The sequence below is a fragment of the Tetrao urogallus genome, assembly GCF_951394365.1.
Source record: "Tetrao urogallus genome assembly, chromosome: 1".
NCBI classification, from domain to species: domain Eukaryota; kingdom Metazoa; phylum Chordata; class Aves; order Galliformes; family Phasianidae; genus Tetrao; species Tetrao urogallus.
This window is the reverse complement of record NC_136813.1, coordinates 136,703,728-136,775,816: the sequence shown is the minus strand read 5'-3', so window position 1 is coordinate 136,775,816 and position 72,089 is coordinate 136,703,728. Positions and strand designations below refer to the sequence as shown.

The window sequence follows — 72,089 nt, the reverse complement described above, 5'->3', positions numbered from 1 at the left end:
TTCTAGGTCTGTATGTATGAATGACAGTTATGTCATGGAAAATATCTGGACTAAAGATGATTTTAGGGACCATAGATGGTAGACAAAGGCATATTAGCTCTGAACGCAGTGCTCTGGAGAAACATTTGAAAGTGATTCTAAGGCATATACATGAGATGGTCAGTCTAGGGAGATGGTTCTGATGAGAGATACCAGAATAATGTTTTCTGTACTAGTTCCAGTGTTTTCAGAAGGTGTGAAAGGAAAAGAAAGAAAATGGAAAAACTGTCCAGCAAGCTAATAGCTGGAAAAAATCTGCTTGGTCACTTAAAGAGCTTAGTTTGTCTGACAGACTCAAGAAGAACAGATAACCGCATTGTAAATATGTTTTAGAGTAGAAAAATAACAATTATTGAAGGCCTCTGTAACTTGCAGGAGAAAACTGTGATAGGAAAAATTCAATTACAAACCAATTTGCTGTTTTGCAGTGCAGATGATGAGAGGCAGAATGAAAATTTCACAAAAACTTTCTTAGAAGGCAGTGGATCCCTCATCTTATGAAACTACTATTAGAGCAATAAAAGTGGGGTCATGGGTTCTAGAAGATTGATATAGGGAACTAAGTTGGGGCTTTTGTGTGAGAGTATTCATTTTGACTCAGTAGGAGAATTTTTGCTCATCTGCTCAGGCTGAAATGTGAGCAGGCCGATATTGTAAAAGCTTGTGTTTTAAAAAATGGTGAATGTGTTGCTCTAACAAGTTATGGAGTTTCAATTTTAACTGTAATATACAAATAGTGTAATTTAGGTGTCAATCTGTGCAAGTACAATGCTTACTTTGTACAAGTAAGCCCCAACTAATACGTTGCTCCTTATTATATTGAATTGTAACTCAACTTCTGTTGATGTAGAATACAGACAAGCAGAATGTGAGAAACAAAGTGAACAGGGAAACATGCATTTTAAAACAATAAGGCCCATAACAATAAGGATAGGGGGCTGGGGGATGGGACAGGGACACATTTATTATCAAAGAATGGCATTGTGTATTCCTTTCATATAATATATATATATATGTATATATTTATCCTCTGACTTACATTGCCTTAGTGGAATGAACTTTCTTGATGTCAGACTAGCAAGCCATATTTCTAAAACACTGGTCCTTAACACTGGTCCTTTAGTACAAAATGATTCTTTCCAAACATGGTCTTACTATTCCTGTAAACTTACTTGTCTGTAAAAAAAAAAAAAAGGCAAAAATAATTTTAGAAAAGCCACTTCTTTAGGAAAAGTGAATGGGAATGATTAGAGACATGCATTTAAGGTGAAATAGGTTGATTTTTACGTAGACAGATCTATTCAGAATGAAATAAACTAAATCAAACCGAGATGGTGCCAGTTTGCTAATTCAGAGAAGAATATCCATGCCCGTGTAATATTTGTTTCCTACATTTACTTGGGGAATATACTGTGATAATGATATCTTCCAAACTCTGCTGGACTGAGCAAGTGGGCATCAGAGAGAAATAAGGTGTTGGTTTTAGTGGCTTCCTTTGCTAATGGGAGTGAGGGACTTTCATGTATGTTTATCTAGTAATGTGGATAAGCAATTTTTTTTCCTGAACTGGGAGAAATGCTGATTTTTGTCTCATCTAGAAGAATGAAAGGTCTTAGCAGCTTTAAAATCTAGTTTAATTCAAGCACCAGCTATAACAAAATAGCTAGCTCTATTTAATAGTTTCTGATGCATCAAATCCCTGATAACCTTTTCCCCCAAAATGCTTGTTTCTCTTCCAGAGAATATGGATGTTTTTCTACAAAGCACAATTCCCTGAATTGGGTCTTCATGTGTAATACAACTTGGGTGGGGAAGATAGAGGGCAAGAAACAGAATTTGTAAGCTTGTGATATGATGAGAGGTTACAGCCTGCATCAATTCCTCAGACCTCCAAGCAGTCTGTTTTCTTCTGGTTTGTTTTACTCAGTTCATGCTTCCCAAGTGGCCATTAGGGCCCTTTACCTTTTCTTTTGTCTCTGTGATCAGTATTCCCTAATTTAATGATGATATCACTGTAGTGGAACCATCTGGAGAGAGTCAACTTGAAAAGGGCTGAAATTCATGTCTGAAAATCCTGTAAAGGAGAAATGCTTACATGTGGCCATTGTGGCTTCTGCGGAGCAGAAGGAAAATCATTTTGGATTTCCAGAGGAGATGGATTTCCTCTCTATTTTTGTTCATGTAGCTCTTTGCTACAAGGAGAGTTTTCAACAACAACTGCATGTTAGATGGAAGCATATTAATTTTGGACTTTCTTTTGTGCACAGATGCCTAGATAGCAAACCTTCTAGTGCAAGTGAGAACTTTCCTTAAATATCACAGACAGTATTACCAGAACAAGATAAATTCAGGTAGGCAGGCATGTTGAGATTAGAAGGGCAGCAGTAGATAAAACAAACAGAGAAATGTATCTTATGAGCTACTCTGATTAGCTCCTAATCCTTACACGGAGTTGATTGAACTTTGGCTGAATTGTTCTCTCTTGGGACGTTGTTTCTCAATTTGTATAGCTGACACAGAAGATCCATTCATACTATCCTTTGGGTAATTTGGGGTAATTTTGAGCTACCAAGACTGACAGTTGAAACCCTAGAACATGCAAAATAGGAAACAGCAGCTAGAGCTGGTGCTCTTGCTGAACAGATGGTGACCCAGAAAGCTGTATGCTCAGCATTAAGTACTTAATGACATGCAGGTGTCCTTCATGGTTTGGAGCACTTAAGTTTTTAAATTTACTGTAGGAAGTTGGTTACTTTGAAGACCAAATGAGGCTTCCCACCTCTGTAGAGCCATTTGAGGAACAATTTACTGCTGTCAAAATATATCCACTTAACATAAACAGATGTGCAGCATAGAGCTGACCTGAACTTCCCTGCAGTGGGAAGTGCAGTGGGGATCAACCAGACATATCTTTGTTCAAGATTATTCAAAGTCCTAACCAAATGCCACCAGACAGAAGAACAATTTTGATCATAATTCTTCACTTAGATGTTCTCTGTTTTTATACTAAAACAAGTTGTTTTAATCAGCACCGTGTTGTTGCTCTCTCTACATGTGTGAAATAGCATTATCTTATTATTTTTTTCATGCTTTAAGTGAGTAGCAATTTAAGATAACTAACAAAGGCTTTCCTAAGTGATTCTTCTTGCTGTTTCCAAGCCAGTTTTTGAAGAGTCAAAGCTCTGGGTCCGTGGGGATGAGAAGAGGAGGTAAATCTGCAGGCCATAGGAGTGGGGAGGCAAAAATGCTGTCGTATCTATCTATCTATCTATTTATTCATTTTCAAAAGTCTTTGAATATGCTGAGTTTCTCTTGCTGTGACCCACGGACTGTATATACTCGTTTCAGTAGACGTGATCTCTCCATTTAACTGAGCAGCTCCAGCGTATTTTGTCTGTAGGGTCAGCAAAGGCACAGGTAACGTGAGTTTTCTCCTTGTGTGCATGTTGTGTCCTATCTGGTGAATCACCAGGGTGTGTCTGTCTACTGCTAGGGTATGACCACCGTGTGATATAGATTATCAGAAGGGTGAAGCTGAAGTCTGAGCTCATTGCTCAGTAGAAGTGCTAATGCCACTGCAAGGAAGCTTGGCTTGTCATCTTGTTCATCGGATTAAAAGTGAATAAAATGTAGTGACTCCAATCTCTTGGATGTTTTCTTTTTTCCTTTGGATTCATTAGATTGTGGTATAGGGGTTAGGGAAATTAGTGAAATCATGCCTGTTTAGCTTTAGGAAGGAGTAAAAATATCTCATGGTTCTGAATGACAATTGCTCTGCAAGGGGCAACTATCTCTGGGTAGGAGGTTTATCTCCTTTAAAGTGAGATTTATCTCACTTTATCTCTAGGTAGGCTCTGTTCTGAGTAGGACTTAACTGTTAAGCACTGGACTGGCAGAACTACATTTTACACATTATATCCTCTATCAGGATAAGGCAGGGAGACATTCTTGGGAAATAATGTCTCTTACTGAGATCTGCCCTGTAGAGCTTTTCCACACACAAGCACCCTGAAGTGCCCTGTTGGCTTCTGCACAATTTTTTGTATGCTCGAGTTGAATTTTGACTAGTTATTCTGGGAAGTCATTAGTGGTATAAATATCCCAGTATAATCTGTGATTATCTTATCTATATTTGCAAATATTTTAGTTTTAGGGAAGTGGTGCAGGCAAATAGGCTTTTCCACACTGCTGCATCTCAGACTTTCCTTTCTCTCCCTCTTCTTTTCTTTCTGTTGCTAGCATCAACGAGCTCTCTCTTCCAGCTCTGTAGAACAGCAGGCAGTAGGACATCTTTCTTTCATCTGACATTGGGATGCACGGTGTTATTTAACTCCTTTTAAAAGCACATCTGGTTAAGATGCCCTAAAAGAAGGAGCTCCTTGCCAATGCTGTTGTAGTGAGGATGTGAAACATGGTGAAAATAGAGGAACACACCAGAAAATTGATGCTGTATCTGAGCAAATAAGCAAATGCCTTTTAACTACAGCTAATCCCTAGTGCTATTTGTTATCAATCAAATAAATTAGGAGTTGAGACAAGTCAAACCATGTGATGTAGAGGGATGGAGATGAATGGTGAGTGTATGTATAGGGGGGCAAAATACTTATAAAGAAGGAGATATGATTAAGAGAACTTCAAAACTACAAACACAGCTTTGTTTCTATTTGTATGTCTTTCCTTGAAATGAGCTGCCCACCTTCAGGCATCTACCACAACTTCTTTTCAGTCATTTCTCCTTCTGCCTTTAAATCTCCATCCTTTTCTGGTAATCTGATTATAAATTCTATTTTTTTTTTTTTTTTTTTTTTTTGGGAGGGGGAAGGGGGAGTGGGAGATAAGGGGCTGAGGAAATACCCCCCTCCTTTCCTCCCCTCCCCCCTCCCCCCCCCCCAAGTCCCCAGTCCCCAAATAACAGCATCTTTCTTTGTGGAATCCACAGTTTTTGAAAGTGGACTATGTTCCCTCACACCTCCTGTGCTTTTCTTTTTCAAATCACATAACTTCCTGCATGAGGTAACCTTTTCTATCTCTGTCCATCTCTCTCTCTTGCTTGCTCTCCCTCTGGCTTGCTTTTCAGTCAGTATTGCTCTCTGGGTCCCTTGCTCAGTGATGAATGAGTTTCATTCATCTTTCTTTTGGGGGCTCTGTGAAAAGCTTTAGACTTTGCCTGCTCCCATTTTTTCGCTCCACTATTCATTTCCATGGTGATGGAGAAAGGAGGGGGGATGGCAGAGTGGGTGGTAGTAGGGCCAAAGGTCAAGAGTGGCCACTTTCTGAATTAAAGCTTTGAATCCCATTAAAGGTGACACATAACCTGGAGTAACACTCCAAGTACTTAGCTGTCAAAGTCATCAAAGCAAAGGAGAAAGAGGCAGGAGAAGAGAGAGATCAGAGGAGGAGAGACTTGAGAACGTGGAGTTTCTGTCAGGATTACATCTAGTGACTTAATATAGGGGTAGTTCATTTGTGTTACCATACACTGGCTTCAGTGAGGCCGGGCTCCAAAATCTGCATGCAGATGGGGCGTGTGATGTAGAGAGGATTCCCTTCAGCCTTTGATGGACAAATGTAATCTTCTGGTTAAGTAAACAACCCTTCCTCTCTAAGAAATGGGAGGGAGGAATTGAGTACAGATAAATGTTCAGACCACTTCGGGATTTCATTAGGTTACTTCTTCTCATTTCTTTCACTAGGTGCCAGCTGCACTCAGCCAGCTAAGATGAGGGACATCTTTTGATTGTACAAAAAGCCACTGAGAGAAAGTCTATGTCCTAGAAGACAGACTATGAAGCAGAGGAAAGTGTATCAAGCTATTTCCAAACATCCACAATTTAGGTCTTTTTATACCATTACATTTGGAATCCTGACAATTCCTATACTAAAAAATCAAAATCCCTTTCTCATTTGTTCCACTTGTTGAGCCAGTGGTTCAAAGTGGAATTTAGCTTCAAAGTGCATGATCTTGCTTCTGGCACTATCTTTGTGATGCAGCAAAAGTAAGAAGTGGATCTGTATATGCTGACAACAGGAGATAAAAATGAAGAATTGGGTAAGTTATTAGGAAAGTCTGACATTCTTGTGTATCCTTCTTTCTTTCTTTCTTTAATTTTTTTTTTTTTTTTTTTTTTTGCCAGAGAACACGGTGAAGGAATAGTTTGAGATGCCAGATATCCTAAACTGAGTAACAAAGGAGGACTAGATAAATTAGATGAGAACTGTCAGTCACATGTAACTCTAGAGAGGTTAGAAGTCCTCTAATTAGGGGGAGAATCAGTTGTAACATGTATTATTTCATGTGAAAGTAAAGATTGCTGAGAGAAACAGATCTAACTTTGGAGATATGTTGCAGCTAATAAAGGCAACTAAACCAATCTGGGAAAGGATGAAAACAGTAACAGCAGCCACTGCTTCAGAGGTATGCAAACTTGGGCCAAGGGGACCACAGAAATAGGGCAGAGATGAAATGAGTGGAGAATAAAAGCCTTGTACTTCTCTTTACATGAGAGGTAAAATGTAGCAGTGCAGGGGGATGTGGGTGCACAGTTTCTTTTCTAATAAGGAAGACACTGTCCTACTTTGGTAGATTCATCTGTCTACAGGCTCCGAAGTCGGAGGGGAGCTGCTGTCTTTTCAGCTGCTATTCTTTGTAATTATGGCATTTGATCAGCAATCTCTCCATTACTTCTGGATAGCATTGTCTGTTGGAGAGTAGCTCAATGAATGAGTACTGTGAGCTATCCCAACAACAGCAGATGCAACATGTATACTGATCATTGAACTGAACCCATTCTCTTTCCCCTGCTTAAGAGATTTGGCTCCTTGTTTTTTTTTTCTTTTTTTTTTCCCTCCCCCCCACTTTTGTTCTTGCAGGTGAGATGTTTGTTTCATATAAACCTGCTCCAGCAGGACTTTGAGTTCTGTTAGTCCTCTCTGTCCTGTTTTAACTTGAAACAGAACATGCATGAAATGAAGACAACGAGGAGGAAACAGAGGTTTGATTTAAGATGGAATTTGATTTACCTACTCTGTTGTGCTTGATACAGCTTCTCGACATACACTGTGCTTCATGTGATGGTTCTGTACTTTCAGCCTTGGGGATCTTGACTGGTCTGCTCAATTTCTTTCTATTTTCATACCCACTTGTAAATATCTTCTTCCCCTCTCTGTAGCAAATCCATCTGTTAATGTTGACTCTCCAGTACCAGCAGTAATCACAGTGCTGACCTTGTTAATCTGTGTGTTATCTGAGGCGTGGGAGTACACTGCCTTGCAGCAGCCATGATAAGTTTTATTGGGTAATGCACAAGCAGTTTCCTTTCTTCTGTTGAACCGTTTTGCAAAAGTTGAAATGCAGACATACAGCACTGCATAAGCGGTAGTAATTATACTTTCCACTTAAAGTTGTCATGGTTTGGCCTGATTTCCATGACAGGGGATTGATGGGACCCGCGAATACAGTCCCTGGAAAAGGGAAGGGAGAGGAAAAAGGCAGGGAGGCAAGACCAGATGAGGAAAAGAGCGGAATGAACCAAAGGAAAACCTCAGTTTACTAAATGCAGTAGTGCAGTGTGAGATAATAGAGTATGATACACTATGATTGAAATTGAAACTGCTAACTCAAATAAAATGTGAAAGAGAGAGAGAGTTTCTGAAACTGAAGCCCTTACTATAGTGCTGTAGATGAGGTGGCCAGGGAGCTAAAAGAGAGCAGTCTCCTGACTCCCAGTTCATTTGATCTTTTCCTCCAAATGGAAAATGGAAGTGGAAAAATGAAGTCTTCTAGGAGTTGTAGCTCATTCTTCTTTTATGAGACCAGGAGATTAAAACTCATGAAATACACTGATAATTCACAGAACTGCAGCATTAACTCTTTAACTGCCAGTGTGCTGTATGATGTTATGATGTGGAATACTGGAGAACAACCATGTAACCATGACTATTGTATCGTGTTGACATGACAACACCTGGACTGAAGGTGAACTTGGAAAATTTGAGGAGAGGATTGTTTCAGTTAAATCAGGAGTGTATTGGTTTTAGATCTTATTGAAACTGTAGCATGTCTGGTAGGTGGCTGTTCAGAATTCATACCTGTGGCTATGACCGAAAGTTGTATGTATGAACCTTAAACAACAAAATTTTGTTAAACAGTTTATGAACTAATGAGGCCTTCCTGCAAGATTGTCTGCTTCTGCGAATTTGGAGGGATTTAGGAGAGCTCTAAAAAAGTGTTGGTATATCCCTTCCCTCTTTCCCCACATTCATAAGTACTCTTATTCCCATGTTTCCAGTTAAAGAGAGTGGATGATAGCATATCTGAAGTGGCCCATAACATTCAACATGTATTTTTTTTTTTTTGACACTGATGACTAGGAGATTTTTAATTCACAGGACTTTTACCTTCCTGTCCAGTAGGATTTTGGCTGTAAAACTTGCTCACATTCTTGTGGATTCAACACAACACTGGGGATGTTCCATGGTTAGTAAATGCAAAACCTTACCCCAAACTTACTTTATTCAGTGAGGTCTGTTGAGTGTCCAGCCTTGTACAAAACTAAGCTTGCTTGTGGTGTGGAACCTAAACAAAACTGTGGGTCTCTTCCCAACTGAGCGTAGTGCTTTTGACTGAGCACTGACAAAGGCTGTCCAGAGAGGTTGTGGAGTCTCCTTCTTTGAGATCTTCAAAAATCTCCTGGACGTGGGCCTGCACACCCCTCTCCAGGTGTCCCTCCTTGAGCAGCGGTTGGGCCAGGTGACTTTCAGAGGGCCCTTCCAACCTCATCAGTTCTGTAGTTTCTGTACATTCCAGTTTTGTGACTCTTCAGGCTTTTACACTATCTCTATCCTTCTGTTGGTCAATTTGTATGCTGTGGATTAACAGTTTGTGCTGCTATAAGTGAGGAGAAATACATGAATTATGTTGCATTTAAAGAGGAGAAAAACAATACTAAAATAGCTTTTTACTTGGAAGAACTATGGGTAGTAACACTGCCATTTCCACTACTGGTCTGACATAATGCCCCAGCTGACATCTATACGAAAAACTGTAACTGGAGGGACAATGTTCTTAGTCTTTAAAGGAGACCTTATTGTGGTATAACATAACCTAGAAATGCAAGAAGATTAGTTGTAGGCATTCTGTATGGCTTCCTTGGCCATGGAGAGATGAAGACAAAGGCTAGCTTTGGTGGAAAGCGGGCTGAATCAGAAATGTGTTTGCTTTGGAGGAAGGCCTGAGTCTCCAGTATATGTAGAAGAACAGTTGAATGTTTTGCACTGCCTGAGCAGTGAGCAGTGGTCCTGACTGCATGAAATGTTCAAATATGGCTTTTCTGAAACCCATAGGGATGACTTGCTGCCAGCAGAACTGGTAGGAGTGTTCTTGGAACAGGCTGATGTCAGCTGGGTACTGGAATAGTTGCACTCTCCTTCCTGCCCCCAGTCTTCAGCCTTTGTCACCAAGAGGTCTGCTCTTTCTTTCTAAGGTTATTTCTGGGTCAGTAAAGAGGGAGATATAATCCTTGAGCCTTGTGAGGTAGTTTGCTTAATCATCTGAGCTTGTTCTGGCAGAAAGCTGCTTACAGCAAGCCTGTCTTGTGGCAGGGAGAGAAAGGGGTCAGGAAATGATGTAGAAGAGCCTGAATCATAGATCTGGAAATAAGTGCTGAAAATCTCACACTTCTGACGTAGAACTTGCATTGTTAAATCCCTCATCAATGACTGACTTATGTGAACGTTTGTATGAGGTGGAATCGCGTTACTCTGATCTTCTGGCAGTCGGAAATCTGACATCTACCTGTAACTATTTTCAATTAAATTCTTAGGATTTAGTAGTCAGATTTATCAATTTCTGCTTTTCCATCCTTTGAAATCTTACAGGATATCTTTCTTTAAGAATAAGTCACAGCATAATTAAGCGACCATCATTTGGATGGAGAAAAGAATCTTCGGGATGTATTTTTTAGTCATTTCCTTTGCTGAATTTCTTAAGATGGTAGTATACTGAAACTAGTTGCCTGCCTTCAGATTTTTTGAGAAACTGCCTCAGGCCCTCTGTCTTCAACAGAGTTGGCTGAGCTGAACTGAGCTTCATGTCGAGGGACTTTCTTTATCAGCCTTTTTGGGGTACTTTTTGTACCAGCCTTTAACCTATGAAGACTCTCCTCAATGCACAGCCTGCTTGTTGCTCCTCCTAGCCCACTCCATTCCTGATCCTCATCATCTTCCAAGTGCTCTCTCATCCCATCTGTTTCAGGCTTTTGCCATCTGTGACACAGTCTTCTAGCCTGAAAAGTGTCAGAGTCTGTTTCTTGGGTGACAGCGCTGGGACTGATTTTTTTTCTCAGTTCTGTGTGTCTAACATAGTGACAGCTTTTGTTCCATTCCTGTCAGCTTCTGCAGAATATTTCACATAACATGTCTACATGTATATGCAACGTTCTTAAAAACAGGCCCTTACCCCACCTTGGGAACTTCTAAGCTGTTAGAGAGAGCTGTAGTTCTGTGTTTTCTGCACAGTTTGGGGTGGTTTACTTCCTTGAGTTTGCTGTAACACAGGCCGTGTGTTGCACTGGACCAAGACCCTATTGCTCTTCCTCTGTTGCAGATGTAATTGTGCAAATATCAGCATGAAGTGAACAAAAGAACAAGGCAGTAGGTCTGTGAAAACAGGGTGCTGATGCTGTATGCATGCTCATCTCCTTCACATTCTACACATGGATAGTGTTCTGTGCCATCTACATGCTTGCTTTTCTCCTACTTAGAACTTTTGAATAGAAGTACCATTACTGCAAGTGAAGTGTGCGTGCTGAGACTTCATCTTTTATCTTCCGGACTGAATATCTCAGGTGATGAGCCTGAAGAACAAAAACAGTCTAAAATGATTGGTGGACAAGAGATACAGACAAATTTGAATCCAAGTCCATATCAAACCCTCATTTTATTCACTGTGTGAATGGAAAATGAAATTTTCACTTTTTGTGGGAAAAAAAGCGGAAAAAAAACCCTTGGAAAACCAGTCCTGATGTGCTAGTGAGGATGTACTGCTGATCTCTGTGCATCAGAGCATCTCAGTAACCAGCAATGCTGCTCAAGGGATCTAGGAAGAGAATCGGACTAGTGCTCTATCAAAGCACTAATTTGCTCATCACTTTTGGCTGATGTGATTAGCAGTCAAGGCTAATTACCTTCAGGAATGCTCCCTCTTGCCTCCCTGGACCCATACATGAAAAAGCTGGTGTTATGATCCTTGGCGATATAAGCTGCTCTTTCTTCCTTCTATCAAAGGTGAAGATATGAATACTAATGAAATGGACATAGAGGAATGCTTCAAGATCAACTATTTTTTCTTCAGCTTTTCTTCTCTCTATTTTTGCATTACATATATTTCTACAATGGTAGAAATATTCTGAAAAGCAATCCTATGAATTTAGAAGCATTATGTAAACCATAGGTGTGCCCTTGTGAGAGCACTTTTTTGTTTTTTTGGTGGAGATAAGTGAAAGTAACTGACGTACATGTGCACTGAGTTTATTTCCTTGCAAGCATGGTACAGCAGCCTAAGCAGGGGGTGGTGAAGAAGGCAGTTAATTGAAGTGGTCTGGAACTTTAAGCAAGTCTGAATTTAATTCTGCCTTCCTGCATGTATGCCTGCCAGCCATTCTTTATTGGAGAGGGAGGCAATCTTATCTCAAAGCTAAACTTCTTTATTTTTCTTCACAAAAAGTAGAAACAAAAAAGAGCCAACAGGTTTCAGTATAAATCTATTGCAGACTGTACAGAAGGTGGATTCAGCCCTGTTGAGCTAATGTTTAGGAGTGGAATCAGTAGTTGCTAAGATTGATGTACTGGGAGAGTTAGGAACATATGCCTTAATCCATAAAAGTCTAGGCTCAATGGAAGCTTGCATGCTGAAGATTGTGTGGTTACAGTAATACAAAAATGTAACAAGATGAATCAGCTTATAATAAACTATGATGCCAGTCATTTTCCAATATTCAAGATAAAGCTGAGCTATATTTAAACTTAGCTATATTTAAATTGCACTGCAATGTGAGACGTTATCATCTGGGCACTGTGTAGAGGTACAAAAGATCCGTGCACTGTGAATTTAGGTATCTCACATAGCTTGAAATCCACATAGCTTTATATCCAAGCACATGCCTGGTTAACCCTATCAGTACAGCATGTTACAAAAAAAAAAAAAAAAAAAAAAAAAAATCATGGGATCTCAACCCTTGTTCATTAAATGCAGCAAGTTCACTTAGTGTTAGTATAGTACATTCTAAAGCATGCAGTTTTACAGAAGTGAACACACACACCTGTAGTTGCATATGAGAGAAAAGTTCCAAATATGTGTCCATTGATTGTGCATGCGTGGTGTTGTTTTCTTTTTGTTTGGTTGTTTTTATATTTATTTATTTATTTATTTATTGTATGTGCGTGTTCTTTTTCCAGGTTTTGCAAAAGAGCTAGGAAAGAGATGTGTACATCTTGTATTTCAGGCTTTGCTAGTAATGCATCTTTCAGCTCATTTTTTTTCTTGATTTATAAAAGCCATAATTTTCAGAAAGTTTATGCAATGGAAACTTATTCTTCACACTTTCATCAACTTTGCTGTTTCACTTTGCAGATTTCTTTGAGTCATGATGCCAAGAAATCTGAATGAATATAAATCAGTCAGAAGCATTTTCTGTTTGAGCTTCTGTTTGTACTGCTTCATTCACACCGTATTGCAGATTAAACTTGAATTTGATCCTCATAGGAATTTTCTCAGATAGGGACTTAAGGAAAGACTCAGGAAAGCCTATTTCAGATACATATTCTTTGAAATCCATGTAAGACTTTCTCTTTTCTTCTTGTTGGCAATAATTTCCAAATCCAATAAGACAGTATGGCTATAAGGAGATCTTTTTTTACTTCCTCCCCTTCACTGTTTGCTGCATTTAACTTGAAAGGAGGCTGAATGTTGCCAGAATCCTCCCACTCCTATCCTGGCCTCCAGGGGCTCATTGCAAACTGCATTGGAATGTGCCAAGACCTTTGGGACACCCACACCCGAGAAGGAAAAGTGGAATCAGCAGTTTGGTACTCATCTTGCCTTGACTTTCTGGCATTACTATTGAGAATTATCAGGGGTATATTGTCACTGTTTTATATGATGGTAGTCACATGCAGATATTTCCCAGTCCAAATTTAAATCTGAGGCATTGTAATCACTAAGCATTTTCCAATTTGAAAAACCAAACAGGTAGCACTGTAGAAAATATGCAGTAATTATTATTATTATTATTATTATTATGAATTATTATTATGAATTATGTTGTATAGTGTGCCTGAAGTTCAATAATAATATAGCTGCAAGAAAAATCTGTCTTTTCAATTTACATTTAAAATTGCAATTTTTTTTTTGTTATTTTTTTCTTTTTTCTTTTTTGTTTCATTTGAATGGTTGGGTGTTACAACTTAGAGCAGGGAATGCACTTTTGTGTTACTCTGGGAGAATTTTGTATGTTCCCTGGCAACAATGATTGCTCTGCTAAACCATTTGTATTGTGACCTGTTCCCTTAATGGTAAGACTCAGAGATCATCTGCATCACTGGCTTTAGTGTCTGCTAATAGCACGAATGATTGATTGTTTTGGGATTGTTTTGGAGCTACTGCATGACTAGTTTTTTGCCATCTCTACAACAACATCCATTTTGTTGCTTTGTATGTTGTTCAGTCACTTATTCAAGGTGAGTGAAAAATATTAATGGATCCTTTTATCCTTTTGATTACACAAGTATGTGTAACTAAGTGCAGCACAAGTCTGAACAATTGAACTGATGATGTAAATGTCTATTTTAATGGTGGTTTGTAAAGCTACTTTGACATAGAGGTAAACTGTATCGAAGAATTGGCTTCTGGATTACCTAAACCCTTTTACCACTTTTTTTTTTCTACTAAGTATCTTGCGTCTGTCAGCCTTCTATCTATATAATATTCTTGACATTTTCATGTCTGAGTGCTTCCAGCTATAGTAACGCAGACCTTTTATTACACTTCAGTATCCCGGTTTTCACAGTTTGCAAGCAACACCTGCAAGATTATAAAGTCTTTTGACTATTGTTGCTAAGTTCCAATAAGAGATCAAGCAGCATAGGGTCAGTTTCCATCCCCTCTGCCCCTTGCCCTCATTGCATTTGGCTGAGATTAATAATTAGCTGTAATATGAGAGAAAACAAATCATGGCATTTATTTTTAGGATGATGCCTCCCACAGAGAACTACAGAGTACCTTGTAGAGAGAGGCAGGCTAGAGAGGGCTTTTTAGAATACAGAGATTCTCCTCAAGAAACAAAGCAAGAAAATATATTTGCAAATTTAATTGCTTATTGTTGTTCTTGCTATCATTATTTGTTTTCACTGTTACTGTTGTGTGTTATTATTATTAAGAACACCACCCATAGACAAGAGTGAGTACTCCTACAGAAACAAATGTGGAAGAAATGCATGACATATCTGGAAACCTGAGAAAACTTGGCATGTAAACAGCTGTTTGTTGTTAGGAAGAGAAAAATTACAGCGTGAGTTTTTGGTAAAAAAGAGAAAATGGATGAAATGTTAAAATGAGGCTGGAAGTGAGGAATACGGAAGCAATGGTGGGAAAAGTGATGTTGAAAGGAACCCATTAAAGGACAGTCTAAGAAGAGCAAGGGTAGAATGTGGATTGGAAATTGATATAAATAGAAAAGAGCTTTCTGTTTCTTTTTTCTTCCCTCCTTTTCTTTTTTTCTTTTTTTTTTTTTTTCTCCTTTGCTAGCTCTATTTCCCATATATTTGTCTGAATTAGCAGATGTCCTGATTCTCTGGATTTGGTCCCATTATGCACAGCCTCAAGCCACAGGATGCAAAACACCCTGCTGAGTCTTTTACAAGATCAGCAAGAATAATAGATGAAAGAGTTCAGAATGGGATTTGTTGTCTTTATCTAAATCACATGGTTATAAGTAACCCATTACAGGCAGCTGTGTTTAGAGTTGTATGTAGCTATAGGTATACTGGCATATATGGATGTGAATTTGAGTAGTTACACCAAATGTCAACAAGCCAGGAAAGAGTCAGTAAATGATAGATGCTGAAGGCATGAACAGCCAAAAAGCTTTGCCTTACATGATAATGTTGTGTCCAGTTTGCTTTTCCTTTTACTTGTCATGCTCATCACATATCAGACCACATGGAGGTCTGTATTCATAAGTATGAAGAGATTACAAATACACTTGACTTTTCATCAAGAGATACCAGAAAAAGGAGTTGGTGACAGTGGACTTTTGTCTAGCTGGAATGTTGTGTTTTTGAGAGAACTCAATTGAATGTATAAAGATGTTTGTGCAAATGTGAATCAGTCTTGTAGGTATCAAAACTTTGCCCCAGCTTTAACCAAAGTTCACTTTAAATTTAGTCTTTGCCCATTTAGATTTCATGAATCTAATTGTCCTGGTCAGTATTTGGACTCTGGGGAATGTATAACAGTCTGTGATTGTTGCTGGACCAGTCAAGGACTGGCTGAGTCAACACCAGTGTCTGAAGCAGTGCTTGACCTATGAGAAAAGAAAGGTTTGTGATTAAGTATCAACTACTCCACTCCATGTCCTGTGGCAGGTTAGTATCCCATGACAATTAGTACAGAACTTGTTTAAAAAATCATCCTTTATATCTCAACCAGAGGCACAAGTAGGCAGCTTAAAATCCAGTAGAGGGCAATGCTGTATTGCACCTATACACATATTGCAAATGAATCTACCTTGAGGACCTTCGAATTATTTTCTCTAGTGAGAAATCATGCATTTAATTTAAGATAGATTATACTAGCCTTGTGGTTGAGTCTTTTTTTTTTTTTTTTTTTTTTTTTTTTAACTTAATCAAGTTCTGAAGTAACGATGGGAAAATCTCTCCCATTGGTAGTAGTTGTATTGCTAATACAAGGCTGTATGAATTGCGTTAGTTGTTTGAGCTGCACAGAAAAAAGAAACAATGATAACTTGTCATAACTTTGAACAAAAACTATGAACAGCTAACTTCCCCTGTTTTTTCTTTTCTTTTTTTGTGCACCTCTCACCTCTTCTACAACTCCATATATGGCTATTACTTCTTCAGCTACTGCAGATTTATTATGGCTGCCTTCTCCTCCCCAGTTATTTCTTGCATATTCACAAAACAAGAAGAGAAATGACATAACTCAATAGTTAAGTCACCACACTCTTGGGAGGCTCATTAAAATAACTCCCATTTACAGAAATTGTAAAGATCGTGCACATCATAATACTTTTCTGTCTATTAAACATCTGCAAAAAAAAAAAAAAAAATTGAAACAAAATGCCTATGGGAAGAGTCATTTAGAGTTTCAAATATATTAATCTCTCCAAACCCTCATGAAGCATTTCAAACTCAACAGAGATCTTTTAAGGTTTGGTGCTCTGTTTTACCTTTAGATAGTTTTTAGACTGTGACTCTATCCTGCTTGAGGAAACTGTGCTCTTTGTGTCTCCACTCTGATTTGTGTATATTTCTCATGTATCTGATGAACCCAGAGTCTGACTCTTCAGGAGCTCTTTGTTCTGATTGGGATCCCTGGGCCCAGACAGGAGTTCATGAAACTGGTTTTGCACATGCACAACAGCTTCCCCTTGTTACAACCTCAGCAGTTCATGGTAGTAATGCAATACCTGAGCCACTGCTTTTTACTAGACTGTTCTCCTGATTACTGAATAAATCAATAAGCATAAAAAGTTCCAGCTGGATTTACAGGAACAGACAAAACAAACAAACAAACAAAAAAACTCTTAAAGAAACTGTGGAGTAGAAGCACCTTTTTTGGGAAACCTTGTGTGCTTTGTTCTCCCAGGCTGGACAATACTCATTAACATCCTGCAAAGTGACTAGCAGTAGCAAAAGATTTCATTTTAGAAGTCTGAAATATATATACATTTTTATCACACTTTTTTTGGTCTTCCTCCTGACTGTACTTTCAAAACAAATCATCAGTGACTCCCATACCTTACAAGTCAGTTTGCTTTAGCAGATCAGCCATGCTTACTAGAATGCAGGGCAGATTCCTCATTTTCTGAGGTTTTATCTGGTTATAACTGCAAAGAGCAAAGGAGAGGAGTGGAGTGGGTGAGAATTTGTTACACTGATGTTTGTTTCTGGACACTAAGGATGGCATGGTATTCGTTGATGTTATATTGGAAAGCAAGCAAAATACAATGTAAAACTTTGCAAATTCCATCAATTTATGATACCCCCCTTTTTTTTTTTTTTTTTTTTTTTTTTTGCTTTTAAACATTGACTTCCAGAGTTCACTGTAACTATGGTAGAATTCAAGTTAGACAAAGGGAATTGAGCAGCCAGATGCAATCCCTGCTGTTTCTGAGGTATACATGCTACTATTTAATGATGGTATTGCATTTTCAGATCTGTATCCTGTAGCTAATGAAAGGAATGCAACTGATCTCATTTATATGGTTCCAGTCTTTGGTGTAAAAGTGCTTTTTATATTGGCATAGCAGAAATGTTACAGGCCAAGTGGATCTGAGGCTGAATAGAGCTATTTTGATTCCTCTATGCTGTTTTGTCAACTAGAAAACTGAGGACAACTGTTGCCAACCTGTTAATAGATTTTATTGGAACTGTGTCTTTATGAGAGACTATTTACCAGAGAGCATAGTGATAGGACAAAAGTGAACAGTTACAAACTAAAAGAGGACAGATTTATCTTAGCTATAATGAGGGAATTCTTTACTCAGAGGGTGATGAGACGCTGGAAATAGGAGAAGTTGAGCATGCCCCATTCCTGGGGGCATTCTAGGCCAGCTTGGATAGGGCCTTTGGCAACTTGGTCTAGTCCAAAACCTCATGGCTGGGGGTTTGGAATGAAACAATCTTTACCGTCTCTTCCAGTTCAAACCATTTTAAGATCCTATTCCTGCCCCGCACAGCACAGCTCTGTCTATGCAGCATAAATTCCTCCTAGGACCAGCACACTGACAGAATTAACAATTTTTATACTTCAATTATAAAGTATAAGAAATCAAGAAAAAAAATAAATATTAAGGGGTTTATGGCAGCAGGGCACATGAAAGATGTAGCTTTTTCAGCGACAGAGCCAACAGTTTGGGATTCAGAACTAATTCCTGGACAAACTTTTCCCTAATTGATCCGTGCAGCAGTGCAGTTAACTTTGGTTGCTTAAAATCCCAAGCCTGGAGTCATTCACCTTGCTGTCTTTGCGTGTGGTTGGTGCTCCTGGAGCTACTTAGCGCTGCTCTGGGGGGAGACGGATCTGCTGCCCACCCCGGAGTGGGAGCTGTCCCAGGTGCTGGCTTTACACCCAGAGCACTGGCGTGTGAGCTCCCGCTGACCGGCCTGAGCTTTCTGTACTTTCTTCCCCAAATTCTAAGTGATAAAAGCAGATTTCACTTTCTCATCCATCTCTACTGTAAATATGTGGAGGTGCATAGTGGCAAAAGACTGCTGCCACATTCACTTTCCAAAGCCTTACACTTGTTTATAAAACAAGCCTCACAATGCAGCTTTTCTTAAGTCTTCAGGAGTGCAAATATAACTTGCAGGAAGCGAAATTCCATTGTCTCTGCTCTGTAGCAAAGTGTTTTAATTTTTTTTTAAGGACATTTGGACTTGGTCTCTGGATCCCAAGTCCCAGCTGAGAAAGAATTCAAATGACTGAGGCCTAAACCCCTGATAATGGGGGTTTATTAAGGAAACACTAACAGAGCTGAACTGGAGTGGACTGAATGGCCAAACTGAAATAATGGAATGCTTGTGGCAACCAGAAAATGATTGCTTATTGGCATAATCCCAAGATAAACTTCTGCCAAGAGCATGCAGTCTTTCCTGGCCAAGTTCTTCGTATGGAGAAATACAGTACTGAATTTCTGCACGTAATACCAGTGCAAAAGAATGGGAGGAGAAGAAGTAGCAGTTTGCATGAGGAAGGGAAAAAGTGTACATTCAAAACGATGTAAACAGTGTGATAGCTAGAGCTCCACTGATCAGTAATGATCTTTAAAGTGATGACTTGTGTTTAAAATTTAGAATCATGCTCTGGAATGCAGGTTTTAACGCAGGACTCCACTCTCACTTGAATCTCTACCCCTCAGAGCAGCATGCAGGGAAATAAAAAGTTTGGAACTCTGTTCCTGTCTTCATGAGCAATTTCTTTCACACATGATAAAAGAGGACTGTCTTGCAGCTCTGAGACACATTCTCAATGAAGTCTTTCAAATCACACTCAACCAATGTTCTATTTTCTGAGAAATACAGTTATGAGCTGCAACTATGTTTCAGTACAGGTTTAGTAAAAAAAATATTGACTAACTGCTACTCACACAAGAAAGGAGAGTGTAGTGAAGGTGCTCCTTACTGTACCCTGTTATTATATAGAAGAAGACTTTTGGACAATACATTTAGAAAGGGAGCTATGATTCTTATCCCCTCTACTCAACTGGAAACTCTTTTTCCCCAGCCAAAATATGTCTTATCTGAATGCAGCAAATACCATCCTACAGTGGAAGTAGTCTCTCCACATCTAATGTAAAATCTGATCATGTAGTATAAAATACTTAGTCACTAGGGCATAACAATCCTTCCTTCTAGGAAAATGCCTTTGAGGCCATTAGAAACTTCTGTATTGTGAGACAAGTAGAGTGTCCGCATGGGAGACTGAGATACTCACCTCAGAAATAGTTGAGCTGTTTTAGGAATCTTTTGAGGAGTAGGAAACAGTAATCAAAACTTCTGCTATCAGTCACAGACAGAATCTAAAGCTAAATCTTCCAAGCTTTATTTATTTATTTTTCTTTGAGATCAACGTAAAGCTCAACAGAAGGCATAACCTCAAATGATTTTTTTTTCTTTTCACTTCTGACAGTGGATTATCACTCAGTTTGTGTAACTAAATGATTTTTCAAGGCCCCAAGGGGGTGGTTCTCAAATAGATTTTCGATGGATGCTGTGATATAAATCCAAAGCGAATTTGAGCCTAATTTGGAGAGAAGAGGGAAAGGATTTTGTCTGGAAACAACCAACCAGAAGGTCAACAGCAAACCTGTGCTGTTCTCAACCCGCATATTTTTTTTTCTCCCACTTATTTGCATTTAAGTATGTGGCATAGATATAACTTTTTAAAAACATTGTCTTATTTATATGATAATAAGAACTCTATTTAAACCAAAGCAGCTTTCCAGCAGTACTTCAGCCTCCTCCAGGGCTGTAGACTCCTTTCCAAGTTTAAAAATGCCAACTTCATTCTACTTGTTTTCCTGGCATCTACTGTGCTTGTTCTGCGATGCTGTGATAATACAGTATGTCACAAGTACAGTTATCTCCACATGTCTTCATAGAACATGGACTTTATTTAAAATAATAAATAAATTAATAAGTAGCCATTGTGGTTTGGAAAGACGACTCTGAGGAAAGCTGGTTTTAGAACAACATGGCTTCTCTTAAGGACTTGCACCTTCCAGTGGTTGAATGATGTTTTCAAGTTCAGAAAACTTATTATTATTATTATTATTATTATTACTATTATTATTATTATTATTATTATTATTATTCCTGTTTAAAATGCGAGTTTTTCAGTGGACTTAAGAGAGCTTTGTGACCTGAAGCAGCTGTAATGTTAGTGGCTTATGAGGAGATTCTCTTCAGAATCGATATTTAGGGATCAAGGAGTGAAGGGAAGGGAATGCATTACCTGGGATTAGAAAAAACGAGACTTGAGAGGATAATCAAAAGAGCAGGTAGAAGTGGTGAATATCACCATACAGAAGGGTGTCTGATGATAATATTTTTAATCAAATGGATTTTCCTTATGGATTTTTTACTAATGCTTTGCAACTGATTAATGACAGAGAAAATCTATCAGTCATGAAAATCCTTTCATCTCACCTCTATCACTCTCACATCAGCCAGATGAAAACAGATACTGAAAAAAGCTGATTAATTCTGCAGCCAGTTATTTTGGTGGGAGTATGCAGTTCTGCATTGACTTCCAAAATGGAAGATTTTAAGGAGTGTACAAAAGTCCCCAACAGTCTAAAAGACTAAGAGGTTGCTCTAAAGTTTCATTTCTCATGGAAGGTACACTATAAGTCTGTCTTCTACCATCTGCATGTAATGGCATATCCATAATATATTTTAACATATGTGTCTCTATATAGCTATATATGTAAGCAATAAAGACTATTTCCCTGAATCTGACTGGAAAGAGAGGAAAAAAATGCCCTCAACCTAACAGTCATCTCAAGCAAAGCAAAACTCAAATACACTCAAGTATTTGACAATATATAAGTACCTTTGGAGAATCGTAACTGTCAAAGATAAAGGGTATCTTACAGCTTTCCTGCAACAACACACTGAGGCAGTGGAGCTGTTCAGTACTGCTGCCATTCTCCTCTGTATGGGGCAGCCTGGTCACCCTGCTGGAACTGCAGAGAGACAAAATCCAGAAGACAAGAGCAAACTGCAGCTGATGCTGGGTAATAAAATAATTCCTCCTTTACATAATTGTTTTCATTATGGGATTATTGGTATTATTTGAAAAAAGAAAGTGTTATTATCCTTATTTCATAGACAGAGAAGTGAGGGCAGTAACAGATGCTGTAATTTGCTTATTGCCATCAAGCTGAAAATACTCTCATTGGGGTAGAAGGAGAAAAAGAAAATGAGGATACAGTGGAAACATCAGTCTGTCTTGTATGGTGCAGCTATTTCTTAAGAAATTCATATTATAGTTCTCAAATTGTGATATATTCATAAATAATGGTGTGACCTCTGGGACTATGATAACATTAGTGTGTATCTGCACCCCATTTTTCTTCTCTCATAATAGAAGTAATTGTCTTTGGACCTAATTACAAAAATAGTTATTTTTGTAATTTTTTATTTAAATTTTTTATTTAAATTTTAAATTATTTTTTATTTAAATTTATTTAAATTATTTATTATTATTATTTAAATTTATTTAAATTATAAATTATTTTTTATTTAAATTTTTATATATAGTTCATTGTTCACTCCTGTTTTTTTCTGCCTATGATATCCATGGGGTACTGTTACAAATACTGCTGTTAAGAAAATTAATCCTCCTAAGTTTATTCTGCTTCAATAAGTAGATTTAGAATAGTGAAGAAAACTTGTCCAGACAGAGACAGTGAAAGACTCTTCTCTGTCATATCTTTGTCAAATGGATGGAAATATGCTATCCCTTTCTCTAATATTTTCAGAAGATACTCAAATATATCTTTGGTAGGTAAAAACACATTAGCTGTCCAAATAGGTGTTAATTGTCTTATAGCAAAAGATTCTGTATTACATTTTTTTTCCTGTTTTCTGATCCTGGAGCAGTGGCAATCTAGGCACTTTTGTGAGAGGTACTGCAAAACTGTGAGAAATACCTTCTGTGTCTTAACAGTCTGAGGAAACCAGAAGAGCACTAGCTGAAGCAAAGAAACTAGCTGATGGGTGAAAAGGCAGGCAGGAAGAATAACTGTAATAAGAACTTGCTTTTTTCCGGATAGACATTTTGTCCTTCTGCCATTATCAAGTTTCTGCATTTGTTGCACACTGGAGAAACCACGAATCAGGGGTTGAAAGAGAGTATAGGATTTACTGATAGATGAGACTGGGTCAACTTGTGACTACAACACATGGTTTCTTCAGGAGAAACGATTGGATAAAGATGATGCACACGGGAGTTGATTCAGAAGCTTGGCCTTCCTCTACTGAGCCAAAAAGTAGTTTTAGAGAATGTATGTGGGTCTTCTCTGGTCTTCCCTGTGTGTTGTTGTCTCATAAAATCCAGGATAGTTCAATCTCATATCTAGTCTTGGAAAAAATGAAAATGTAAAGAAATTTGGTGTGATTTCATAGAGAATGACAAAGAAATTGTGAGTACTGTGATAGAATAAAAAAAGAATCACAGTAACAGAAGTGACTTAAAAGAGGCCTTTCAGTTAGAATCCAGGAATGTGGTCTTATGAACTGAAATTTCAGTAGTGTTTTGTTTTTTTTAAACCACTCAGCTAGAGCTCTGGGAGGGGAAAGATGATAAGACAGTTGCAGAAGTCAGTGTTAGTTATCACTTGAGAGCCCGAACTCATTCAGACCCACTATGAGCAAACCAGAAGAGGTAAATACGTACATTGTGGATGAGAGTATAAAAAGGTCAAGGAAAGAAGGAGAAAATTGCTACCTACAGTGAAGTTCATTTAGTGTTTCATTGCAGCTTCTAAGAGGGGAGGCCAGTTCTAGACAAATGAACTCTATTCACTAGTTTGGGACATATAAATATCCACTGCCCTTTTACAGTTAATAAATGTAGTATTTACCTTGACAGGACAGCATGGTTTTTGCACACTTACATTGGTAATTTCTTAACATCATCTTATGATACTGAAAATACTTCTTTTTTTTTAAAAATAATTTTATTATTATTATTTCATGAAAACAAGTACACTCTCTAGGCTTTCTGAAAATGAAACTGCTCCTGTAAAAACTCCTGCTGGAAATTTGAAGAGAAAGAAACAAAATTTTTTGAAAGTTGTAGGCATCCCTCCTTTATTTTCATTTCCTGAGCCTTTTAACCAACATACTTCCTTTTGTTTTTGTTTAACACTATATCTTTTCTTATTATACTTTGCCTCTCAGGAAGAAATTATTTATTGCCATTGTATTTGTGTTCACTGCTGCTTGAGTGCAAAACTTTCCCCCCCCCCAAAAAAAAAAAGAAAAAAAGGACATCTTCTATGGCAATTGAATCCATCTTCTTGATCAGATATGGGTTACAGTGTCCTGGGCTGGTGATATTTTGTTTAAAACTTGCAATGCAGGAATGGCATTGTTCTTGATGCTCTCTGGCAGAAAGGGCTGGATAACCATAAGCTCAGGTGCAGGTTCAGATTTCTAGGTCTGATGTTGTAACATTATATTTTTATGGTAGGGAATATAGTTTATTAGTAAGTTCATAAGAACAAAAATAAATTTATTATAATTTATAAAAACACTTTCCAAAACCTGTTGTCTTATCTCATTGAAATTGATGTTCTCCCATGAAACATCTCAATTCTGACAAAACATTTTCACTGGAAAAAAAGTTCAGCCTGTATTATTTTGCCAAATTCTTTTCCTGAGTCTTGAATTGTTCTAAATTATGGTCTGCACTAAAACACAGAATTCCCAGGGATATCCATTATCAGTTTGAACTATTAATTTATGTTCAGGGAAATAGAAATATGAAATATCCACAGAGTGTGTTTGTCCTAGCCTGATGCAAGAGACAAGCATGCAATCATCTATGCAAATATCAACAGCTAGGGGAACTGTTATCCACAAGTTAACTAATTACTTTTGCTCATTTAATTGAACAAAGCTAGATGGGGCATGCTAATTTATCATTGTTTTCAACTTTTTCTTTGTTTACATTTTAATTGTTTTCTTCCATCACACTGCTTTTACTTCCCTGCTCATTTTTATAGCGTTGACATATCCCCCACTGTATTTAATGCTCCTTTTTTTTTTTTTTTTTTTTTTTTTTTTTTTTGAGTGTGTGTGTGAACGTGTGTGTCCTGTAATGATGTCTATGCTGGAAAGAGAACATAAAGTTGATTACATATTGAAACATTTAGTCCCCATACTGCACACTTCAATTTTTGAAGTGAAATGTTTGACTTAGTCTTATCGTCAGGGTCATGCTATGATTATTTTTTCATTTTTAGCAAAACTTCTTGATTGTGGCTTGTTATTATGGCTGCCCTGTCCTGTAGCTGAGGGTAAATATTAATTTAAAAAAAAAAAAAAAAGTTGACCAAATGCAATTTTAGTTTTTGTAAATTTTTCTGCTTCTCCCTGTCTGATTCCTATTATTTTTTTATTCACTACTATACTGCTTGAACAAGTTGCTACTTCATAGCTGCTTCCAGTACTGGCTCTCCTTTGAAGCAATTCATCTTTCCTACCTTCTGCTGTTTAGCAGCTTCCCCCTTCCTCACAGAGGGGAGAGCAGTGCTGGAGGCACCTCCATCTGGAGTGGCCCTTCTCTTCATCTTGGCAATGAAGAGGAGAGGAAGAAGAAAAGCTGAGAAATGCCTGTTAGCTGAAACTTTGTTAGTGCACATACTGAGACTACTGGCCACTTCTATTTGGTATTTCTGGTACTGGTCCCAAAATATCATGATTATTCTAATAGGTTTTCTTTAATAAGATCATTCTAAAACACAACCATGGTTAGAAATGAGAAGGCTTGCAAACAGCAGAGATAGTGCAATTTGATAGACCATTCAGCTGATGTAATTACAAGTACTTCTTTCTTCTTCAAAGTTGACTTTTATTTAAATATAAAATATATATCTGTTTGAACTCTACACAACATTTCTTAGATCCATGAAGGTGCAACCAAATGAAGAAGAGCAGCAAGTTGGCTCAAGTCTTCTGCCACAAGGAAGGCCTCTGAATTTTTACCCTTGTGGAAGAATACAGAGAAATTTGTCCAATTTTCATGTCCACTTTCCATGTCCACTTATGTTTCCTATTCAGAAAGGAAACATAAAGTTAACAAAGATATTACATCAGTTAAAGAAAGTGTAATACAGTCACAGGATAGCCACAACAAGCAAACAAACAATTCTATTGATAACTGCAGTAGTCACAGTTGATGTGTAAAGAAAAGCTAGTACCTGAAAGATGTTGGAATGAGAACAATGAGAAATGCTGGATTCAAGTAGCCTGCACAATTAATAAGAGAAAATCTAAGGAACTGTAGTATGTGCAAATATCACTAGGTATTTTATTAAAGGCTGGTAGGCTGTTATGCATAGGGTTGAAGTTCATGATTCTGACCTACTTTGGAGGAGTGGAAAAATGTCTACGATTTTATGTCAGCACAAAGATGGATGTGGATTTAGCTAGGTTTTTTTTTAGTTTAGTTTAGTGTTATGCATAAGAAAAATAAAATAGCATGAAATATTTTCATTATAGAAGATAACTATAATTCTCATTATAGAAAGGTTTTCTTTCTAAATGTAGAGGGCAAATGGTGCTAATAATAATAGGGGCTAAGCATTTGTGGATTTCTTCACTGGTTACCATAGAACTATTGAAACTTGATTACCTTAAAGATCATCCTGAAAAATAACCATTAGTGTCAAGTGTTAACAAGATCATTTAGTTTATATAAAATAGGGTCATAAACTTTACAAGTATGATTAAGATTTTCAATTTTAAAAGTCATTTTTAAGAAATGTGAGTTGTGTTGACCCAAAGAAAATTTTTTAATGAAAAATGAAGGAGAAAAATGCAATGAGAGAGTAATTCCAAACCTATATGTTAATCAGCCCCATAAGTGCTATCTGGAGCATAAATGGAATTTTAAATTACATTTTTCTTGCTCAAGAAAGTACGGTTTTGGAAATCGAGAAGTTGCAGTCCAGTGAGAATCAACAAAAATCAAGCTGACTTAAATATAAATGAAAATATAAGAAAATTTAGATTTTTTTTTATAGTGTTGCAAATAAAGACAATGGAGGAAATATGTGCAGGAGTGTGTGAGGGGAAGGAGATCACTGGGGTTTACAGTTCATAAAGGTCTGTTTCCAAAGGTGTGTGTTTACCTCAATTTTCTATGTGGAAGATCACTAGGATGTAGGGGCATATGCTGTGTGATGAATGAGAAAGAGACCTGGGGAAGCAGAAGTCTCTGCTGCTGCTAGAGATGTCAAACTCCTAAGAAATGAGTGCTTTCAACTTCTTTTTAACAGTGAAACTGTATTTGCATCTCAGATTACTGCAAAAATGACACTTGACATTCTGAGTTCATTAAGAAGGTTTGTTAAAACATGCACCAAATATTTCTTGCTGTTGAACAATTGGAGCAGAGCAAATGTAATATTTACATTTAGGAAAGGGAAAGGAAATAGATTCAGGTAACTACCCTCAGGGGACTGCAAAATAGAACACATTTGAATATGAAATTAATTTAAGAAATGGAGGTAAACATTAAGTTTCATTAAACACAGCATGTGTTTACAGAAGGGAGACTGTTTCCCTTCTAGCTCACTTATCTGATTTTCTAGATATGACTAATCTGGGACTAATCAAACTGTGATTTATTAAAGTATTTATTGTAGGACTTGATGAAAAATTATTAATTCAATCAGAAAAAAAAGGATTCTATTGTTTTTCCTGATGTTATGCTGATTCACCTACAGCTCCTCTGAGCTCTAAGGTCAATGGTTTTGTTATAATGTTGATAATGGGGGTGCCATAGTGGTTTGTCAGCGTCTGGAGTACATGATGTCCATGCTGATAGTTTCTTTTTCCACACTTTAGGATCAACTAGGAGTCAATTTTAATGCTTGCTGACTGCTTTTGTACCTTTCTGTTTCTTCATTGGTCTACAGTTCCTGGTTACATATGGATTTACCATATACACAGTCCTTTTTGCATACATTATTATTATAAACTATTTCTTTGTTATCTTTCTTACCCCTGCTTTCATCCAGCTCTATGTCTGCATTTCGTTATCTGACCATAGGTGTTTTTTGTTGTTGCTGTGCCTTCAGGCTGGTGTCTCCCATGCATGTACTTAACACTATATTCTATCTCCTATTCTCAAAACCTTTCCCAAGACACTAGTTTTGTATTTTTCTATAGTGAGTTATTATAATAGATAAATCATAAAACCTGGGTGGCTCCACACAAAGATAAACAAAAGTAAATCAAATTAGCCATAGCCAGATGGTCAATTAGAAAAATTGCTGCTGCAGCAAAACTAAATGTGACAAATATGTAGACAGGTCTAAGAAAACTCAGACAGAACAGGGCTCAGTCTTAAGCCATGCAAACTCACTATAGAGGCCATGCTCTGTCATAAGAAATGGCAAGACGCAAAGCATTGCTATACATGCAGTGTTTTAGATTAACCACGTTGTCAAAACAGATGATGTTTGGCATACTTTACTGGAAAAGCTGGAAGATATGGATGGGTTAAATCATGTGACAAAATTTGGAAATTACACTCGTATATACTAAGAATAAAAGACTTGTTTGTAAAAGCTGGGACCTTGCCAGTCGCTTTGGGAAGAACAGATGAAGGGAAGGGATTTTGAGTAATAGTTATTAACAGGAAGAAAGCCACCTGCAAAAGGCATATGTGATCCTAGAATATGCTGCATATGTTTACTTTGTTAGGGTTAAGAAAAATAAGCATTGCTGCTCACTGGCAGAACTTCATCTGAAATTGCCTATTTTGTTCTGGATGGTCTTGTTGAAAAGACGGCTTGTTCCTATTGGAGCAGGAAAGGAAAGACGGTTGTGACTGTAAAATTAGATCAGGAGGCAGTGAGGGATTTGGAATGGAGGCTGATGCTCAACTCAGGTCTTTTTAAACTGTAGATATAGTGTGATTTCTGTTTAGCTCTCACAGGTGCTCAGCATAGATATTTTGACCCGCCTCCACCCTTTTTTTGATTTTTCCTTTATTTTTTTTTTCTTCCAAGCAGAGGTTGATTGAGAAATCAACTGTAAGACTGAATTAATTCCTGTGCCTCAATGTTGTTGGGAGAAGCCATTTGCTACAGTGCATCTCAGCTGGGCTTCAGTTCTCACCTCATTACACACCTCATGTTTTCCTAACATGTTCTGTTTCAGTGTTTAACTCTCATTAACCATTTCTCTCTTTTCTGTTACTGTTTTGGTGCTCTTTTCATGGCTTTAGTGGTGTCATTTCTTATTTACTCTCTTTTTCTGATCTTGTTCCAACTCATCATTTAAACTGTTTAGAACTCTCTCTACCTTTACTCTCCCTGTTCTGCAGCTCTTTCCACACCAAATGTCTCATTTCTTTCTTTCTCTTGTAATTTTTTCCTCTTCTTATTGCTTTTATATACCAGTACCATTTGCTTATATTCTGCTTTTTGTTCTGTTTAGGGCCTGTCATATAGATTTCTAGAAATACTTTCCCTTCATGGCACCTAATCTGTAATTTCCACTGATATAAATGGAAGTTTCATTATAGAATCATAGAATCATAGAATCATAGAATCATAGAATCACTAAGGTTGGAAAAGACCTAAAAGATCACCCAGTCCAACCGTTCACCTATTCCCAATAGCTCCTACTAAACCATGTCCCTCAACGCAACATCCAGTCTTTCCTTGAACACCCCCAGGGTCGGTGATTCCACCACCTCCCTGGGCAGTCCATTCCAGTGCCTGACCACCCTTTCTGAAAAGTAATACTTCCTCATATAATAATCCTTATAATAATCAAAACATCAAAAATGAGTCCACTTGCTAGTAACATTTAAATTGAATAGTAAAATTAATTGAATAGTAAAATTTAAATTGAAGGTTGAACTGGAAATATTAACACAATCTAATGGAAAAGGAAAAGCTTGACACCTTATGAAGAAGAAGCTATTTTTAGTGGAACATGTTGTTTTCAAAAACAAGTCCAGATAGACAGTTTTTTTCTCCTCATCCTTTTAATGACCAAGTGAAATACTTGCAAGAAAAATGGAGGATTCATCTTGAATAATTATTGACAAGTGGGATTTTCTTTCCTTCTGAAGAAATACTTAATATTTAATAGGTACTATATATAAGTTATAGGAGATACTTTCATATATAATATATATATATGATAATTTCATGAGTGTATGTGCCCTTGCTGATCTATCATGTATAATACAATGATGTAATTTGCTGTAGTCTCACATATTACATCAGATTCAGTGTGTTTGTGAGGTGTGAAACGAGGCATCATTCTGTTCAACACAGTTTTCCACTTGCTTATAATTAATAGCAAAGGCACTTCAGGAAACAGCTTGTCTCTCTCTGCCAGAAGGATACACATATCTGTGGGTTCAGTGTTTCCTTAGACAACTTGGCAAGGATTTCAATTGCAGAGGAACCTGGAGTCTTTGACAAATATGCTACATTGGGGCTTCATAGGGTTTTGTTTATAAGGCTTTGGAGTTTTTTGGACTCCACAAACTAGGTATTTTTCCTTCCAGTTTTGTGGAAAATAATACAGATGAAATTGAACTTAAGTCTCTGTCAACTTGATATAAGGCATCTTCCCTATGGACAGATATTTACAACTCTTGCTGTTTCTGGCAGTTCATGAAGTTGTGCATTACCATTTCCCACTGCTGGCAGCAGTGATGTAGGAGGAAGCTCTTTGCCACCCTAGCACATGCCTCTGGCATGTAGTGGCATCTTGTGCTACAAAGTTCCTATGCAGCCTTACTTCATCAAGGACTATTTGTCCTTCCCTATGTGTGTCCACATGAGCTGATAGTACTCCAACTAGGGATTTAGTTGTTTGGAGGAGAGGAAGTGAGAAATTGTAGTGGAAATGGGATGAGAGGTGAGATGCAGCGCTGCTGATGGTGAGGTTTCTCTGAGGGGTAGTACCTGAAGGGAGAAAGTTGAAGTCTTAACAATGTTGTGAGTATGTTTAGTTATGAAGGAAAAGTTTGTGTGGTAAGGCAAATTAAAAGGCAGATTATTTATTTATTTATTTATTGCCTATTTTACTTACTCTTTTTTTTTTTTTTTTTTTTTTTTTTTTAATGAAATTCTGTACATGGAAAAAAAAATAGCAAAAGAAAGAAAAACTACACAGTAAAGCTCACACAGGATCAGTATGTGTCCAGGCTCTGTTTGAGTTCCCTGGTCATTTCTTTGACCTGCTGTTTTCTGAAGCAACCTAAACTGGTGCTAACAGCTACTTCAGGCATCTGAATGCCAGTTATCTTGCAGTTTTCATATGAACTTTAGTTAAATAAAACAATTGCATTTTCTCATTTGGCTTCTAGCGTGATATTAAAGCTCTGTACTTAAAAATAAAGTCCTTGTGCTGTGGATTCTACTCCAGTTATTCATGTCAATTACAGTTATGTTGCTTTTGAACAAGATTTTTGCCAGCAGGGAATACTGAGAAGTACCAAATTAAATTTCCGATGCATTTTGTCTTTAGTTCATGGTGAGAATTATTACATAAATTTGCTATGCTTAGCAGAAGGAACTCATATTTCCTCTAAAATGTCTATGGCATCAGATTAGTTTTCAAAGCCATCATAATGGCACTGTTGATGCCTCCTCCTAGACTGTGGCATAGCACAGGCCTTGGTTTGAAAAGAAGAAGGTGGAGAAACGCTCCATTCAACCTACTTTAATTCTGCCGTCTTGGAACCCTATTGCCTACTAGAGAGATGTCTTTGGGAAAAGGAAAGAATGATGTTTTCACATGTAGAGCTGTTACGGCCATGCTTTTAGGTAATGTTCTTTAGTATGAGAGTGGTGAGGTGCTGGAACAGGCTGCCCAGAGAGGTTGCGGATGCCCCATCCCTAGAGGTGTTCAAGGCCAAATGGGCAGCCTGGCCTAGTATTAAATGGGGAGGTTGGTGGCCCTACCTGTGGAGATTCATGATCCTTGAGGTCCTTTCCAACCCAGGCCATTCTGTGATTCTGTGGTTCTGTGTAAAATGATACCAAAATGTGCTAATGCAAATTACAACAAAGTGAAAAGGAAGAATGCATGTAAACTATTTATGTCATCCAGTTCTAAATGACTTTTGGTGGCTGGCTAATAACTGATGCTTCACCACTAGACAAACAATATTAATTTGTTTTTATATTGGAATATATGTTTCGTAAATCCAGTTTTTGGGTTCATTAGCATGCTATGAATAGTGTCTGTGTATTCAAGTCCTACCTCTGTGCCCATTTTGCATTTCAGGTTAACTGCTATTAAAAAGAGACACTAACTGTAGGGGAAGGAAATGATAGGTAACAACATAGCAATGGCAATTAAAATAATGCATCATATTTACCTATTCATGTTGTTTTCATGAATAAAGCTCTTTTCAGATGTTCAGTAAGCTTGAACTTTTGCAAGGTAGACAGTGTTGGATTCCCTACTTTGTATTAGTTGATAAAATGTAACACAAAACATATTCTATGTGAAATTGTACACAATAAATCACAGCCAGATGTCAGGAAAGATAGAAGAAGTTTCAGACCCATCACGAGTCTTGATTCTCTGACAGAGAGCAATAATTACTGACTATTCTGTGATAAAACTCATCCATAGCATGAGTGACGTTGATCAGGGATTTAGTACAGGGACTGGAATATAAATGTTAAAAATCTTTGTATTCTCTTTGTAAGGAGCTAATTGTGTTTGACTTGCATGTGTCTTCTGTCCCTGAAGCTGAGCTTCCTAAAAAAGCTGTAGCTGCCATTTTGATGGAATCCCACCTTTTGCAATCTAACCAAGCGTATTTTCCTTTATCTCATTTTTCCCCAGAATGCTACAGCAACAACAGCAACGTCGAATGCTCACGGCTGCTCTCCTGGCACTTGTCTTCATTCTGGCAGCAGTGAGTACCACTGAGGCTGGAAAAAAAGAGAAACCAGGTAAGGTCTAGTGTAATACAGGGTTAATCCGCGAGGCAGATTGCATGTGTGGGACAATACAAAATGCTTTTGTTTTTTTTTTTGAAATTCAAGGCATTCATTAACCTTTTTGACATGCATGATAGGTATTTGTGGCAGTGACATTTTTTCCTGTGCTCAGTAGGAAAATAGAAGTTTGTTTCCATGAAAGCTGGCAGCTTGAGAGCACCAGAGACAAGAGACAAAGTCCTCACTTTATCACAGAATGGGTATTGCAAGACATCTTTCCTTAAAATCTGCTGAGAATAGGTTCATACTAGGCTAAGGGAGAATCACATAAGAACAATGAAAGAGTAGCTATCATGTTACTTATTTGGTGTGTTACATGCAATTGCAACACCTGTGCCATGAAAGTGAAAATCCTCCAGTAAAGGACTAGATGAACTCTGTGCTGAAAACAGACAACCAGACATCCAGACCCCACTGCAGTAGGGAGAGGCCTGGAGTGGAAAATTGACATCTATGAAACTCATTTTTGATGTTTTTTAAGAACTGCATGTTATAGTGTTTTTCTTAAGATCTTATATCTTTTAGGGTAGTATGATTAGGTCGCAGTTGAACTTGGTGATCTTTAAGATCTTTTCCAACCTGAGCGATTCTATGATTCTGTGATTATTTACATGCTGCTTACACAGGTTAATATGACTTGTTAGTCTATTAGAATTAGTATTTCCATTAAAAAAAAGGTTTTTCTAATCAGTGTGGCTGTAAGGAAATACTATAAAATATGGAAGAGCTAAAGCACAAATCATTCTATATAAGATTATTTAAAATTACATGTGATATTTGGGGTCTTAATTATTATTTTGGTCAACATTTGGATTTGTCCCTATTTTTGTCCCTACAGAACCTGCTTTTGTCCCTAAGAAACAAAACCTGATTAGGCTATCAGCATTTCAAGGTGTTCTGATCAAATTCTGAGTGCTTACATTAGGAAGATCAAGAACCATAAAATCTTGTATTTACATATCCTTCTATATGTAGTGTAGTTTCTTATTTGCCTTTGAAGATTTGGTTATAATCTGGCATAAAATGTAATACAGTATACGCTAAGTGAAAAGTTTCTGCTTTTTCCAGGAGGTGCTCAAATCCCAATACACAATGTCAGCACATAAATTTCTTATCTATATGGTGTGGTTTGCTCCAGATGAAAGTAAAAATATTTACATGCCATCAGCCACTGAAGGCAAAGGAATGTCCTTTGCTGAGTGTTTTGTTCAGCGGTCCCTGAGGGTGTGTAGATTCCCCACTCTGAAGATGAGAGTCTGATTTGGCTATTAGAAGTAGTGGAACTGGCTTTGAATGATTGTGATTTGGAGTTAAAGCCTAAGAGGCTGAAATGTTTGCAGAAGTTTGAAGGGCATGCCAGATTTTTTGGTTGTGAAGCTGTTTAACAAATATCTTCCGTATTTACTCTCTCAGACACTGTGACTATTTAGTGAAGAGACGTTTCTCTATCAGCTGTGAGTAATGACCACTTATCTTGTGTTTGCTTCCTTGTCTTCCACCAGAGAAAAAGGCTAAGAAGTCTGACTGTGGGGAATGGCAGTGGAGTGTCTGTGTGCCCACCAATGGAGACTGCGGCCTGGGGACACGCGAGGGCACTCGCACTGGAGCAGAATGCAAACAAACCACCAAGACTCAGAAGTGTAAAATTCCCTGCAACTGGAAGAAGCAATTTGGAGGTAAGCATCACACTTTCAAGGGATTGTTTTTTTATTTTTACTTAAGTATGATGAAGAAAGACTATATTTTCTTCTTAGCTCTGCAAATAAGGTGCTATCTACCTCCAAGTCTGTTGCAACTAAATAATTTGAGGAATAGAAGGCATATTCCTTAGAGTAAAGAAGCTCTTCTGGCAGAGAATCCAGATAATCTACATGTTGTAAACTTAGTATTCCAGCAGCACGATTAAATTTCTTTTCCTGTGGTAAAGAGGTAAATTCCTCTTTTCCTGTAGAACCCTATTTAAAGCAGCAGTGTAAGAGTCATCTGGTCTCTCACAGCTGTGAGCCTCTGCTATGGTTACTACTGGCTTTATGGGACCTTGTGATATAGGTGGCTACCAGTGTGTGTGCACTAAATGGAGGCCAGATTATTTTATCATTTTATAAAGTTTATATATGGCAACTGAGAAAGATACCTCAGACCTGTCCCAGACAAGATGTCTGTCCAGAGCTCAGATCTTTGCAACTCTTGCAAAGTTAGCTTTTTTTTGTTTTTGTTTTTAATAAACAACTTGTATGGCTTTGACTTGAGTGTGATCTTTCCTAAGCAATCAGTGCAGCAGATTCAGACTTGAGAAGACCATAGTTGCACAAACTTTCTTGAAACTATTCAGCCCTTACCTCTTAACCTTTGGCATCACACAAATGAAGGAACAATACAGAACTTGAACCGAGTTTTCATTTCTCTTTCTTTTTTTCTTTATTCTGTATCTTAATAGTTCAATATATTTTCATTTTATTTACATTCTGTATTGACAATGACACGATATTCATGCAAAAGCAAGAGGATTTTTTTAAAGTCTCCTGGGATTCCTTTCTCCAGTTGCATGATCATTTGTCTAGGAGCACCTGCTGCGGGTGATGAAAGTGGTTATAATGTTACTCTTTTCTACTGGACTGATAACATTTTTGTTTTCACTCTCAATCCTTCTATGTAAAAAATTACCATTTATTTACTCATTGCAGCAGAGTGTAAATACCAGTTCCAGGCCTGGGGAGAATGTGACTTGAATACTGCCTTGAAAACTCGAACTGGGAACCTAAAGAGAGCTCTTCATAATGCTGACTGCCAGAAGACTGTCACAATCTCAAAGCCCTGTGGGAAGCTTACCAAACCCAAACCTCAAGGTAAATTCAATTTGCTGATAGTTGCACGCTAGTTCATTTCGGTTGATGGAATTGTGACGTCTCACATGCTTCAGTAGGAACAGGAGATTGTACTCTCATAGCCTTTCCTCAGACTGCATTCTCCTGTCTCCCAGCTGTCAGGCAGGCAATATTCCTGCATTATACAGTAAATGAAAACTAACAGACAAGAGGTGAACTGAAGATTAGGACCCCAGTTTTAACCCTAGACTACATGTGTTGCCACCAGTTTGTTGGAATGCAGCAGACCATCACAGTAAAGTGTTGCCTAACTCACTTGTTGACAAGAACATTCCAATAATAGCATGCAAGAACATGTCTTGTTGAGATAAACACACCTTTCATATTGACATTTGGTATTGAATAATGATGAATTGAAAAAGGGACTACTTTCCTCCTGGGCATGTAGTGTTCAAGGGATATTTTACTCACTGCATGCTGAAAGGAGCGTACATAGGTATTCTGCACTTTTTGGGTTATATATTCTTTATTTGAAGACAGCAGGGATGAGATCACCTAATGTCTTATTTAACTGTAATTCCTAGTACAAAACAAGGCATATGCTCATTTTGTTTCCTATTATCTCTTAGACAAGCTTATTTTATTTCTAGTTATTAAGGCCTTTTAATATATTCTTTCATTGGAATAATGTGTTACGTGTGTAGGATGATTTACAGTGGAAGCTAAAGCTGTGAGATATTGTTTAAGCAGCCAAACTAATGTTTTGTTTTTTTGTGTTTTTTTTTTTTTTTTTAATGTAAATGATGCAAGCTATGTTACTCTGGCATTTGCTGCTGAAAACTAGATTAAAAATATTCCAGGCTTTGAATATTTGGATAATTATAGAAATAAATGTGATTAGAGGTGACAGGTGGGACTTGGATGAGCAATTTTCCAATTGTGGTGGTGGTGCACCAGTGATCTGTGGAACACTCTGCCTATGTACCCTTGCACACCTTCAGTGGAGCTACCAGATAAGTGCTGAGTCTAAAACCTGTATGGATAATGCAAGTTGTGAAGCAGAAAGCATACAACTAGACTTCTGGAAACCAGCTGACTTGGTTGAGTTAGCAGCAATAAACATCTTCATTTGAACATGGAAGTGACTGAGAGGGAATAAAAGTGGGAATAAATGTAACAAGGGCTTGGAGCTGTGTAATTTTATTGCTTATTAGTTAGAAGGGAAGGATTTAGGTTTATTATTCTGTGGTTGTTTTGCAAATTTCCATGCATTTGGGAGTTTATTGAATGAAGTTTCTTCTTGTGCTGGCAGAAGGGCTCTGCTGCTCGAGCCACCCCCAGCCTTCTGCCTAGTCCTGTCTCCGTGGAGTTGGTGGGCTCTACTGATGGCTGCTGGAAGAGAGGGAAAAAATGCAGAGCATTGATGATGTTGGTACAGGGACATTTCATATTACAACTCTAAAGGCAGTGTCCTAGTAGAGCATGTGTAATTTCTGCATTGGAGTTCCTCTAATCCTGAAAGTTGGATTGTGACCATCTGCAGCAAGATAATTATGTGGTGCTAGTTAAACAGAAAATCTGACTTCGTTTGATTTGAAATAGGTACAAGCGTAGGTTTGTGATCATAATAAATTTGGGCAGAAATTCTGCTCTCCTGACTTGCACTAGAAATCTTACAGCATCTTCCTGTGTACCACCTGCTCATTCATCTGCTGTTGGCATTAGGAGGAGCAGCAAATGTGGAAGTCAAACACTTGCAGTCTGCCTGAGCCTGAGCTGAAGATAAGCAGTCCATATTGCAGATCAGTGTGTATGACTGCTTAGGAATTGTACTGGTCAGTGTGTTGACAGCAGTAGGAGGTACTAGGGGAAGAAATTAGGTCAAGCAGTTGAATACCGTATGCAATGTTGTGACCTACTGAACTTCATTACTGAGTTAAAAGCTGATTGCTGAAATGAAGAATATTTCTGTTTGCTTCCTGAGGTGAGGGAAATTGCAGATTGGATGTAAGTCCCTATCTGTATCTAGGTTAAGGAAAAAAATATGCAATCTATAAATATAATCTAAATCTATAAATATAATCTAAAAAGTATGCAATCTATAGTTTGAATAGAATGAATTTAATGCTTTGGAACCCTTAAGTAAGATCTAGGTTACTGCTTGAGCACTTGAAATGGGCTACAGATACATATTAGGCTCCCTTTTCTTCTGTAGCTTCGCGTCAGCAACTCAGGACTACAAGTGAAGAAAGCATATAATACATTATTTGGAAGCAGCAATCTTTTTCCTGTGATGTAGCATTGTGTGAAGTCTGTATTCATATGCAGCTAAACCTGGAAATGCTGATCAACCACCATCAGTTGCCACTGTGATTGCCTGGAGTAGAAAGGCAGTGGTTCTCTAGTATCTGTGGGCACTGACAACAGAACTGTAGGTGAGGGTCCTGTTGATTAAAGGAATCTGCTCTACTGCTTAACTGTTACACTTTGGATCAGTGCAGGCTTCAAGAACTTCATCACTGAGAACACCTATGACAGCAATAGGCTGGGAGTACCAAAAATGCATGTGAGATGACCAAGATTATTTCACTGAAAAGTAGCAGTATATTCAGAAAAAAAGATTTGTTTTAATAATTTTCCTGAGTAGCCCTCTTTCCCATGGCCTGATTTTTTCCTTTCATTAGGTTGTATTTGTAACCTCTTCATTGCATTGCTTTTTCTTTTGATTTGGTATTATTATTAGGGTAAGTAAAAGCCTCCATTAATCTTCTCCAATCAATTGCACTTAATGTATCTTTTGTTATTTATTGTCACTTGCCTGCTGTTAAAACTAAAATTTTGATTTAAATATTTTGCTGTATTAGAATCTGTCCACAGTAAGAATGTTTTCTAATGGACTTGCCCAAAATCCTTTTATTATTACTAAACAATTTCTGAGATGAAGTGACTGGATTACACAGTGTTTCAAGCCTGTCCTCTACAGATTTGTATTGAAAAAGAAAACAGCATTATATCACTTCTTTTTATTCACAGTTTTACTCATTATCTAAAATGTTTTTCTTCTGCTCACAACTTGCATGTGGAGCAGATATTTTTATCTGAGACCTCCACAATAGTCCCTGAATACTTTTTTTCTTAAACGAATTAATATGATTAGTTAAGAATCCAAGAATGAATGCAAGTCCATCTAGACTTGTCCAGTGCAGCACCATGTCTCAGCTTTCACCTGGCACATTTTCATAGTGTAGCTGAAGTTCTTCCTCACCTTCACTGCTCTTTGAGAATAGCACAAATAAATTGATATCATCCATAAATGCTGCTCTGTTGTTGCTTTTCAGCTCATGAACGTAGCAAAGCTATGCTCATAGCATAAATCCTGTTTTTCTCTTCTCTCACTGAACTACTTTAGAAGATGAGTACTGTTTTGGGGAGTTTGAATGATGTTTAACAGAAAAAAAATATACATACAGAAAAAATCAAAGGGTTGTTTGTCAGATTCACTGACAAAAACAAGTGTTTTTTGTTTTGTTTTGTTTTGTTTTGTTTTTGAGGAACTTCCTTGATCTGCAGCAAGACTTTTGCTAAATTAAGTCAAGACAACCTCATTAGCATTAGAAATCAATGAATTTCTGATAAACTGGTGATCTAAGAATTCTTATGGATTTATCATTAGCCAGCATTCATGGAAAAGCCTTAAAATCCTTTTGAAGTTTGGAAAATAACTTCCTGGATATTTTTTCCTTTAAATTTTTGTATGTTTTCCTTATTAGCAATTGCTCTGTCTCAGTGTTTTTCTTCTGAACAGCTGACTCTAAGAATGGATTGTATTCTTGGAGATCACTGCTTGCAAGAGGAGAATTATTAGAGAACCTCTAATATTGGTTTCAAGAGAGAGAGAGCAGATGATGAATTAGGAATTTGAATTTTATCTGGATTCCTAATGGACTTTTTTTTTTCATATTTTATGAGATGCTCTTGGATTGGATGACAATAGCTTGGTCTTGGGCTGCTGTATTGAAATAATGAAAACTGGTGTACATTCCTGAATATCAGTTTTGACAGAGAGATTGTCAGTGCTGTGACAGTGACATCCCAGACACCAGTGTTTGTTTACTTAGTACAGAAATGAAGTTATGAGAACTCCTGTCATAAAGGCTGGAAAGGATGAAACAATTTTTATCACGGGATCCTGGCAGAAGCAGACACCTCTTCTCTAATACATACAACTGCATATTCTAATCAGTGTCTGAAGTGCCAGGGATGTTCAAGTTATCCTTAAACTGTCTTGATGGATGCAAAAGAATCAGGCACTTCTGTTGAGCAGCTGCTCTGATGGCCAACTTGCACTGAAGAGCAGAAATTGGTTCCGACAAATTCCATCTGGCCTACTTCATGGCCACCCAAACGTGATTGATGATTGTTCAGGTTCCAGCCAACCAGAGAGGAAAAGGATGGGATATTGTCAGGATTCAGGAAACATTTTGGTTGTACTGCTGAGAGAGGAGGAATTTATTTTTACTGAGCTAGATTGCCTCGTAGGCTTTATTTGTTTTTTTTCACTCAGGCTTTCTGTCATTCTTATTTTTCTTCTCTCTCTCCATAATTCTCTCACTTTGAACTATTTATACCTTTGATAAAGATAAAATGAAATAGGATAAGCAGTTTACCTGGACACTTAGAAAAACAATTTTACTAGAGCTGGCAAACATTAATACTGTTTATGCCACTGTTGTCTTTAATTACTGGAGTTTCATCTAAAGATCATGTCATCCAGTACCCATGTTTTTAAAGACTGTTCAGAGGAAGGCAAGACTTGCAATAGATTATAATGGCTACAATGTCTTTTCTGTAATGAAGATCAGGTGTAGCATATTGCTCTAGCAATGCCTCAGCACATTTCCTGTCTTTGGCACTGTATGTTCTCCTACAGTGTTTTTACTAATTTCCCATTGTTTGAAGAGTTTTATTTAAGAGTTAATAGCAAAATAAATAATCTGCACTACATAACTTCTTCTATCTAGGAAACTTTACAGGAAGAATTTCCAAGAAACGAACAGGTAACCCTACTATCATTCCAAAGAGCTGAGGAAGTAAGATGTAAACAATAATAATTATTGTAAGTCATAAAGGCTAAATGATTTTTCAGGGTCATACAATTACAGTAACAGGTGCACATGCTCAGGTAGGAACTGCTAACTCCTGGCTGCATGTTCTTACTAGCAGCAATTGCTCCCTTTTTTCCCAGTCTGTAACTATCTGAATGTGACAATTTTCTTTAGGGTGTCTGAACTACCATCTTTAACTTGGGTCTCATTTTGATGCTCGTTATCTCAGTGGATTTATGACAGTGTTTGACATTAACTTACCTTGCGTCTTCTTAGGGGAGCTCACTGTCAAAACATAGAGCCAGGTTTTTGTTAATGAGCAGATATATTCCTCTACCAACTTTGGTGCCAGAAGCAGAATGCAACATGTGGTTTCTGAGCACTACAGCTTTGATTCCTATCTGCAAAGAGGACATCTGTCTAACAGCATTGCCAGGGCAGATTATCTGCTCTTTGGCAGAATGACTTGGCTGTTGGTTGTTGCAAGGAGCTCACAGTTATGATTTCTGAATGAATTGCTCACTGGATATGCAGCTATTTGTTGCTCAGACAAACTAGGTGCAGCACTGGAAAAAAAGGACTGACTGCTTGTGACCCACTTCATTTTACAGGGTAGGCAACTTGCTCCCTCAAGTTTGCCTTTGAGCAGCAGAAAAATGCCTTCTTATGAAGAGTAGCTGGAGGAAATGTAGGGGGAGAATAAATGATTTGTTAGGACTGTGATTTTATTTTATTTGAAATATGCTGATGTCTCCTGTTTTGGCATCCTTCTTTTCATGTGTCTCCCTCTGAAGGTTGCAGAACTCCGTCTTTAATGTAACTCATTAGTCATGCAGGCATGCAGCTAGCGTAATAATTAGTATTACAGGAGGCAGAATAATAGGAGCTACTTAAACTAATTAAATGTAAAAATGAGGGATTTTCTCATATTAGGCAACAGCTGCTATAGTTAAACAAAAAGCAGAAAGGTAAATTGGAACGTTTCTCTCTTCTTATGAAGGCATGAGGCAGCTTCATTAATGAGTGTTCCCTGGCACTGACCAGGAGCCTGCAGTGAAGTACAGTGATCTCAGCTCTGTGGGACAGACACTGGCAGTGGATGCCCAGCAGGAACAGCATGACCGACTGTTATTGTTGTTGCTATCATCCTGATTATTTGTATTGCATGAGTGCCCAGAGGCCCTGGTTGAAAAACGGTGCCACTGTACTGAGCACTGCATTGAGAGGAGCAGTTTTACCATGAATAATTCATGTCTCATGGAGCTGAGAAACGTGAAAATCGAGAGAAGAAATGGTGGTCTAGAGCAGTGAGACTGAGTACTAAATTCTTGGTTGTGTTTCCCTTAGTCTGAGGATGAGGCTTGTTATTTCAAGATGAAATAAAACTCACAGAGGACTCTGTGAGTCTCTGAGATACATTTCTGTGGCTTGGCCTCTTGTTGCTGTAACATGAGGAAATATGATTTTTCTCTTTAATTTAAATGGGAACGAGTAAGCCATATAAGAAAAACAGAATAGAATGATGGTTACAGTGTGGACCAGCCTCAAGCTGCTAGTAGCTGCCATCACAGGCCTAAGTTAATGAAATTCTGATGTCTTCAAATGGAGGGTTTTTTCTGGTTCCATTTCCTTCCTTATGTTTCTTGAAAGCTTTCCCCTGTAGCTTCTCTCAAGACTGTTTTTGTACCTTTGGAAAATGAGACTTTTTGGACAAATAATTTGAGTGTTTCATCCAGTTGTACTGACATTGTGATTCACGCATCCCGGATTCCAGGGAGCAGTAAATGCATGTAGAGAGGAAGAAAGATATTTTTAAGAGAAGTAGTTTTCAATTTTTAGTTGTTCCACAGATTTAACAGGTGATTTTGAAAAAGACAGGGAAATTTCATGGGAAACCTGCACCTCCGTGTTTCTTACTTTCTGGTTTGTATCCCAGATGCTTTTTTTCTGTGCTAACTAATAAGATGAAAAACTGGATATGATAAATGTTCTCGTTTAACCCTCTCGTGCCCGCAGGAGTTTCTTTTAGTATTTAATACGGACCTTCTGGGGAGAAAGTTTAAATAGGCCTGTGTGCCAATTTTCTTACGTGCTCATTGTTTCACTTTCCTGGCTTGGAGGAGCAGGCCAGCCTCCTTGGCATTAGTCACTGCCCTTGAGCCGTGGAAATGCCTGAAGCTGTGGGACTTACTGTGATAAAAGATATGCCATCAGCAAATGTTTACACTCATTACTGTTCCCAGCAGTGAAACAGAGAGAAAGCTCTGTTCCTTCCTTTTTATCCTCTCCTTTTCTAGTTCTTCACTTCCTTTCCTTTCAAGCTTTATTTTCCACATCACCTTCTCTATATCCTTTCTCCTATCTGGGCTTACTGCAAAAGTTTTGTAGGCGACTCTTCAGCGTGAAGAACTGGCCAAAGCAAAGTCTGTACCCCTTGCCCTGAGGGTAGGCTAGGCTGGCGCAGATGCACAGAGCACAACTGAGAAATGTGCATGTCTGCTTTTCAAAAGCCAACTACATAAAATGAGGTTTCTATTCACAGTGCATATCAAATAATTTTCTGCAGAACAGCTGTTTCCTGGTCTCAGTTTGACGTATGAACTGGTGCAATCTAGCATTTTGCTTCTCTGAAGATACAGGGAAATGCCAAACTCCAAAGAGCTTATTACTACTTTTTGTTTTCAGCAGTCTCCTGTAGACACGTGAATGCAGAGTAAACTCTGAATGTATCAGTCTATTCCTGCACCTGTCTTGTGGGTATTAAGATGGATCTTGTGTACCACTGAGACAGACAGCTGAAGAGCCAGTCGAGATGGAGTCTCTCTTGTACTGATTGTAGAACATGACAAAGAACAGTAAGAATGTCCTTTCCCTAAATCAGCAAAGCAAACATACCAGATGATAAGAAGAAGCAAACAGAAGAACAAAGTAACCCACTTCTGGAAACCATCTTCCAGTTAGACAGACCCCTTCAGCAGTCACCGAGTGCAAAACAGACATTGCTTGAAAAGTTTAGCAGTAGTGACCTTCTGAGTAATTTAATGGCTGTGATACATGTGATTCAGAATAAAAGAAAATGAGAAGAAAATTAGAAATTCATTTTCAACAAATGGCTCTTTTGTCCATTTCTTTTTAAGACAAATTGTTTGTAACCAGTATAAATCTAGATGTTCCCCTATAGATAACACATCATATAATATCTTCCTGGCATATGTCTGCGGCTCCATCTTTCAGTTTGAATTGGGTCCATGCTGTGTTCACCTGGGAACAAATTCAAGGCCACCCTGAATGTAAGTTGAGCAAAGTGAGAATCAGAACAAACCCTGCTTGGAAAAGAGTGACTTGGAGAAACAGAGCAACACTTATAGTCAAGAAAAGGCAGTGATTAAATGCAAAGCTTACGTGTAGGGGATATTATCAGTTGTAATACATTAACAAAGTAAAAATCACATCAAGGTCATTGATTCATTGTAGAGTTGCCTTCTGTAGTGTTTTAGTTAGTGGAGTATTGTTTTTACTTCTATCCGGTACAACTCTGTTTTGTTCAAAGAGCCTTGTAAGAAGAATTCATTTTGGAACAAAATTGCTATCATTTTTTTTTTTTTTTTTAAACTGATTTGGAGTAAGTAAATGCTTCGCTTTCTATAGCAGTAGAAAAAATACCACATTTAAATGGCATTTCAGAATCAACAGATTGGCTTCTGTAAACAGATTGGCTTCTGTAATCATGGAAATCATGAGGTAGTACTGCTTCTGTTCCTACAGAGCAGGGTGAAGCCCTGTACAGTGATCCCTGTACGGTGATTTTTAAAAATATTTTTTATTTTTATTTATTTATTTATTTATTTATTTATTTTTACCAAGGGGTAAAATCTTTGGTTTCCTCAAAGCTGAGAACTGCCCCGTACTCAATGACCACCACCACAGTAATCAAGTGCTCTGAGATACTTACCCCAGCAAGAGAGGGAGAGCTCTTTAGGAAACCTGTCTTCCTCTGTACTGAGTGAAACAGAGTGATAATTCCTGAGAAAACTGTGTCCAGAACAGCTGGTGCTGAAGTGCTTAGCTCTAACAGCTTTTGAAATTTTGAATGGGTTTTTACAACCTTTGGGGGCACTTCTTGATCTCACGTATAGGACGAGCTCAGCAATCCATGAGTGAATTTTTACCTTCTTCATAACAAAGGAAAATAAATACATGCAAGTCCTGACTTTCTGTGCTTAGCTCCCATTAAAATGCAATTACTTCCTTTTTGTACCTTATTCATTAGTAGTGGCTTCACATCGTACGTGGCTTCTGTTCAATATAATTACTTTCCTTTACTGCAGGCGCAGTAAGAATGAAGCTTCGGAATAAAGACAGTTATTTAAGGGGAATTGCTGCCGTTTCAAATTCCTTATCAGATTAATTTGTTTACTCAGTAAAGTCCTCACCTTAAATTTGCTGCATTTTTCTTGGTCTTCATGCAGAATTGGGCCCGTGACAATTTAGCTTTTAATCCTATGAACAGTTCTTAAAGATAAGGCTGTTCAGGTTGTTGAATGATTACAAAATCAAGTGTGTGTGCATCAACACAGCTGGCTCTTGCAGGACTATTTGTACTATGCTATGTGGGTGTTTTTTGTCTCACTAGAAGTCCTCTGAGTTCTGGAGGGAGCTAGTTGTCTGTGCAGTGCTTGATTGCTGCTCCCTGCAGGAACAAAGTATTCTGAATTTACTCTTCGCATTTGCCCAGGTCCAGGATTCTAGCCTCCAGCTGCACAAGAGCTCTCTCACTGTGAGATAAGAGAGAAGGGGGAGGGACAGCAGAAAGCACATGCTATAAAACAGACACAAAAATTAAGGATGGTTTTACCATTCTCATTAATATTCTGGACTATGCATAGCTCACTTTCCTGGTCCTTTTGTTTTGCTGCAAGGATATATAGGGGAAGTAAAGCTAAGTATTTCCTTGATGTGAAGGAAGCCTGGATGAGTTATAGCTAACTGCTGTGTGCTAAGTCATGCCAGAGGTGGAAGGATAGTTTGGCTGGGGCACTATCACATAGTGCACTCAGAGCAACAGGTGAACATCTATCTGTCTCCTTCCTTTCACTAAACAGATGATGATCCTGCTTTCTGTCTTTCTCCCTCCTCTCATAAAGATACCTCCAGTAATTGTCTGACTCAGTACTAAACATATCAAACCACCTACTTTTGAAGCAGGTAATGCAGTGTATAGATTCAGATTAAAATTAGAATTCAGATTAAAAATTTAGTGTGGTCTGGTATGAACCTGGTTTTCATCAATTTCTATCACCTCACTGTAGTGACTGCATTTTCTTGGTAGCACCTGTCTGCAGCACATACATTTTCTGTATCTAATACACAACCAATGCTCAGGGTCATAGCTCTGTCTTTACAGATTTTGCTTTAACTAGGTGGGTGAGGTGAAGGAGGCTGCTGTTGACCCCAGGGTTCTTGCAGATGGTAGTCTTTTGCCCAAGGTAGACTTTGTTCACTGTGTTCCTTTTCTTTCTTCCTTCTGGCACAACCCCAAAGATCATTGAAATCAAGCTGCTTTGTGGTATCAGTGAGATGTAGAAAGCGGCATAGTGGCTTTTCTAGCATAAAGTCTATTTTCAGTGTGCATTGCTTGAGGAGTTACTGCAGATTCTGACAGTGGGCAGTGATCACATTAAAAAACCTGGAAGGAAATGCCTGAGATGGTCTTGCATCCAATCTGTGCTAAGGTGAAGTTAATTTTGGTAATTTTCTTATATGGAGTAGGAATCTGAATGGGATTATTGGTGGTGGTGTATCGTGGGGATCTTTCCCCCCCTTAACTGGTAGATGCCTATAGCAGGAGTATGGTGCTGTTGAGCTCTGAGGTAACTGGCACTGAACTGTGAACTGTTCAGGGCTTTCAAGCGTGTTGTCAGGGCTGGCACTGCTGGCACAGTGACCCTTTCAGTATAGAGTGGCTGGCTACCCTGGAAAGAGAAATGCTGGCAAAGTGATCAGGGTGACATAGATCACAGTGTGGCTTGTGAGAGGACTTTAAAGCACATAAAAGTTGAGGTTGCATTATAAGGTGAATAAACATGAGGACAGTGAAAGAGCAAGTGACACAAATGTTAGCAAAGATCTGAGCAGTGAGAAAACATGAACAAAACGCATCTTAAAGCAACTTTCTGCAGTTAGCCATGGACATACTGTAGTCTATAACCTGAATACAGTCAAAGCAGGTAGAGGGTAGCTGTGAGCAGACTTGTGCAAGACAGTATGAACAGCAATATTTTGATGGGTCATTATATGGATATTGATGTCTAGGGTAGAGTTTTTAAAAGAGCCTAAGGACTGCAAAATATTTGAGCTGTTTTCTTTTTTATGTTGCCACAACTCTGAGGTTACATGTGATTTCATGGAGTAAGTGTGCTTTGCATCAGTATAGGAAAACTGTCTGAAAGATTATGCTCTGGCAGTGTGAGTACTATCAATGTGAGAGGAATGACCTCCTGGGTGGGAGCATTTTGTTATCCCAAAGCATCAAGCAAGAACACTTCCCTATGTAGGCAGATGGATTTGGAAGTTTGTGTGATTTGCAGATTGATTATTGCAAGGTGGACAGTGGAGTTTAGCTTCTCCCTTTCACTGAGAAGTAGACACAGACATCAGGCTGGGACCTTAAGCCAAGTGCAAGGCATAGTCTTTGAGACGGCGATCTGATTTGATCACGTAATGGCTGCTGAATAAAACCTTCTCCTGGTAATAAGTGACATCATCCCAAAAGTGAGCTGCACATATTGTTCTCTTTGGTAGTGTACTCTTATTAGTCAGCCCACATTCATACATCTCTTTTTGTGAATGTAGGTGAATGTAGTTGAAGCTTATAGAGTGCCTTATTTTTTATTTTTTTGTGTGTGCCAGGTTTGAAAAATTTTACAAATCCTAGTGCTTGTCTTGATAAACAACTGTATCAATAAAATGTTGTTTCTTTCTCAGAAAACATAGAAAAGGGAGAGAGAAAGAGAGGCCAATAAATGCAGTGCAGAATCCAGGAGGATCGGTGATATAATGGGAAATTTAAAGAAGGACTTGAGCAAAAGAGATTAGAAGGAGACACAGAAAGATAGTAAGGGAAAAAGAAAGCAGGAAGCTTCAGCTGAACACAAATTATGTATTAACTTAATGAAAAATGACATTTTGCAATGATAGTTTGTAAAATAATACCAGGTTCTAGAAATGGCTCCAGGCTGCAGGCATGCATACACATGAACTCACACAAACAGGCAGAGAAATAATAATAGTAATAATAAAAATAATTTTCACATTTTCAAACTGAAAACAATCACTTCTTGTTCTAAGGTATTTTAGCTTTATTCTTATCTGAAGGATATCAACAGAGCTTCTTTGGCTTTAATAAAATAAATTAGTTTTACCAGAGTTGATGGCTATTTGACTGTCTGTGTTACATGAACTGGGTAAGGAGAAATTAACCATATTCACAAAGAAGACCTCCTTAAAGACCAAGAGCTCACTTTTTCATTCAGGGTGATGGATGTTAATTTACCTCTTCACCTGAGATGAACTTTTTTTTTTTTTTCTTTTTTCTTCTGAGAAGGAAGGAATAAAGGCAGAATTCAAAGGAAGGAAGTGTCTATCAGTGAAACCCATGTTAAAGCAAACATGAGTCTACAACTTACTGTTTTATTTCCAGACAACTACTTCACAGAAAACCATTTTCCATCTCTTTGTAGTCTCTGTTTTTCTTCATTTCACAGTGATATTCAGAGGATTTATTCATTCTCTCGGAGTTGTTAACTGCCCCGTTACAAGATTGTATGTGGGACAAAAGTATCTAATTCCCTTCATTTTTTATTCATTTTTTATGCTTCTTTGTCAATTTCTTCTCCGTGTAGAGCACAGCATTACCCTTTATTATGGTGGAAGTTACTGTAGATACAACATATACACTTTTACTTGTATCTTCACATTGTTCCCTTACCCACCCCAGATTAGTCAGAGCAGCAAGCTCTCCCATTGGTACTAATCAGCTCAACAGATCATGCCAAACCTCTGTTGCCTCTCAAATGTGCACAGGTGTTTATTCCAAACAAATAGGGAAGGGCTGGCAATGGAGAAGCTGAAGAAACAAGTGAGCTCTTACCATGCTCTGGAGTTGCCTTCATATTCAGAGGAAGCCAAAGATGAACAATGAAATAGAAAGGAAGCGAGGGAGGGGTATGTGTGTGGGTAGTGTGTGCAGAGCTTTATTCCAGCTCTCTGCTGAGCCATGACCTGGTTTCTCCAGGAGCCACTTGCTGTTTTCTTGTTTTTGGAACAAGTTCCTGACACAGTGCTCTGCATGCCAAGCAGAGTCGTGCTCAGATAGGAAGGGACTGAACTAGACGTGCACCCCATTTCCATCCTCCCTTGCTTCTCAATTGTTCATTTTATATTCATTTCATTCAGTTTCCCCTTTCTCTGCTCAGGAAACAAAATCTGTTCTTATGTGTATAGAGAAATAAAAGGGAGCTTTCAGGGATATTGGATGAAGTTTATTACGGGGACTTTTAGATGCTGACTGTTTGTGGTTATTGTTGTCTTGACAGAATCCAAGAAGAAGAAAAAGGAAGGCAAGAAACAAGAGAAGATGCTGGATTAATGCAGCCGACTTGGGCAATGTGAGAAAGGGACATCAGCAAACACGATCGGTTAACAGTTTCATTTATACCTAGGCATTCTATCCTAAAATTATTTATAGCTTAATGGTACCATAGAAGGAAACAAGCAAACAGACAAAAAATATCCTTTTTTATTACTTCAGTATTTTTAATGTATAACGCTAACAACAATTTCTAGAGGCCTGTGATAAAGGACTCCAAACTCATTTAGAGAAAATTCTGTCTACTGCATATTGAACAGTGTAGAGGTTTTTAAAATACTTTCTTTTCTCAAGTCTTGCTGTAGGTCTCAGTCTTGAAACTACTCCATGCAAGCAGAATCTGAACCTGTGTAGAGCCCTGCCTAACCCAGTGATACCCTGTGTGGATGCAGGAGTGTGGTTGGGTGCAGTTATATTTAAAATTAGAACCATATATCTGAAACAACAAACACTGTTTCTTAAGTTGTTTTCACATCAGGATAACTGTATGAAGTTATTTGTTTAAGGAGAGCATGGGGGCATTTTGTTGAGCATTTGCAGGCAAAGAATTTTTTTGTGTGTGATGAATGTTTATTCTTAACTGTCATAGTCTGGTTAAAAAACAGTAGTGTTTGTTTCTTGGTTCCTGGCAGTAAAAACTGTAAAATCTTTCAGTGGTTTGATATATCATGGTCCTAAATTTTTAGGATTTTGTAGAAAAGATACTTTCTACAAAAATATCTAGGTGGCAGGATAGCAAAACTCTTTTTCCTCTTTTACCATATTGACACCGGTGAATGATAATGTCATCTGTTTTACCTGCAAAAGGACAAACATGCTTTATTTCTTCTTTCCCTTTTAATTTTTTTTTTTTTTTCCCAAAATGGAGAATATCTTTTACATAAAAATTTAATTGCAATTGTTGCTATTCTGCCTGACCCAACTCTCTTTTGTATTAGTGGGAATCTTCCTGTTGATTTTAACTCTAGCTGGTTGAAAATAGAAATTATGTCTACTGGGAAGTAACAGAACAAATCAGCTTGGAAACTGTCTAAGATGGCTCATATTTCTGACCAGAAAAGGGACATTTTATGAGAATTGAAACAAATAAGAATGAAAATAATTTTTAGTTTTATTCGTCTATAAGTAAAGCAGAATGAAAATGTCAAGATGGTACCTTTTGCTTTTTTCCATTTTTAAATAAGTAAGAACGCCTTGGAAAATCTTAGCCATGAAGACAGATTTTTTCTTTTAATTTTTTTTTTTTTTTTTTTTTTAACTCCAAAAGGAAAAGAAAGAAAATATAAACCTGTTGTTTTCGTGTTTGTTTGATTTTAAATATTTCAAATGATTATGAGTCCTGAGAAAAGTCACAAAGGATAAAAAAGATCTCACCAATGAGTTGGTGTATTGTCAGGTAAAAGATTGTTTTACAATCCAAAAAACATTCAGACCAGATATATTAGAAGAAACCTATGGGATTTCAATGCTCAAATTCTTTTAAAAATCACCATTTGAAAATTGTAAACCTTACATTTCAAGAGCAAGAAGTAGGCTTCACCATTGGTGAAGGCCCCAGGCTTTGCCTGCTGGTCAACAGCAAGTCTCCTGTAGTCTCCCTTTTGCTCAAGCAGATATTAATTGACTTCAGTGAAACTGCATCAGGGTGCAATCATCTGGGTAAATCACAATGCTCTTTTGGAATTAGCTTATAGAAATGCAGAGTCTTTTACTGGTCTATCTTCTCACTTCCCTTTTCTAAGCAGAAAATAAAAATTAAAAAAAGCAGAGCTTGTCCTCTTTTATTCTCTCATATGGGGACTATAGCTGATCTGGACTCACAGTGAGGCAAGTCCTTCTGTAGACATTCCCAAACCCTTCTGAAGCCAGGCTGCACATAGCTCAGGATAGACTAGTTACAATTATTTCTCAGACTGCTTGGGTGTATTTTGCGGTCTTTGTTGATGTCCTTGTTATTTTGACTATACTATTAGACATACCTGAGACAGCGATACAATTAATGTCCCAGATATGGTGGACGTGCAATGACCAAACCCAAAATGACAAGTTGCAATTCATAAAGGCTTTTATTTGGGTGATGCTGGGTGCTATTTTTTTTTTTTTTTTTTCATTTTGTTGTTTTTGTTTTGTTTTGTTTTGTTTTATGGTCTGATCAGGTCTGCCTTTGCTTATGCCTCAGACTTGAACTAATGAATTGGTAGATCTGATTGACGACAAAGGGAGGAAGAAGCTTTTTCACTCACCAAAGGTTTGTCTGTCTAAATCTACATCAGTTCACTTGAAGTAGTTCAGCTTTGAGCGTAAACACTGTTGCATCATTGTCTTACATGAGTTAATCTAGTCCACATTTCACAGGGAGCTGGCAGGAGCTGGGATTGATGCTGAGACTTACAGTATGACTGTCCATTAGCAAACCTTAGATATGACTTCTGTTTTCTACTTTTGTGAGTAAAAAGAAAACAAGTTCCCTGTACTTCCTCCATCATCTTTTGTCCCTTACAATTAACTGCCCATCTGGATTGCAAAACAAACATTCCTGATAGTTTTTGAAAGAGGTCAGTCAAATTCCCATTGTTACAATGGTAGTGTAGGGCGTCCGTGGAGAGTGTTTACAGAAATCAAACAATCATACAAACAAAGCATCACGCTAGGACCAGCAGGAAGTACAACAGTCCTGTGAGCAAAGGGCATGAAATAGGAAGACTTCCTCTGTACCTCTCAACCACATACATCTGGGTCTATATTTGCATCTTACTGTTAATGTATATATATCATACTTTACTCAAATGGCAGCCTTTTTCTGGGAGTTCTGAGTGCTCAGAAAAGAGAGAGATGAGTTGCTGAACATCAGAAAAGGGAGATTCTGCATCCAGTCTCTGGATTTCAGCAAGTTTAAATTTAGGGTAGTTTGTGTATAGCTCCCACTACTTCCTCTAAGTAAGCTGAGCCATGCTTCCAAGCAATTAGGCTGTCTGTATCTTGATTTAAATCAGTATTTGAGGATTCGGGCATTTTAGCACTTCAGCACGTCTCCTGGCAGAAGTGCCCCTATTGAAAGAGAATCATTGCTTGTCAGCTTGGCATATTTCACAGACTACTAAGTGCAGCAAGACTATAGCATAAGTTATGTTTTAAGGTAAGGCCCAAGGAGGGGAAAACATTTGCTGTACATTCAAGTAAATACTAATTTCTGGTTCTCATCTTCTAATCATACTACTACTGGTACTATTTTTTCAAAGGGAGAAAAATAAGCAGATATGCAGGAGTAATAATTATAAAACATATCAACAGACAATGTAGCATTGTTCACAGGGCCAATGTCAAGAAGAAAGAAATACTGACAGGAGCATTTTACGCAAACTTCTTTTTCTTGCTTCTTTGATTAGGGAAGGCAGGATTACTTGGTGTCACATTTGCTTTTTGGCTTTGCTTTATTATTGCCTTAATGTAAAGTAGGCGCTTATTGGATGTTATTGAAATTATGGAGGATCCCACTCCATTCTCAAAAGAAGGCATCCATCAGGGACAACCTGGCTTTCCCTCAGTCTAGGAGTCTGTTCTTTTTTCCTATGCATGAATATATTTTTTGTACTCAGATGCTATTGGAATTGCTCTGCAACAACATTAACAATGTAAACCTCCTGATTTTCCAAAGCTAAATATTGTTCAGATACACCATTCTGACATGACACAATAATCTTTTACATCTCCCAAAGTCTCATACTAAGGGGAAGCATATGAATGAGGATAGACATCTCTTATTAAATCTTTTAAAACTCTCTAGGAGAGCATCTTATGCAAAGTTCTGACTATATTCTCTCCTGTATGGGGACAGATTGCACCTATTGCCTGTCCTCCACCGCTCACCCCTAATTTTGATAGTATTAGTAGGTTTTTCAACAATTTTGCTAAGGCAATCTACCTCCCATCTAACAACTGCAGACATTTTTGATCCTTCCTAATACTAAAGGATATATCCTCCACAACCTGCTGACTTCTTGTAAAACAGTCCCAGCAAGCCTCTACCATCTGATATCTCTTACTGTGACCTTCTAACATTAAAAATAAATGAAACAGTGAACATGTGTTCATCAGAAGATGACAGTAAACAAAGTAATATAAGAACGAGGAAATCAGTTCTCTGTATCTGTTGGGAAGGTGGCTTGCTCTGTCATAGCTCAACCTGAGTGACGCTTCCTATGAAAAAGCATCACATATAATGAAGAGTAGAGAGCGTGATGAAAGAATGGCTACTCTCAAACAGAAGAGCCCCTCAGCTACATAAACAGAGCAAGAAGTTGGATAATTTCCCAGTGCATTCTCTTATACCTTTAGATTAAATGGAAGAAACATGGTGCATAGAGCTTCATGTATAGTGAGTACTGTCTGAGCAAATTAGAGTGTGGAACGACCCTATTAAACTCCATGAATAATTGAATTTGAAGAAGGTCTGGATGGTATTTTTCATAGCAACAGAAATGTTCATGTACTTTTGGACTAAAACTAAACAATGAGGTTCCCCTTCTGCCACTCTTCTGCCTTGTGGCCCCATCACTCTGACCTGAGCAGAAATGAGATATTTCAGGGAAAACACGAGAACTCAGCTATATTCTCTGTCATCACATTGGTAGGGCTGTGCTCATTTCTGCAGTTTTTCATTTAAATGTGGAGTATCTTGATGTCACAAGTTGCTAAAAAGTAAGTAATATATCTAAAATCACAGTGAAACTGAAAGCGTGAGTCCAGTGTGTGATTTTTCTGATGAAAAAAACAGAGACTCTCCAAGTGTTCCTATTTTGGAAAGTCATTCAAGGTTAAAGACCGTACGAAAACTTTAGCATTGAATACTGTGATGTAAAGCTAGGAAAATGAATAGCCTCTGCAGGGCTGTTTTACCTTTAGCCAACTTCATTTAATTAATTACACTGTTTGAATTCCCTCAGCCTAATCTGCTTGGCAACCAGACACTATCTAACTTTTCTCAATGGGTGATTCATTACACTTCCTATATTATAATCATATAGCTCATCTAGGTTATTACAGCTGAAGAAAATGGCTCTGGTAGTCCAGAGACTGTGTTGATCACTGAAGGGACTTGCAGCAGATGTAGGCTACTACTGCTGCCTCTTGGAGCTAGGAACCACGTCATCAGGATGTCAGCCAAACACAGCATCTTTAAATATACGCTCATACATATTGCATGTATACAAAGATCCATGTACGTTGAAGCAAAAGTAAAAAAAAAGAGCATCCATAACTCAAAATGTGACTCACAACTGGTGCTGCCATGTTTTAAAGCTAAAGCAGAAGTGAGAGAACTTTTGGCCTGTGTTCTGTTTTTTTTTTTAAAATAAAAGAGTAGTATATAGGCTGGAGAGTCAGGTTTCTTCTCTTCTCCAGCATAATATTTTAAGGATAGCTGTGCCCAAGGAAAATGCAAACACACACCAACAAAATGGCCAATAGGACTTAGTATCAAAGTGATACTCTCTTCTGTCACAATAAGAACATGGAAGGTCTTTATTCAAAGCTTCAAAGTGGAAGAACTGATTAAGTGTGAACATAGAAACCTAAGAAGAAAAAGGCTTTTTCTCTGCAAAGAAAGAGTGAGGAAAAAATAAAGAAAAAATTAAAAAAAAAAACAAAAAAAACACAAAACAAAACAGAAATCCTCTTGATACCTGTGGTTTGGGTGCTAAGTAAAAGAAGAAATGAAAGTCAAAGTAACAAATTAAAGCCTGAGTATCATGTTCAATGGATTTCTAATTCTGTATATATCTATTAAACCAGTTCTATATATCTTCTCATGGGTTATGTTCTTCATGCTGTTCCTTTTTTTCTTTTATTTTTTCCAGTTTGTATATTGATTTTGTAAGCTAGTAGTGTGTTACCTTTTCAATTTTTTTAAACTTGTATGAAAGCCATATATCCATATTATAGAATGAAAGCATTAATCCTGTAACATCCTTAATGTTTCCCTTAGCTCTGTGGGATTGTGGGAGGTTCTAGCGAATGTATATGTTTACCAATTGTATCAACATAATTTACTTGCTCTTAGTGGCGATAAAGAATTAAATAAACTAATACACTGAAACATGGTGTCATCATTTGGTTGTTGCAACCGTCAAAGTCTTCAGAAATTTCTAAATTCCTAATATTATTAGTGGTGTGCCTCTGTTTTACTAAATTCCTGATGATATATAGTTCTAGCAGAAAACGACTCTTTGGTTTGGGAGTACTGAAAACTTAAAAATGAGTTTGTTTCATTATAGTTGTTTCATTTGGTATAACATTGGCACAGTGATGGGTTACATATACAAGGAGTTTGGAATCTTTTATTTTAAAATTATTCTACCAGGTAAGTGGTGGGGAAACTGTTCTCAGCCTTGTTATGCTCAGTGACGTTAATGGCTGTATGTTTATTGAGAGATGATTAAGCCTCAGAAGTAGAGCAAAGGTGTTAAATTATACTAATGGACTATACTAAGTGATGAGGAAACTCAGGTAATGCTCATTGTGCGCTAACTTAATCTCTTTTATTTTTTTGTCTTTTCATTATCCTTGTTTTTTTTTTTTCCTAAATCTCATTTCTTTTTCGAATCTCTTGCTGTTTTTATTTATGTGCCGAACCATTAGTTAAAATTTTGAAAGAATGAATTTTTCCCTACAAAAGTTTTCTGTCACTCACTGTCAAAAAAGGGAGATGCTCCATAGCACATAGAAGACTGGAGATTTACACAATCTTCAAAAATTGTCTGGGGAAAAGTAGGCTTTTATAAGATATGAAAACTGATAGAGCATTCTTCAAATCACTAATAGACTGAATAAAATAAAACCTTTGGAAAGAAGACTGAGTGTTTACCATTGTTTAATTACAAAAGGAAAATCTGAATTCCTTCTTTATATGCTCCTTAGCAATTAGTTACATTTTTAGGTTAGTAATAAATAATAAATAATAAATCATAGTTCTACAATGCTCTTTTTCTTAAGTGAGAGCTATCTGTATCTTGTCAGTAGGTCTGAGCTGCTTGAGGACTATCTCAAGTCTTCCTCAGTTTTCCAGAGCTCTATCACACACTGGTCTCTGATTTCTCCTTTCCTCCCTACCCTTGCAAAAGTCAGTATTTACTGACTAGGCCTTAAACAAGTTTTGCAAGGTGCTTTCGAGTCAGCTGTTTTCTGTTGGTTTGTCTTAATTGCTTCTGGTGGGTCTTAGAAGGCACTCTCTGTCTTTACATAGCCTATTTTTGTTATGTTTGGGTATATGAATGGTTCTCCATCATGCAGAAGATGCTCAACCTCTGATGCTACCACTCTGTGCTCCAAACTTCTGCGAGTGGTTATTCATGAAGTGGTTCTATGGATGCAAGCAGGAGCATTGGTGGTGAGTGGGAGATGTCCCTTCAAAAGTATCACTGGCAGAGTGGAAGCCTCTTTGAGAGCTGTAAAACTACAGAGTTCAACTTATGCACTACTAAAGCTGAAGTAATCAGTTTTCAATTTGTCATCCCTCTGGCCTTATACAGAGTAGAACTGTAATTAATACTTGAATGCATAATATTGACACATACACACACATGGACACTGTTCATCCATTGCCTTTTAAATGACAGAACAATATCTAATTTTTGCTCAGAATGGAGATTTTGAGCAATAAAGTGTTCATGTTCAAGATGAAGCTTTCCTGCAAATTAATTCATCTCTTTCCCTTTGTTCTCTTTCATGGTGATAAGGGAAGCCACCTTAGCAGATTTCTTCTCTCAGGTTATATTACCAATTAGCCTGTACTTGTCATCACTAGGAAAATCCAAATGAAAGACAGAACTCTTTAATCTTATAGTGAAACACAAATCTGTTATAAATTCTCGTCATTTTCTGAGAAGCTTTCTTAAAAAGGCCACAATGTGTGTGACCAGTTCTCAAACGAGATTTTACTGAAATTACAACTATACACGTGCACACACACGAACATTTTTGCATGCACGAATACACACAAGTATGTGTATACACACATACAATCTCTTACACAGTGTCAAAAATAGCCCTGCAGTTATAGATGGTCTTATTGCTATACAATCACCATGGAAACTATTGTCTCCATTGGCAAAGAATATTTTTGTTTGTATTTCTTCTGTCTCTTCTTATTAGTTGCACTGTAGTTCTTTTAATTTTCTGCTTCCTTCCATTCCTACCCCAGGAGCAAAAGATGATAGCTTGGATCTCAAAAGGTCAGTAACAATTTTTTTTGTCTTGTTCAATAGATAATGCCCCTCAAGACCAGTTAGTTTCCCTCTCAAATATATAACAAGATAAGAAAGTGCATAGTGATAAACATTTTCAGTTCACTGATAGCTATACAGTAGTTATTAAGCGTTACTGGGGGCTCTAGAGAGAGAGTAAAAGAGAAAAGCAGTATGCGGGGGATGGAGGAGAGTGAAAAGATATTTCCATAAGAGTGATAATTAATTTGCATACTATTACATTTTGAAATACAGGATGATTTTTTATATATTTTTTAACCCTGATGTACAATTTCAGAAGTCTGTTATTGATAATAGAGGACTTCTGCACCCATGCAATTATTTATTAAATATATATTTCTTTTTCATTTCTTAAGGTCTGACTTTTTTACTCTATTAGTTCTTGTATTGCTGTTATTAATTAGTAGCACCACAGGTGCTCATGGGACTCAGCAAAAGTCAAGTGTGGTTGGTGCCACTCGGGGGTGCGCTGTGGGCTTCAGTCCAATGCAGCGGCTGTGTTGGGATGACTGTAATGCAGAGGAAATCTCCAGCCCGAAGGAATGGATCCACTTGCACTTTCTTTTCACAACACTTAAGGTAGAGGATAAAGAGAAATAACACTATCAATCTTGTCCCTATTGGACTTTCTTCTTTTTCTTTTTTCCTTTATTTTTTTCTTTCTTCCCTTCTCTCTCTCAATCTGTGTCTCACATTCTCTTTTTTTCCATCCTCCCAATTTTTTTCTCTTTCCTTCTTTCTTTTATAACTGTCTATTTTATAACTCTTTCTATCTCTCTTTCCCATGTCTATCTCTGCTTTTCCTTCTGTCTTTTTATCTGTATGCCTTTCTCCCTCTCTCCCTCTTTCAAAAACCTAGGAATGCATGCCAGAGAAAGAAAATGAAAAAAGGGCCCATACTAAGGTGCATAAGGACTCTGTTTCCAAAATAGAGTTACCTGATTGAACAGGCTGAAAGAAAAGCCAAGCATTCCTTCTTTCGTCTTGAGGTCAGATATTATTAAAAAAATTTGTGTTGAATTTAAGGCTTGATTTTGCATATACTTTGGATGGAATGTGAAGGTGCTAATTTCCAGCCTGGAGTCCTGACATTCATGATATAGTGGATAAATATCTTCAACCATATAAAATCTCAGTCCTCTAACAATTTATGAAGTTTTGCTTTATGTGCTGCAGATAGTCCTCATTCCACAGGACCCTTTCCAGCGTAAAAAACCAGACAGGACCAGAATCGTTTGTCCTTAGCTAAACTGAAGTATAAAATTGGTTGTTTTGCCATTGTCCTTCCTTGATGATATGGTTCCAACAAGCTGCCTGCACAACTGAGTGTCACAAAGACAAAACATACTCTTGTGATAAAGACTGTTCTGTAAGTAGTTGAATTAGAGCTGAGCCTGTGTATCATCAGTGCTACTTGCTGTCTTATCAGGAAAGCTCCCTAAATAAGCCACCCTTTTATCTCCCAACATGAGAAGGAGAAGACAAGTATATTATATTTCAGTCCTGCAACCTTAGAATCAGGGTCACAATAAAATGGCACAAAAAAGCAGGACAAACATGGAGAGAAAAAACAAATGGAAAAAAGATTGAAAAAACAGCCACCTTCTTCCTTTGTAGAATTTAACAAGTCTCTGAAGTAGATGGAGAGGTAGAAAACACTCTAACCTTAAAGCCAGAAATACACATCTGCGTTAGTAGAGGTAGCAATGACAACAATAATTTAGCAGCCATTATTATGCTTTAGACTGTACTTTAGTAGTATGCTCTCAGTTATTGCCTTTGACTCAAAAACTTCTAAGCAATTTGTCAGTGTGAGGTACCCACCAACCTTGTGTACAAGGTGGAGAGTTAGTCTCTCAGGTTGTGCTTAAGCTCCCTCTGTAGTCAATGAAGCATGACAAGTCTGTTCAGAAGGTGATTCCAAGTAGAAGGCTAATTTAACAAATCTGAAAGATGTCATGAAGGGCCTCCCTCTTTGCTAGCTGTGAAGGGAGCTTAGGGAAATGAAGGATATTAAGCTGTTCTAAGTTTTACCTGTAGTTTGCCTTCCCATTAAGACAGCAAGCTGCAACATTCAAGGCTAGCACTTCAAACATATTTAGGGATTTTAAAAATAAGAGGTGTTTACCATGATAACAGAGGCCAAAAAGCATAAGACAAATGAACTAAAATCTTGTATTTTGGAAGCAAATGACCCAGTGCAATTCTTTTTTGTCACAGATTGTGGAGGGAGGACTGCCCAGGTAGTACACAACTCTGAAAGGGACTGGAGAGCAGGAAAGAGGTAAAACAGGAGAGCTCAGCATCTCCTTCTTGGCCCTGGTGATTGTAGTGAGGCAGAGAGAAAGCCTCAGCTTTTGTTCAGTGGTTTGGCTCAGGAGAAGGATGGAGGCAGGCTGCGGGAGCTGAGCCCTTGCTGTGCTCCTCGGCCTTTGTGAGGCACAGCAGGTGTAATGGGAAGCTCCTCTCCCCAGATGAATGCACATGAGGATGCTGATGCCCCTGCTTCTTTCATGGCTGTGCTGGGAACCAGAGCGAAGCCACATTTCCCAACAGCAGGCCAGTAATTCCTGGAAACAAGCATGAAGGAATGGGCTGTGGAGCGAGAAGGGGATGGCTGGGGAATAGCTCTGCAGAATGACTCCTTATCTAGAGTCGCCCACTGAGGGATTTAGGGCTTCATCCTACAGTATGTTCAGCATCTCCTGAGAGACCTAAAACTGGTATCCTAACAACTTTTCTTTGCGTTTGTGAAAGGTTGATCTGGCCTGAAAATCTCTAAATACTTCAGTTGAAAGGGACTATATAAGCTTTTTACAAAATTAAAACAGTACCCACAGGTCCCTCTTATTCACATTGCAGTTGCTCGCTCGCTCTGCTCAGCACAGGCGAGTTCTTGTCAGACAGGCATTCTTCCCCCTGCACCCATATCAGCTGCTGACATGATAGGAGCTCCAAGCCAAATGCCTGGCATGTGGGAGTTTCTGCCAGGACAAAACCATGTATTTATATCTGTGCTCTTAGTGACAGGTGGGAGGTGTGAGCATTAGAGGATGGAAGCTGAAGGCCGTGACTGGCAGGCTGTGCTGTTGCTCTGGGGCTGCAGGCACTGTCAGGGGGGCTTCAGAAAATCTGAATTAAGCACAGGAGCCAGAGCTGATGGGTAGGGGTGATAAATTTGTCACATTTTTCTTGACATGTCTCAAGTTGGTACTGTTTTTACAGCACCATTTCAAAGCCAAACCACGTCTTTTCTGAAAGGAAAGGCTAAGTTTGTTTTAAATTACTTCTTTTTTTTTTTTTTTTTTTTTTTTTTTTTTAATATGGCTGTAGTACCCTAGGTATATTAAAACAAAAACAAAAACAATCCCCTCCTCTTTTCTGCAACAAGTTCAGTAGACTGGCTAGGATGACTACTGCTGCTAGGGACTGAACTTCCTACTGGTGGAACTGAAGTATATGCTGAATTATGAGACTCATTGCCCAGTCGTGTTGAAGAATCCATGATTGAGTCCATGTAACCTTAGCGTTCCCAGTATCCCTGAGAATATTCCCTGCAGGGCTCTTCTGAACGTGTAGAGCAAGAGAATTAGAATTATCAGACTCTGAACTTTAAGCTGGAGCTGGTCCAGATGAGCTGTATCCTCAGTACAAAATCATGAGAAACCTTCAGCTTTGGATCAGAAATAAATTCAGAATCACAGAATTGCAGAAAGTTTGAAGCTGAAAGAAACCTCTAGAGGGACCTCTGACATGCAGCACAGGTTACTGAGAACCATGTTCATCCAGTCAATTTTGAAGATCTCTAAGGAGAAAATTCTATAACCTCTGCAGGCAATATAAAAGAGCCTGGCTCTGTCCTCTTTCCCTTCCCTTCAGATATCTATAGACATTGATAAGATCGCTCCAGTCCTTCTCTTCATGTTGAACAGTCCTGAACTCAAATAAACTTCTGAGCGTCCTATTTCTTAACTGTGTGAGGATTGTTGTTGTCATATTTATCTTTTTCAGAATCACTTGCAGAAACATTGTGAGACTTTAATTGTGTACCCCCAGATAACTTAAAAAATCTAAACCAAAACCTGAAAATCAGTGCAGACTTGTGGTTTTCATGAATCAGATGCAAATGAAAACTCTTGCTTCCATCACAAACAGTGAGTTAAAGAAACTTATTCTCCAGCCTTTTGTTTTTTAGATATCTGAGATCTGAGCCAGAATTTGACCTTTTTTTTTTTAATTTTTCTTTCTTTTTTTTTTTTTTTTTCTGCCAGAATCATTGTCAATTAGTGCTGAAAGTTCTTGGAAATGGTGAGACATGGCCAAGAAGCAGAACAGCAGTAATCTTTTCAGTAGCACGGATTTAAACCTCTGTAGTCAGCTGATTGAGTGTGGTATGGTATTTGATGAGGAGATCAGAGCTGATAGGGACTGGAGATTGCTTCATCAATCAGTAGTTTCCAAAAGATGTGACTTGTTGGGAGAAATGGGGAGGTCTGGGCAGTTGGCAAACTTCTAATCACACATCATTCATTTTTTTCCTTTCTTTAAAAGTGGTTCACTGTGGAATGGAGTAATTTAAAAACGTTTCAGTTTTTGGGTGTGAATCACAAATCCCCATAACTACAATTTTTGCTGGTGCAGCTTTTGCTTTTCTGATACAGCACTTTCACCTGTGGAGAGGTTTTATGAGTAAAATTGGATGAATCTTTCCAGAAACTGTGAAATGGGGATTCTCTGAACAAACAGCTCATTGAAATATAAAGCATGAGAGGTGAGACAGAAAGGTTAAGCCAAAAGGAAATGAGAAATCATAAAGCAAACAAATGTTCCATCACTGTAATGTGTTTTGGAAAAAGCACCTGATTTTCAGCATTTGGCCTGGCTCAGTCAGTGATGGAAGAACTCTGTTACTGACTGTATTTGAAGCCTTTAATCTGTGGTGGGAGAAAACCAAGGAAAACAGAAGAACAGGCTTTATCCTTGAAGACAATAGCAGGAGTAATAAATACAGAGATTATTTTGTGCACAAGTGAGCAGGAAACTGGAAACTGAATTACATAAATTTATTCAAGAAATTTTGTTATCATAACCCAAAGAGTACTATGCACCTGAAGCAAGATCATGGTCACAGACTTGCTGTGCTACTTTCCTCAGGGATGGTAAGCCTGATCTCTATCACAGCATGCAATGGTACCTTTGTAAGCTAACTGTTGCTTCTGTGAGGGACTTGCATATGCAGATCAAACAACAGCAACAAGTCAAGGCTGCTAATTGTCTTCTTATCAATATCTCATGCAAAAGACCGTGTTCCTGTGTGATGCTAGTCTCCGTGGAAGTACTTTAAGTACTTTTTTGTACATAGTTCAAGAAAAGTATCATCCATTTTGGCATCTCACATTCCTGTGAGATGTCTGGATTTCAACCTGTATCTTCACAAATGTGAAAAAATGGCTTGGCTTCGGTCCTATAAAATCAACAGATCTCCAGCTCTCTGACAAGTGTAGGCAGTTCAGATCTTCAGAGCTCTAGGAGAATGGCCTTTCTCTGTGACCTTTCCTGCCTTTTCTTACATTGTCAGATGGCAGAAAGAAGAGACACTCAAAACCAAGGGTAGAAGCATATGGAGATTGAGAAAGTGATAGGAAAAAGATATTGCACACAGATTTCTACCAGCAATTGATAGTGCAGAATATAAAGCTGCTTTTAAACCTGAAAGCACACTTCATATCATATCTGTGGAAAGAGAAACAATTCTATGTGTAAGAATCTGAATTTCTATAGTGTCAACCAGCTTGTCATTTGGGAAGTACCAAAGTGACATTCCTAGAAATCACAGCTATCTGTTCACAGAAAAAGACATTGAACCTCAGCCATGTGGTAGTAATGGAGTTGGGCAATTTGTGGATATGGTTGGTGCAGTCATTCCACTGCAGTGACAACAGGGATAACCTGCAGCTGAACCAGAGAGTAAAGCTGAGGAAAGGAGAAAGCTGAGATCTTCTGAATGAACCCTACATGTGTGAAATGACAAGTTCACAGCGACACGTCCAAGGAAAATGAAGTAAAAGAAAACTAAGCTTTCAAGCTTGGTCCACAGTTTCAAAGAGGTTTCTCCTGGAAAGCTGTATAGATAACAGGATATGTATTCTTCCTATACTTATATAGTGCTTCAATGCACTGCCAGAGAAAGCAGATTTTTCTGAGAAGTTTGTTTTTTATAGTCTGCCAGGTAGTCTCACTAAGCAAAACTCATAAAATTAGACAGGCTACTGCTCAAAACAGTTAATACTCTGCATCAAGAGACTTTAATGGGCAAGAGAATGAATTCCAGATACCTTTTGGCTTGGAACAGAGAGCTGAAATAAACTCTGCTTCTTTAGTATATTTTGTATGTGTAAACATACAGGGAAGACTTAAATGTGTCAGGCTCATACTGTACCGAGAGCTTAGGGAATTTAACTTGCTGTTCTTCGGTGAGCTAAGTCTGCTCCAGTGCTCTGCTCTCTGTCATAACATATTGTGCTTCCTCAAGCTAATTGCAGTCTACTCTCTCCTCACCAGGAGAGGCTGCTCCATGAAACATACTCAGTAGTCGCGGGATGGAGCTAGAAGCTCTTCTCTACTCATTCACTTCATCTGTATGATCTCTAAATTAAAAATTTCCATACTCCCCTTTAACTGCTTGTGTTGAAAAAATTTAGAAGGAAATCTGCTCGTTTTTATTTTCTTATTTTTTTTTCCATGCGACTGAAAGAAAACATGACTCACAAATAAAAAGCTAATGTTAATTGTCTTTCCAAGAAGCTGGCATGGAAGAGCCCTAAGCAATGCTTCAGACAGCTTGATGCATAATCACTCTTGGCTCTCCGGAAAATGCTTGGATTTGACCTAATCGGGGATATTCCTTTACCCAACTACAGCATCCCAGGGGAAGGTTTCTCTGTAAGTGACATCGTGTTTACAAGCACCATTTGGCACAGCTTTTATCTCCTTTTAAAGAGCAGACTGTTATGAAATGAAGTAGTGTGGTGAAGAGAAATACAGCTAATGTTTTCAGTCTTCGATCTCTATTCTTTCTCTATTGTGATTTCAAAGTCTTTTCACTGCCAGTAGGAGACTGTGGGGATGCGGTATAAGATCCCAAAGATAGACCTGTCAGAATGTTTAATTTCTTTATCAGATATTTGTGATAATGTTATCTCAGAAAGTCCGTTCACTAGCTGGCACAAGTGAAGTTTGCACTGGAGATGTCTGTTTTACACATTGCATATGCAAGCAATATTTTTTCATGTTTTCAATGTACTAAATGTAGAATACTGTTATTGACTTTCACAAATGCTTATTACATACAACTACCACCCAGACAAAGAAGCCAGCTGGAAACTTATTCCAGCTGGAAACCTAACCCAATAGCTCCAGCTCAAGAAGCTGTCAGATAGACATAGGAGGTAAGGGAACCATCAGCACTGCTTCTGTGTACATAGAAGCAGGAGAAAAATATATAGGAGAGAGGGTAGCAATGAGAAGCGGCTTTACACAGGGTGGGGGTTTGTGAATGTGTAGCAGAAGAACGGGAAACTCAGATCTTCTGTTCCACAAACTGGTCAACATGTTAAGAATTGTGCTGTATGAGACGTGCTGAAATGATCAAAAGTGAGCTAAGTGAGCTACTCATGCACATTTAAAGCTGCTGTTATTTGTGACTTAGGAAGTCTGCAAGGTTTAGTTGATGAGCTGGCGTTAGACATGATCTAGGAGTTGGACACTGTCTTATGTGCCCTGTTCTAATTCTTTCACCAGGTTCTGGTGGTCTTACTTACTGACAACTTCTCTTTGAGCTGGGCTGATGCTTGATCCCTAAAACTAATTAACAGTCCCATCCTCTTCAGTGCAGAAAAAGGCAAAATGTATTAGTTATAGCAGGGGGACTAACAGTTGAAGACCTAACAGAAAGCAAAGAGAGCACAAAGAATTTTGGCCAGATGGAAGCAGCATGCAGAGCTAGCTGTACTCCAGCTCTTATCTGGTTGCTTGTTATAAGATTTTCTGTAACGTTTCTGGTGTTTATAAACCCATCAAATCACTTACCTTCATCAAATGCATTGTCATTCAGTTTCCCTCCAACAACAATCTGATGTCAGGGAGAAAGGTGAAATGGGGCTCAAGGGGAGCAAATGAAGCAGACAGCCCAGACTTATGCCTGAAGACACACCTGGGGAACCAAGCAGTGTGCCCTGCTGCTGCAAAGCAAAAAGGTGAGGACTGCTGCCAACCTTTCAACCTCTTCCTCTTCCCCTGCTCTCTTCTAAGCCTGGGAGAGAGCCTTGCCACAGGCATGGTGACATGTCACATATCAGCCTTATGCTAGTTTTCAAGCTGTTATATTTATCCCTACTTCACAAATATTTTTTGAGGCAGATAATCTTCTGCATGGGAGAGATTCCTCATTAAAGTTAATTACAAGCACCTTCCTGTGGGGATTTAAGTGAAATCTTGCCTGTTTTTCAGCAGGACGTGTGCAGTTTGGCATGAGCTGTGTCTCTATCTCTAACTGATTCTGTAAAACTATTAGAATTGCCTAAATGGCATGAATTACAACATTTTCAGATTCAGAAATTGACATAAATGAGCTATTTATTTTGATTTTCTTGCCAGCAAGCCACACTGTTTCCAGAAAGGAAACAGGGCATCTGTGCATTCAGAGTGAACCTATTTATAATCTGAATTTGTATCAGTGGAAGGCATTTCACACTTGATTTACTGAGAGTTCTCTCTCTCTCTCTCTCTTTTTTTTTCTTTTTCCTTTTTCCTCTGAGTCTCCCTGACTTTTTCTTATGGCTGAATTTCCACAGAGCTGTGTGGGAATCTGAGCTACACAGGAGGCTGACAACCAGAAGAATTGAGCGATCATGCCCTCAGGTATTTTGATCAGTTATGGAATGTTTTATTTCAATTCCAGTAAGCTGGGAAATTTCAGTAACAATTGAACACCCTTGCACAGTGAACTATTTTGCCTACTCTGAAATATAATACGGAGAGTTGCCTTTCTGTCTAGGGAATGTGCTTTTCTTACTTCTTTTTAAAAAATGTTATATAGTGTGTTTAAGATTTGAACTTGTGTTGATTTTATAGAGTGAAAGCGTGTACTGTGAGTGCAAACCAGTGACTGCTGAAAGGGTCTGGCAAGTACTGTGAACACACGAGCAAACAATAAAATTTTACTACTGCATCTATATATTGCTGAAGAGGACATGAGCTTTCTGGGAAACTGGAAAAATTCAGGTGCTTTTGTTAGACTGGTAGTAAATTGAAGCACTCCTCTTTGGTCACTGATGAAAAAATACAGCTGGCCTACCGTGTGCATGGATGAGAGCAAAAGATGTATTTATATCTGATAGTGAAATTATTTTTTGCTGCATATTTCATGGAAAATCATAGAATCATAGAATAGCTTGAGTTGGAAGAGACCCTTAAAGGCTATCTACTCCAACTCCCCTTCAATGAACAGGGACACCCACAGCTAGATCAAATTGCTCAGAGCCCTCCAGCCTACCTTGGGTGCCTCCAGAGATGGGGCATCCACCACCTCTCTGGGTGTTTCAGTCTCATAGCTGTGATTTCCCAGGCATTCAGCAGTGAGCACAAAGCTGACTGTCACTCTCAATCATGCCATCATCTCCTACTGACAAGGGGCAGACTAGAAAAGATCATCTGTTGGTGGGAGTAAAGAAAATGTTTAGATGCCACCTAGGCACAAGACATTTTCTATTTTTATTTTTTTTCCAAAGGGGACCTGACACACTGTACAATGTTTTGCAGGTCTTTGCTCGGGGCAGTCTCTGTCTGAGGCACCTTCTTGCTCTGTTTTATCCCTTCAGGTGTTCCCTGATCCGGAGCATTTGGCTGAGATCTCCCTCCTGGAATTCCCTATTGCACTTGCCGTCAGGTTTCTTCCAACCTATTTTTGCCTCTGGCACTGTCCTGTCCCTTGATAGCTTTACTGAAAAATCAAGTGAGGACTGAGACAATGTTTAGGAAAAAATATCTCTGCCAGTCATTATATTGTGCTTATAAAGCCTTAGTTGAGTTGGCAAATTTACTTTATGTTCTAAGTAAAGGAAATACATGACCATCGTAGGCACTTTATTGTATTCAACGTCATTTTCCCATTTCAACGTCATTTAATTCTGATATTCACATCAGGGAATAACCAAAAAGCTTTCTCTGTATGTATACCTACATAAACTGACATCCTGTATGGGCAGTTAAGTAGGAAAGCAGTCAGATTGCCCTGGAATGCTAATCAATGCGTAACATTTACTGACACTACATCACATCAGAGCCAATTACACTTACATTGTGCTCAGCCACTTTACCCATTCCTGTGTATGTGACTGTTGAATCCTGTCCATATTTGATATAGGAATAGATTAGCTAATGATGTGATAGCAGCAGTGTCTAGCCTGGAAGCAAGGCAATGAAAGCTATCCAGGAAACACAGTCTGATTTTGAAGTTCTCAGTGAAGGGCAGTAAAGAAAAATTAAACTCCAGCAGAACTTCCCTATAAATCTAACTTCCATTAGGACTGATCTGATTAGGATTGACCAGAGTTCCGTCTTGCTGTGAATGATTTTCTTCTTTCTCATGGTAGTGTGGGTGATCGACAATAATGGCTACCGAAAAAAACACCAAATCTCTCTTCAGTAACTATTCCAGAGTGGAGGACAGCCTGAAAGCTGCACAAACTGACTCCAGACAAATGCTGTTTGATGAAATAATAACTTTTATCCAGGGATAAAATTGATGCTCCAGAAATATGTTAGGAGTGGAATTATTCCAGTATAATTCTAACACTCTTTCTTATTTTGCAACTTTTTGCTTTGCAAAGTTTTTCTTTGATGGTGCAGGTTAGGGAGGACAGAAGCATGAAAATACTTCAGCCGAACCTCTTCAGGCTCTCATACTCTTTCTCTGCTGAGCTCCAGGTTTAGAAACCATTTTGTGCAGTGCTTCAGGAGCCAATTGCTTCACTTCAATCAAGCACAGCACAGTTTCAGGGTAACTAAAACAGAATAAAGGAAAGGAAATGCCTCTCCTCCAAAGTAGCTTATGTAAAAGCATTGGAAAGAAGGCTTAATTCTTCCATTGGGTAAAATATTTTTCATTTAGACCTGAAAATGGATGCACTTTTCTGCAGAGAAAACTGTTTAGTGAGATGTGCAGAGTGCTGGCAAATCCATCTGGCCAAGTTTCACATGGCAGTGCCCCTGTTTTTCAGTGCTGTTCATGTCATTTTTACATGGGGCAGAAGCAGAGCTTCCAGCACTCATACCCAAGCAGTGTTGAGTGGCATCAAGCAGACTCATGTCCCACATTCTGGAAAAGTGCATGGGAATTAAAAATGGAGCTCTGAGGATCAAGCAGGGAGATGAACTGGGAATTTGTTAGGGGAGAAAGGATAATATATGCTATCAGAGAGAGCAGAAATGAGCCTGAGTCCGGCCAAGAGAAGGAGCAGAAGAGGTGCTCCCATCACAGAAGATCAGCTCTGAAGGCTGCACGGTGCCATGGGTACACGGATGACCTTGGTAAGAGAACAAGAGCAGTTGAGTGTGCAGCTCAAATGTCAGTGCTGTCTCTCCTTGAGTAGGGCCAACAGTGGGCTACCTTAGAAGGTCATGTGGGTTTGTAGCAGGTAAAAGTAGCAGTGCTGTGGAAAGCTGCAGTGTGGACCAGTTTCATAGAGTCATAGAATAGAATCACAGAATTGTTTAATTTGGAAGGGACCTTAAAGGTCATGTAGTCTAACTCCCCTGCAATGAACAGGGACACCCACAGCTAGATCAGGGTGCTCAGAGTTCTCTCCAAGCCTAACCTTGAAAGTCTCCACAGACAGGTTTTGTTGGTTTGGAATGGTGTTGCTTCATGTGTCAAGGAAACCAAGCATACTTGAAAAAAGTTGATTGAGCCTACAAGTACTGTAGGACTTTTGTCTCATAAATCTGCGTGTAGTTAAGAAGATACTTGAAAATACTTGAATGTAATGAAATTAAGGAATCTGTATTTTGACAGCAATGCTAGGAATTCCTTGGATGGAGAGGGGGGAGAAAGACAGAAGTGCAGGTGTTGTTACTTCAACATTTTACTGACTGCTTGTTGTTACTCTCAAACAGTTCTTGTGCCAGGTGTTGGTGCCAGGTGTTTTGAACAGCAACAACTGTTAGGTGCAGCTGTATCCACCATGCAAAGTCAAGAAATTAGACAGTGCTCTGCTTTTTCAAAAAGGACAGCAGATGTTAACATCTTGTAACTTTTGATTGTGAAGGGAAGAACAAACAAAACCTTTTCTACTAATAATGTTTATACAAGTTCTAAGGCAGGCTGCTTTATCCTTTCCTACAGTCAGGATAAAATAAACCAAACCAGACTGACTGAAGAAGGGAAGAATGTAAAAGTTTTTTTTCTACTCAGCTTCTTCCCTCCCCTTCTCCACCCACTATTCTCTGCAACAAAAAATTGATTGAATCATAAAAGTTAGGAAATTCAGTGTTTTAGATTACAAGAAATGTTTTAGATTACAAGAAATGCAGCTCGTCTTCTTTCTTTACCAGGAGACAGATCTGCCTTCTAGCCACTGCTTTAGCCAGCCCTTTTCAGAGCCCTGTTAACAACAGTCTGGCTAAGCATGGCAGTTTGACAGGACTGGGATGATTCTTATTGTTTTGCTATTGCCTTTCAGTCAAGCTGCTGCCATTCTGCAGTTTGGCTACTTTGATTGATAGTGTGCAAATGCCACATTTCTGACTTGGGGACCTTTCTGTGGTCAAGTTGCGTGCAGCTTTGCAGATGAGAATTTAAATGAGTAGAAGTCACAAAATTAAGACATTGAAATTACAGCCCCCACATGAGTGTGCAGTCAACCACAAATTCAAAACATGGTATAGAATGGTGGAAAGAACAATATGAGAATCACTTCAGCACAGAGTTTAGCCCCATATGTTTTTCATGCAATGAAATCTGTATTTTGCTTTATAGAATGGACAAAACTTGCTGAGGGGTGATTATCTGCTGTTTTCTGTTTTGAGTCCTTTAACTCCGTGCAGAATTTTTGTTTTATTTCAAAGTAAGGTGCATGGGAAGGAGTGGATACATGTATATGTGGGCTGCTTCTCAGTACCCTACTGCTGTTTTTACTTTGCACATTGCAAATATCATATAGATGCCTGAAACTGTTTAATCACAGTATCTCATGATCTGATCACAGAATCATGCAGCTCTTCAGTTACTTTCCTGCATGGACAAATTTTCTAGTGTCAGTTTGTAATTGTAGAGTCATAGAATTGCTTGAGTTGGAAGGGAACTTTGAAGGCCATCTAGACCAACTCCTCTGCAATGAACAGGGACACCTACAGCTGGATTAAGGTGCTTGGAGCCCCTCCAGCCTGACCATCTAGAGGTGGCTTCCACCACCTCTCTGGGCTACCTATTCCAGTGCCTCACCACCCTGATTGTAAAATATTTTTTTCCTTATATCCAGTCTAAATCTCTCCTCTTTTAATTAGAAACCATTTTCCCTTGCCCTATCACAAAAGACCCTGCTGAAGAATCTGTCCCCTTCTTTCTTATAGCCCACCTTTAATTACTGACAGGAATAACAATTAGTTTGTTTCCATTATCTGGACTAAAAAAACAGATCATCTGAGCTAGGTTAAAGTTCCATGATGGTATGGACATGCACTAAATGGTAAATGACTGAATTACATTACGGTGATATTAGCCAACAAAAGCAATGGTAAAGGGATTTGGCTGTAGGAAAAAGAAAGATGATAATGTGAGTTTTGGGTAGTGCAAAGTTTTCTAAGACACTGGAAAAATGGCAGCCACATCTACTAGCAGCAACCTAAATATGAAATTGTAGGAGTGAGAAGAGAGGAGACAGCACAAAAGTTTCTGCTACTATTAATCATTGTGTAGAAGGTCTGGTGTTCAGAACAGAGAAAACAAGGAATTTAGGATATGACTTGTTAGACTAGAGTGCATGGAGCAACTTGGAGCTGTTGACAATCTCTGAGGACACCCTGACACAGATTTTGCCTTACACTTTGCCCTTCCAAGGTCATATTTAAAGCTGTAGTGGATGCATACACTTACCAGGAAGCCAATGAGATTTAAAGACAGTCTAAAAACATTTGAGCTGTCCTCAGCCCTGTGTCAGAATAGCTGCTGTGCTCAGCACATCACCAAGCAACTCAGAGGGGTACACAGGGCTTTTAATGCATGACACTTTAACACAGTCCAAAGATTCTGTCATGACACATGCCAGCAGTGATTCACTGCCTCTCAGCTACCACGTGATTAACCCGTCTCTCATTCATTCTAATTATTACTTAAAAATAATAATAAAAAAATTCTTCGTGTTCTCATCTTTTTCCACATAAAAATGTCAACTTGTCAAAAGAGAGAGGAGCTGGAAAAAATTCTTCTCCTTTTCACCTTGTCTGGCTTCTTTCAAACCAAGCTATGCAAAGCTCTAGTGCAGCCTGACAAGACCTAACTGCTGAGATTTCACAGGCACTGGGGGAATGGAGGTGGGAGGGAACGGGGGAATTGTTGCTGTAAGAGCTCTGCCACAAGCTACAGCATCTGCAGGGTCTCTCACAGACACCTCAGGATTGAAGGAGGGCAG

General features: G+C 38.3%; 1 protein-coding gene across 1 annotated transcript; it reads left to right on the top strand.

The window, feature by feature from the left end:
- Positions 1-32,407: 32,407 nt before the first annotated feature.
- On the top strand, positions 32,408-49,141 carry PTN (pleiotrophin; the record flags this gene model as incomplete). Its single annotated transcript, XM_079549093.1, has 4 exons — positions 32,408-32,516; positions 34,067-34,240; positions 35,249-35,410; positions 49,089-49,141. The coding sequence occupies 4 exons, from the start codon at positions 32,408-32,410 to the stop codon at positions 49,139-49,141; spliced, it is 498 nt and encodes a 165-aa protein (XP_079405219.1).
- Between the last annotated feature and the right edge of the window lie 22,948 nt (positions 49,142-72,089).